The sequence below is a fragment of the Octopus bimaculoides genome, chromosome 1 (assembly GCF_046866305.1).
Source record: "Octopus bimaculoides isolate indiv1 chromosome 1, ASM4686630v1, whole genome shotgun sequence".
Classification (NCBI taxonomy): domain Eukaryota; kingdom Metazoa; phylum Mollusca; class Cephalopoda; order Octopoda; family Octopodidae; genus Octopus; species Octopus bimaculoides.
In genome coordinates this window covers 97,197,677-97,269,765 of record NC_142928.1, presented here as the reverse complement: position 1 = coordinate 97,269,765, position 72,089 = coordinate 97,197,677, and the positions used below count along the sequence as shown (strand labels likewise).

Sequence of the window (72,089 nt, the reverse complement as noted above, 5' to 3'; positions counted from 1 at the left end):
TGAAGTTGAGATTTTTAACTATTCAAAAACCATTTATTTTGAATGTTGAGAAGGAGGATGGCGGCATCGTACATGTCTCCCCGGTACAACAATGACCTCGATTATGATGACTGTGTCAGTTCGGACTATGACGACGACCGAGATATTGAAGCTAATCTCTCAGACGAAGGTAAGAGATTCAATTTAGTGATTAAAAAAAAAAAAAGAATCATTACTTCTCGCTTTGGAATCTCTCTTCAGATTTCTATTTTCACATCTTACTCGTATGCTTGTACTTTCACATCCTATTCGTATACTCGTACTTTGTTTTTAATTTAAATACACTCTTGGTACTCTTTCTCTTTATGTGCAAGCATTATTAGGTAAACAGTTGTTTTTACGAACTAAGCAGAAAATCCCCAGTACATTACACAGAGTAAATATTTCATGTATTTGTTACATAATCCCAGTTTGAATAGCATTCCTTTACATTACGTTTCATGTCGATGGATAGTTCTCAGACGGAGTTGTGTAATTTAGAGGTAGCAAAAAACACGAGAAAAACATTTTCTACAGCTGTGTGCAGTTGGAATGAAATGATGAAGTTATCAAGAGCATATATATTTCCTATATGGATGTAATAAACAAGCGTGGCTCTCATTGTTTTACCTCAGTTCACTCGTGTAAAAATATTTTTAGAAAACTAAACTTCTGTTGTTTTAAATCATGCGATAATGTAGCACGTAATTCTGGATTGTTACGGCCAGAATACCTTGAACCATAAGTTGGTTCATTCAGGACTGACATAGGCTAAACATACATGCACGCATAAATCTGACTTATGCTGAAGCACCGCACTCGCATCTTAGACCTGTTTTCCTGACCTTTAAATTTGATTCCTTTCTTTCATACTCTCTTCACTCTTTCAATTTTCAACTGTAATTTTCGCTTCTCATCTAAATTATTTCTCGTGGATTAAAATATATATACCACCTGGAATTATCTATAGTTCTTGTGTCAAGCAAAGTATTAGATCCGTTAGTAAATTTAGTATTTGTTAGGACGATATTAAAGAGCAATAACTATCGAGATGAATTTTGAAAATAATTTCAAATTTACTTAAATATAATGATATATTAAGAATATTGTGAGATTCAACATCGAGCTAATAAATTAAAAATGTTTGCTAAACTTAAAACATATTTAGTGTTTTGATTGAATATTCTAGTCACTTTTGTTATAATCATTCAAAATGTCTGTGTGATCTTATGGCAAAACAATGTTATTTGAGTTAGGGCAGTGAAGGCAAATGAAGCCCTCACCAGAAAACTCGTTATGCTAAAAATAACAGCTAAAGGTCTGGTATACAGAAATATGTTAAGACGACTTATCTGTTGCATACGATTTTTTTTTCACTTCAAGGCAACCGTTTCTAATAGAAAGGCAGAAGTCACCAGAAGCAAAAATAAGGAATATACATGTACAGTTAAATATAAAAAATGTAAAGTATAATTTGTTATATAATCTCTATAATAAACATGATATTGAATAGTATAATTCCCCGTTTGAACTTTTTTAGTTACATATGTGTGTGCGTGTAGGTGTAGAAATCTATAAACGCACAAAACGGAGAAAATGAAACATATGGACTTGTTCCGAAACACCCGCAAGTGGGGAACAGTTCTCAAAAATAACCCCCAATTGTTTTCCCCCAAAATTCCTATGTCCTCGGAATCTACATAGTCCGAGGTATATTTGTAGAGAATTTCATTAAAAAATATGCATTTTCTTGAAATTTAAGACGAATTGAAGTGGACTCTGGTGAATTTTCCGAAATTCCTCACCCCCCTCCTACCCCCCCCCCAATTTTGTATGTTCGGAATCTACATGATATACATACACATTCGTAGAAAATGTCATTTAAAAATATCCATTTTTCTGAAAGTTATGATCATCCAAAGTCGGGGTGGGGAGCAGAAATCAGTCTTAGAATGCGGTCATGTTGGAGCACCATCTTGAATGAATTGACCCCAGTACTTATTTTTAAAATCCTGGTACTTATTCTGTTGGTCATTTTTGACGAACAGCTAAGTTTTGGGGGACATAAACAAACCAACATCAGTTATCAAGCGATAGTAAAGGACAAACACACATACACACCAGCCAGGGCTTTTTTCAGTTTCCATCAACCAAACCCACCCACAAGGCTTTCGTTGGCGCTTAGCTATTGTACAATGTGCCTAATGTGCCACGCAGCTGGACTCAAACCCAGAACCATATGGTTTGGGAGTGAACTTCCTAACACACAGTCACGCCTGCGCCTGTCGACGATATATTTTTGAAACACCATGTTTGCCAGATCGAGTTAACTTGTTTCTACAGGGTGGTGATGATGGTGGATAAATTGTATTCAGCTTACAAAGGCGACCACACTATGGGCACAAACATTAAATGGATTGTATGAACTTGCTTTACCAAACCTTAGTACTGGGCGTCTTTAAATATTTTATCTTGTTCAGTCATTAGACTGCAGTCATGCTAGGGCACCGCCTTGAAGTATTTTTAGTCAAATGAATCGACCCCAGTACCTATTTTTTAAGCCTAGTACTTTGCCCATCCTGTGTCACACACATGTGATACACAGGACATATTTCCCTGGCATCCAGGCATCGTATATGATACATATTCCCGGTATTCTTTTGATAGAAGCAGCAAAATTGTTAAGAAATGTCAACACAATCATATAGTTGTTCGTTAATTTCCGTAGAAATTTTTTTATTTCTTTATGCTTTGAAGAAAGGAGAAAGTGAAAAGGCAACATTTGCTTTCAAGTGAGAGCAGAAAGTGAAAGATGTATGTACGTGTATATGAAATGAATGTGTGTGTGAAGGTGTAAGAAAGAAAGATGGTTATGTGAGGAAAAGAAAGATTGACAATGGTCACGTGTGAGCAGAGAGATAGATAACGGTGGGAGGGAGAAAAAGGGAATTAGAGAGGATAGGGGAGAATTAGAAACTTAGAGAGGATAGGGAAGAGTTGCATTAAAAAGGTTAAGATAAACTTACTTGGAAATGGATGCGTGGCATTCAATTGAATAATATATATATATCATCATCGTCGTCGTTTAACGTCCGCTTTCCATGCTAGCATGGGTTGGACGATTTGACTGAGGACTGGTGAACCAGGAGGCGACACCAGGCTCCAATCTGATTTGGCAGAGTTTCTATAGTTGGATGCCCTTATTAACACCAACCACTCCAAGAGTGTAGTGGGTGCTTTTACATGCCACTGGCACGAGGGCCAGTCAGACAGTACTGGCGACGGCCATGCTCGAAATGGTGTATATGCATATATGGGTACAGGACATCACCAACAGTAAACAACATGAAATATGAAAACAAGTAAGTTAAATACGCAAATAACGAGTGAAAAAAGGGACAAGTAATACAAAGAATGACCCTTCATCAGTTGTCGGCTGTCTATCTACTCCCCATTTCGAGCAATCAACAACAATATGAGTCTTCGAAGACAGCTGTCCTATAAATCATCTGTCTTCCATGTTGGCATGGGTTGGACAGTTTGACAGGATCCAACGAACTGGAAACAGCTCCACTGTTTATTTTGACATGGTTTGTAAGGCTGGGTGCTCTTCCTAATGCCAATCATTTTATAGAGATGCATATAAATAATGGTGAGCAAAAGTGAAATTGTGGTTGATGGACCAGTAATTCAGTGGGGGGAGGGAGGTGGTGGTTATTGACAGAATACAAATGGTAGAGAGCAGCAGTATAATAAAATTGTAGATAGGGGAAAAACAGGGAGATGTTGTGTGGGTTGGAAGAGTAGATAGGATGAGAAGGAGAGAGAGAGAGAGACCTACTGTGACAGAAATGCAGGTCAGTGCCATGTAAGGGTGGAAATTGGGAGCATTTGTCTTTCACTCTCAGAGGGGCCTTTTATTACCAACAGAGATAATAGCTCAATGAATTTTCTCCATCTTGTTCTTATTCTAGCAACTGAACTTTCAGAATATCCTCCTCCACTACTAATTATGTCACCTTGGTAACAGAAAACTGTCTTACCTCTCTTGGGTATTCAAGAAAATTCATTTCTTGTGTGTTCTTAGTGTTTATTTTTCCTGTGCATCAGCTACGCACAGAGTCTTTCTCCATTAGCCTTCCTGTGATTCCATTGCAGATTGTGTGTCCATAGCTGGCACTGGGTACACTGTATTGGAATTTCTACCTACATCTTTCCTTCATATTGAGCAGGCCATTTTTCTGAAAGGATTAGAATCCTGTCTGTTTTTTTTTTGCTTACTAGAAGTTTGGTCTTTGCTAAGCCAACTTTATGGTTGATTGCAGGTTTTGCTCTCATGCCTGGAATTTCTTTTCTAATTCTGTTACAGATTTTGCTAATAGAACAAGGTCATCAGTATGTAATAGTTCCCTAGGGCAACTGGTCTTAAATTCTTCTGTTATGACTTGGAGGGACTATGATGAATTAGAGGGAACTGAGAACTGAGCCCTGGTGAACATCTAACTGTACACAAAATTTGCTACACACTTTGCTCTCTCTTTGTATCTCTATGTATGTCTGTCTGTCTAAGTGGATGGAACTTGTGGAAGAGGGAGACATGGGATGAAGTATTGAAGGCTGATTTTAAGACACTGAGCTTTTTGAAGGAGATGACTAAGGATCAAGAGATCTAGTGCACTGCTGTACTCAAGAAGACCTGTCTGTCACAGCAGAATTGATACCGATGTTGGTGCCTCATTAAAAGTACTGGTGTTGGTGTCACAAAAATGAATGTGCAAGTTACTGTAAATATCACTGACATTACAAAGGAAAATCTTACAACATGAAGGACAACAAGTGGGGTGGAAAATTGAGGAGAAATACATGTAATACAGTTCAACGCATACACAAACAAAAAGGTTGTGTATTGTCTTTCATTTGGGCTCAGAAAAACAGCCATACATACATATTCTTAAATCAGAGCCTCACGAGTAGATTTGGTAGATGAAAACTGGAAGAAGCCCATTTGTGTGTGTGTGGGGGGTGGGACCCTTGTATTGATATGTTTGATACCTGTAGGTCTGTCATACAAGCAATGTCGTTAATTTTCAATCTTTTGCAAAAAGATGTCTGGCCATGGCAAAATAATATCTTGCTTAGAAACCAGTGAGGATTTGTGATGGGAAGAGCATCTGACCATAGAAAATCTGTCAGCAAACTCCTTTGACCTATGCAAGCTTGGGAAAGTGGACTTTAAAATGATGATTATGATGATTTGAGGTTGTTTTTAATTTCCTCCTATTCATCATAGGTTTCCAGATTGTAACAAGAATTTAAGACTATTTCCCCACGGGAACTATGTTATGTTGATGACTTTGTTCTTATAACAGAATCTTAAAACAAGAAATTCTATGTGTAGAAGCAAAACATAGAGTTGACTGGTCTTAAAATTAACTCAACAAAGACCAAAGTTGTGTGTGTCTGTGTATATTCGTGTCTGTATCTGTGTATATACATATACTTGTGGGTGTCTGTGCAAGCATGAAAAATGTATGTTAAAACTATGGTGTCACATAAGTATTTCTGTTTTTTGTTTGTGAATTTGTATATGTAAGCATACATATCTGTATGTGTGCATATGTGGGTACATATGTATATGCACATGTGTTGATGTCACCCAAATGTACACATCTTTTAAGTATATATGTGTAGGCATGTGAACAGAATATTTGTTTATATGTACATCTTTATACAGAATTTTTAAGTGCAAGTCTGTCAACAAGAATATAATGCAGATTTCCAAAAAAAGATATTTTTATTTGTAATATAGTTATTATTATTTTTTTTGGGGTTGTGTGTGTTTCTGTGTCTTTCAACATACAGACAATGCAACACAGATTAAAAAAAAGAAATTTTTCACTTTGAACTATTTATGAAGGTATGTGCATGATTGACAAATATTTTTACAGGTAGCATAATAACCTAGTTGTTGATTAAAATTCCTATCCAAGAAAAATTCTTCCATACTCCCAGCTTCTATGATATACACATACACCACAAATCTTAGCTAGTTATGAACTCACTATTCCCACAATCCTTAGCACTCTTATCACCCATCACTCCTAGTAGATCCACAACCCCTCACCCCAGTGTCTTTACAAACCCTTACTTCTAACCAGTCGCTAATTTTCGTCTCTGTTACAACTACCATCAGCTATATTTTTTATAAATAAAACTCAATGCTCGCAAAATATTCACTTGTTCTAAAGTGAGGCAAGATGGAATTACTGTCCTTGGGATATTAATCTGGCAGAACCATTTCCACACTGGACAAAATGCTCAGCAGCATTTCTTCTGACTTTACATTTTGAGTTCAAGTACTGCCAGGGTCAGGTTAGCCTTTCAGGGTCAATAAAATTAAGTCTCAGTTGGTCACTGGGATTAATGTAATTGACTTACCTCATCCCCCAAAATTGTTGCCCTTGTGCCAAAATTTGGAACCAATCTCTTAATATATAAAAGAGAGTTTGTGTGTGTATGTTCCTTATGGATTAAAAAGCTGAGTTGCCGATTTTGATGTATGAGGTATCAAAAAATTCAGTAATCTTTTGGCTAGTAAATAAACTTTTATTTTCATTTACATATTTGCATTACAAAAATTTAACATTATAATCTTTGTATAAGTCACCAATTATAAACAACATTTTATACCATGACGATGACACATTTTCTATATGAGTGTGTCTGTCTGTGTGTGTTTGCGTGTTTGTTACCTACGTTAGGCCAATGACTGAAAAGTATGTGTGTGTGTGTGTGTCTGTCAGTATACATACATTTTTATGACAACTGGCATGCACACACACACACACACACACATGCATGCCTCTAAAGACAGAGACAGACACACAGAGGGACAGAGATAGGCCTGAGGTGTGCGTGAATGTATGTCTGTGGGTACCTTAAACATATTTCAGAAATTCATCCCTCTTATGATGCTCTCCAGTATCCTCTTATTTTGTGGAATGGGCAAGATGGGTATCATTTCAATATTCCACAGATTGAACCTGCAATAGGAGAGCCAATTACAAAGAAAAAGTGTTGTCAAATGACTTCTATTCTTACCAACTGATGTAAGACCAGAACAATCAAATCAATTACACATGTGATCTATTTCAGTAATAGCTGGTTGATATGTATGCTGAAGTTGAGAGTGAGCGTCTCCTCTACATTTGTAACAATCAGAAAAAGTTAAGGGCTAAAAATTATGTTCTTCTCCAAGATGCTCTGAGGACAGATGGTGATACTCAAAACATGAGGCAACTTATAATCCTCTCATCATCATTCACAGGTGGTCCATGATATATGCATGAATGACCACAAGAGGCTATGACATATGTCAGGACATATGGAAAACCAGATCTTTTTGTCACTTTCACCTGCAATCCTAAATGGGAGGAAATAAAAATCTAACCTTCCAGTGTTGCATCTACCCCACTCAATGGGGGAAGAACTGCTCATTCCATGTTCAAGCTCCCTCTAAACCTTGCAATGAAAGAATCTCAATTGTGCAACATTTCCAAAAACTCTGCAATGGCAACAGTTCTCCTACAAATTTGCCTCATTGTTTGGAATGAGTGCACTGTCACATTGTGGAGCTCCAGAGGTACTTGACTGTACCCTCCAAGACATATAAAACAGTAGCATGCTCATGAGAGGAGTAACAGTTCTTCTTGCAGGAGATTTTCATCAAATGTTGCCAGTTGTCCCCAAAGGATTGAAAGCTGATGAGGTCAATGCATGCTTCAAAAAAATTGTACTTTTGGAGACATGTAAAAAAACTTCATCTTACAAGGAACATCAGAGTACTTCCGCAAGGTGATCATACGAGCTTCTTAAGATTGGTAATGGGATATCAACATTTAACTTAAGACTTCAGCTACATGAAATTACATGCAGTCAAATGATACTTTCTCTTAGGGATCTTATGGATAAAGTATTTCCTAATTTATCTGTCAATTTCACTGATGTAAACTGGCTATCTCAAAGACTATACTAGCTCCGACTAATGAAATGGTTGATAAACTCAATCATGGACTTCAAAAGTTAACAGATACATTAGAAATAACTTTTCGATCAGTTGACAACAGTCAATTAAGATCAAGTTGTTCAATACCATGTTGAATTTCTGGACACACTTAAGCTGACTGGGATACCACTGCATAACTTGACACCAAAACTGGGTGTTCCCATAATGCTGCTTAGGAATTTTGACCCATCTCACCTGTGTAATGGAACTCACTTAATTGTCCTACAGGCAACAATCATAACAGGTAGTCACAAAGGAGAAAATGTCTTCATTCCAAAAATTCCTCTCACACCTACAGATGTTCTATTTGAATTTAAGATGCTTCAGTTTCCAGTTAAACTAAGTTTTGGTATTTCAATTAACAAATCTCATGGTCAGTCCCTCAACAAAGTTGGACTTGATCTCTGTACTACATGCTTCTCCCATGGTTAACTCTATGTAGCTTGCTTGCGAGTTGGTAGTAGTGACAATTTATTCATTTTGACACCAAAAAATTATACAATGAATATTGTTTACCCTGAAGTGCTTCAAGATTGACAGATTTTCAGTTCTAAATTCTATTATCATTACAATTTGGATATTTTAAAAATAAAATATAGATATTTTGACCTCGCTGTATGTTTAAATTCAAGAACTGAACTTTTTGGATCATGTCCACATGTCACAAAATACCTGTTATGGTTTTGGGCCCCCAAAGATCATGGCTAGAATCCACATTTCTACTATGTTCCTGCACAAGCTTTTCCATATGTTTTAACTTCCATTAATGTTTAATTTTTTTATATATATATTTTCATTTTTTCCCTTTTTCCTTTATAATTGTGTGTGTGTATGTATATATATATTTATATGTGTGTGTATATGTATGTATATGAGTGTAAAACTGTGTCTGGTGCATATGTGCAATTTTCATGCACATGTTCCCTTCATTTATACAGATATGCATATGTTTGTATATATGCAAAAGTGAATGTTAGTGATAAAGATCACTTCTTACAATATCAAGGCAATTGCAAGCTTTTAATAGCAAGTAAGTCATCTGGATGAAACCATAATCAACAAGAAGTGGGGGAAAACAATATTATATTCACTTTTCCGTGGCATGGTAACTTCTTTGCATTTTCAGTACATTTCCATTATTGTTTGAATTGTTTTATCATTTTGTAATTCAATGAGGATTTCTTGTTATGTAAACATCAGTTGTATTTCCTCCAGATGGATGCACCACTCAATTTGGAATGCTGTTCTCTAGCAAATTACTGAACTGAACTTTCTTATCACTGTACAAATGCTCAAATATCCAACATACGAAGAAAGACAATCAGTTCAATATCGTTGGGAACCAGGGTCAGAAATTGCAGCTGTCTATATCTTGATTCTGGGTACTACACAAAAATCTTTACACACAGTGATTGCTTACTTACCTTCTTCAATGGTGAAATGGAAATAAAACATTAAAATCATACATATAAGTTGGATGGACAGTGGTTGGGGACTAACTTTACTGCATCCAGTAGTGCATTCTTTTATTTTTCTGATATTGTTAAATGCTAGTTTCTTTGTGGTCATCTTGTATTTTGATTTTAGTAGTTTGATAGTATATTTTTAATGCTTGGCATCATGTCACCTTGCCTCTGAATGTATATTATCTTCACGTGACCCTAAAAATGTGGTATGGTTTACTAGAGGATCACATGGTTCTTTTGAGACCATGTGACTCCTTGTTGAGTCATTTGAGCAGTTCATGAAATTTCATTTGATGAATGTTCTTGCAGCTTGTATATCTACAATATTTAAATTTCTGGTTTTTCTCACAGAGATTTTTCGCCTTTATTATTTTTGTACTCGTTGCTTGTACTGAGTGCACAATGTTGGGCTTGATGCATATTTTCTCATAAAATTAACTTCAAGATGCCAATGGCATATTTTATTGTTGTGCAAAATACAATACTTTTATGTCAGATTTACTGTGTCAAGTATAATTGTTTGTAAACCATTTATTACTTTATTTATAGACACAGAAGATGCCAGTGAAACTGACATGGTCAAGCGAGAAGAGGAGTACACGGAAATCAAGGAACAGTAAGTTGACATGCTATTGTTGTAGTTGTATAGTGTTGGGATATGTTGGTGTTATGGAGTAGTCAGTCCAGTTGATACAAATTGAAACTTGATGCCAGCTAAATGAATATTTGAGAGTGTTGAGACTGTACTCACTGTCATGCAGTATTTGGTTTTGTGGAAATACAATGTGCTTGTCTGGATATTTTATTTAGTATGCTGTTCACTTGGATACCCTCTTTCAAATTAATGACCAATAACTGAACTGTTTGTTAGTATTGAGTTTTGCTTTATCTTTGGTTCTTTATTATCTCAAATCATATTACACATCTTTCTTCTGTTTATTTAATTATGTTTAGACACCACTGTCATTCCATAGATGTTGATGACAGGAAAGTCTGTTCAGCTATAGACATTGCTCTCATTTCTTGATCTATGCTTGAAAGAACATTCATAAATAGACACGTACATCTGTTACCTCTTAGTTTAGAGATTGGTGATAAACTGTTTAACCTGGACAAATCTATCTATCACTTAATGTAGTTTGTACTGGGAAGAGTAATGAACCACTATCAGTTCGGATGATGAGTATTCACTTGTTCAATCAACTCATCTGTATTTTCATTTAATTAGCATGTAAGTTGCTGAACATTCCACAGATATGTGTGGCTTTAACATAATTCTCTGTTAGAATTAGTGTGACAAAGTTACACCATTAAATTACGGGTACAATCCATTTGATGGGCTTTCATTCAATTATCTATCCAGTTTCACTGATAAGGCTTGAGTCAACTTCAGGCTATGGTGTAAAAGACATGTACCCAAGATAATATGCAGTAGGATCAAGGCCAGGACCGCATACTTGCAATGTGAACATTTTAATGATTGGGCCATGCTGCATTCTTCTAACAAGAAAGAGTATCTTAGTGTAGATTTTCAGAACTATTAGCATGAAATAATAGTGGGTATAAATTTTTTAAAGGAAAATAAACTTAAGTGTTTTTTTTCTTTTGTGTGTTCTGATGTAAGTTGAATGAATCTTTAGATTGCGATGTACTGTCTTTTAATATTCTTTGTTATATCTGTCAAACTGGCATCTATTCTTTAAACTATTTAGAAGTATAGTAAATTGCTTTTGTTTTAGATGGCTGAAGCAGGGTTTGAAATTATAGGTTCAATTTATCTGCAGTGGTTTTAATAACCATATAATTACTGAGATTTCTCCTTGTTTCAGGATGTACCAGGATAAACTATTACAAATAAAGAAGCAACTACAGCAATTACAGGAAGGAGTTCTTCCTGAATATATGAAGAAAAACTGTCGGATTGAGCAACAGTACCGTGACCGGCTGCTCAGTAATGAGATTTGGAGAGGCTACGAGGTAATAGAAATGTATTACACATATAAAGACTTATCTATTTTTGAGATTTAACACATAGTGGGTTGTTGGGTCACCACTGAAGATATTTTTTTTATCATTTTGTTTGGAGAGAAAATCAAACTTGGGAAACTGCAACCCTCTTTAGACTGTTAACCGTGGCTAGAAATTACAGTTTCAAATAGTAAGTGAAGTAAAATATCTCACCCAGGTTTTGAACTTGGCTTACTAAGATCTTACCATTACTTAAGTCTGAATGAAACTCTTGTTTCTGTCATTGCATTCTGTATAACTTTATATGAATGAACATGAAGAATACCTGTACTGACTGACTTCTCTCTTTCTTTTAGTTAATATCATTAAGTAGCTTTAGTTAACCCTATTTACAAAAGTCTATCTCATAGAAGTAACCAAACATACTAATGTGGTATTAAGTTTTGACTTGTTTTAGTTAGTTTTAGTTAAATATATAAATAGTTAAAAGACTAACCACAAATAATACCTACTGTTTTCTATGCTTGTGTGAATGGCAAAGTTTTTGCAAATTTGAGTTTATGAAAATAGCTTATTGGTGTAATTGTCTTCACAATTGGATAATTCAAGCTCCTATTTACAGTAGCTTGTAAAGCAATGTTTGAATTTCTGGTCTGATACTCAACATTCCAGCATTGTAGCCTAATAAATTATTGTCCCAGTTTCAGTATAAGTACATAGCTTATTGATTTGTAAGGGCTTTGGATAGTTTGAACTGTAAGCCACTAAATGTGTTGTCAATTTACCTTCAAGCCTCTTATGATTGTTGAGCATACTAGAAATAAATTAAATCGTATTCATATCACACTTTTACTTGTTTAAAATAGGCATTCTGAGTAATGTAGTCAGTTAAACTACTTGAAAAAAAAATGTGACAGTCATGGCTGGAATGTCTTTCGTCATTTGTCTATTCAATTAGGGGTGAGCTTTGATTAAACAACAGCTATTCAGCCATTGTCTCACCTTCAAATTTTTAGTTGGATCTAGCTGAATCTTGATTAGCTTTCTAATCTTGATTTTATCTTCACTTCCAACCACATTGTGACTAGTGCTAGAAACCCTTTAAAAAGATTTGGTTGTTTTATCTGGTTTTACTTAACTTTTTGGTTGGCTTTTATATTTGAGAAACTATATTTTGTATTTTTGGCTTAAAGTGTTGCTGTCTACAGCATTTCACTGTCATGAATATTGTATTTTGTAGCAAGAAGTTGTTGAGAAAGAATGGATTAAAGAAAAACAAGCTGCTGTGAAGGACTTTGAGGTGGGTTTTGTTGACGTTGATTTTAATTTATTCATCTAAATTTTGACTGTAGCTGTTAAGATATAGAGTATAACTTTAAAATTCATGTAGAGCTATTGTATGTGTGCATACACGTGTTTGCACCTGTGTGTTATAGTGTAGATTTTGTGAGTAAATGTGTGAGAGAGAATGTGTGTGTGTGTCCATGTATGTATACAGGGTGTATTCTGTGAAAGATGAGTGATTAAACATTTACTTATTTTCTGGTTAGTCTCTTTGTGAATGGACTGTGTGTTTATGTAGGTGTGTGTGTCAGCATGTGAATGTATATATGAACATTCATGTCCAGTCACTGTATTTTTTTGTGGGGGTGAGGGGAATGTGAAAATCATATCGCTTTTGCCACTCTCTTTCATCATCATCATCGTTTAACGTCTGCTTTCCATGCTAGCATGGGTTAGATGATTTGACTGAGGACTGGCAAGCCAGAAGGCTGCACCAGGCTCCAAGACAATAAGGAATTTAATCTACCAATGTAGTATACCTCACATATGCATATGCAAAGCAAATGGGCATGACCCATAGATTAGCTGTCCCAGATGTACCATGCCTGTGCTGAGCTGAGGACCATACTGTGCACTTTGACATTTGGTGAGGAATCACATTGAGTGCAGAGCAACAGTTTGGGTATGTTACATTCTATCTACTACTCAGTCTATTTCTGTATGGTTATGGCCAGAGGTGAGGTGAGCAAGATGAACTTGATCTGAGCTTGACACTTGTTCTTCTGCACTTAATTGGACTTGGTGAAATTGAATCCATTCTTGAGAGAAAGGCTACTATAATGTATCATCTGCCAGACTTTTTCATTTATTTATATTTTTCCATTTGCATTTAGTTATAACTTCCTTTGAGAAGGAAATATCTTTTATTTCATATTAGAAAAATATATTGTTTAATCTTTTTTTAAGGAAAAGAAATTTGGGTTGAAGGAAAATTTAATTGCTGAGTTTGAAGAAAAGAAAAGACATATTGAGAATGAACGTAGCACCATGGAATTAACAGGAGGTAAGTTAATGTAGTTACTGTTTAGATCCATGTCATTGGACCTTTGATCAAAGACATTCCTATCGCAACCATCCCCTCTTATTTTCAGACGTGGTGCAATTGGGACTACATTATTGAATATGTCCTTCCTTTTTTGAAAATGATATGGATGGTTAAGAGGCTCTTAATTTTTTTCTAAAAAAGTGTAGCTCTGTACAAGGGGGTACTGAAAGGTTCCTAGCTTTGGGTAAATGAAAATACAAGAGGATCAATTAATTATGATTTTATTCAATATACTCCCTTCTCAGATTTACACACTCATTGCAGTGATCCTTTGTCAGTTTTTCTCAGCCCCATAAAAAAACTCAGAAAGTTGGGCCACCAATTAGGCCTTTTGCAATACCCTTAAAGCCAGGAACTTTTTCAGTATTGCAGTTTCATTTGTTGAATTGGTCTTCTAAGTGCATTTTAAATGTTCGTTGTTAATCGTTTATAAATGAAATATTATTGTTCCATTTTTCCATGATTCTGGAAATTAGAACAATTAAAGCAAGTATTTTAAAGCTGTTATCATTGAAATATTTCAGTATGAAGATTTAAAAATTTTGGTCTGATGGATACCAGTGTAGGACGATCTGTTGTAGACTAATTAGCAGTCATACATAGTTTAAAATGAAAACCAGAGACTGTTTCTCGTTGCTGGAAGAGATGATCGAAGACTCCATTTCGAAGTTAGACACTGGTGTGGCTTCTTGTTACCTTCTCCTGGCTAAAATAACCTGGCTGTTCAAGTTTCAAAACAATTCTCTCATTTATCTTCACTTAAACTTGGATGTTCTATTAGAACAAGCTACACTGTAGTAGTTACCATGAGAGAAACTTTCATATTAGCTTTTTAGTGCAAAATGCACTGTTTATATCGCTAGTGGGGAGATAAATCCCTACTACCCCCAGTGCTGAGACCACCAGATCACATGATTTCAACCTTGTTTGGTTTTATCAATGAAGGACATTCTCATTGTTTACAGTTGTGTGCTGTAACTGCTTCATTTTTCTAAAAACTACCATTGTTAGGTTAATGAAATTAGCATAGATAAAAAAGATACCATATTAGACCAAGTATATTTTAGTACTTTAAATTCTACTGACTGATTTTTGCTTTTCATCTAACTGGATTTCTTAAGGTGAGGATCAGTAAGATAATGGAGGTGAAATAATCCTTATCTTTAATTGACTCTATAATTTGGTTGATCTTAGATGGAACTATTTTATCAAAGTACAGCTTCTTGTTATTGTTTTCTTTAAAAAAAAAATTTATGGTTTAAACCTCTGTAAGTAATCTTTACTATATATTATGGAGATAGATGGATAGGAATACTAAGTTAATTTTTAGATGGTAATGCATCCTTCTATACAAGTTGTTGCAGGTGAGTGAATTTAAAGGTATTTAAAAAGCTATGTTTTTTTCTCTTAGCTTTAGGTCTTCCTCCACTGCTCAGCACATTGAGCAGCAAGCTCCCTCCTTTGTGTTTGATTGGCTGCTACTCTTGCACATCCATTCCATGTAATGCTGTCTTCAGGCCAACTTTAAATGTCTTCCACAAGGTGATCTTTGCTCTTTCTCTTTTACACCTGCTGAAAGGTGGTATCTAAGTCATGGTTATTTTTGAGTGTTGTTGATTGGCCAAATGAAGAATGTGGTCACTCAGGCTGAATTGTGTTCTACAGTTTTTTTGCAGTGGTCATGACCTAGATCTCAGGATCTTTCTGAGGCAGTTTTTATGGAATACATTTAGTTTTCTATCTGTCCTTACTCTCCTCTTCTCAGTCTCACTAGCATAAATTGCTGTAGGCAGACAAAATTTCACATTAGTTTGATGTTTGAGGCCACCCAGATGAAATGCATATGCTGGAACACTACTGACATCTTCCCTGTCTTTTAGTCTAGTTCAATTCCACATCATCAGTGCTTGCTTAAAACAGTGCCCAGATAGGTGATATTTGCTTGCTTCTATCTTGTGCTGGTTGACTTTGATAGTTGCTTCTTGGTCAATGGTATTGTCCACCTTCATCACTTACATCTTTGTTGTGCTGATTCTTAAGCCCAGTCTTCTCCTATTAGGGCAATACCTTCAGCAAAATTGAAATCTTTCAGCCTTGCTTGCCCTTTTTGTGGGATTCCATGGTTAGGGTTCACCTATTGTCTTTCTCAAGACAAAGTCGGCAACCAGCAGAAACAGTTTAATAATCCTTATACTGAAAGATATGAATTTTATAACTGTTCTACTTTTGTGTTTCCTTTAGACTCAATGGAAGTGAAGCCTGTTATGACCCGGAAGCTACGACGGAGACCTAATGACCCTATGCCTCTTCCAGAGAAAAGGAGGAAACCTTCTCCTGATATCCTTTTACTATTGCTTTTTTGACTCTCTTTTAGAACTCTTTCTTCCTTATTTCTGCTCATTCACATGATGTTACTGTTTGTTTAATGAAAAATAAGAAAAAATTCATTTTGTATTCCTTAATTCTAATCACCTCAACTAAATTACATTCTTGATGAAAGTGAGATTCTGGAAGACCTGAAAGCATTGAATAAATTGTCTGGACGTCCTCTGCAAAAAAAGCCTGTCTCTCCACCAAACAGTGCAGATAGCAGTCTGCCAATGGAGGCTAAAATTGAAGATGGCCGGCTTTACTATGATAAAAGATGGTATGTATTGTGTGACTGGAGGAAATCGAAATCAGATGTGTGTATAAAACTTACAATACTGTCCAGCCTGTAACTAGCATTTTTGACCTGATCTACTGATGTCATTTTGTCCTTTACCAAGGATTTCACCTTCCTCCAGGTACTCTGTGACTTGCTTTGGGAAAAGGTTAGAATTAGTGGTAGATTAGGTCTTTGTGGCTTCCTTCACATGATGTAATATGCTTCTGATAGGACAGCTCTTTAGCAGACATAACCATGTTATAAAAACGTGTGATTTTGTGCCATTTTATCTGATATCTGTTACCTGCAGCAGTTTTAGCAATTCATTAGATAAGATTTCATCTGTAGAAAAAGTTCATAATGGAAATGGAGAAACCTGACATTTGAACATGGCCCATTATTGAAGGAGTGAACAGTTACTCTCCACTATTAAACTACATTTACAACTGTTTTATGTTGAAAGGGGGGAGAGAAAGAATCAGTTGCTACTACTGTTATTATATGAAGTATAGTGCTGTGTAGAAAGAATTAGTTTGGGAGGCCTATGGTAAAATGGAAATGAGAGGAAGAATTGGGTAGTAAAGTTAGGGATTGATTCAGTGGTAAAGAATTAGGCAGAGCAGAAGAGGGGGCGAATAGTTGAAAGAAGGACAATGGAGCTTAATGATAAAATGCTGTTGGAAGTGAGGTTAAAGAAAGAGGAAATACAGTCAGTTAGGGTCCAACATTGTTGATACCTATGTATGCAATTTTGTACTAAAATTAAAATGTTTGTAGGTGCAGAAAGAACTATGTTGCAAGGTGATGCACAAAGCATGCAGTGGTCCATGGAGATGAAATGTTAAGTTTATGCTGGTATAAAGAGTACTTGGGTATTATTCTGAATATCAAGGTGGTGTTTGAGGAATTGTCACCTACATGATGATGGCTGGTTTTACCATTGCATAGAGATTTTCAGGTAAATAAGGTTAGTGGAGGTGCAGTCAAAGTGACTAGTATTTTGGAATTTGGTTTGGGGACAATTTGAGGATACTGTTGGGGATTAAAGGATGAGTGTGACATTTGTGTGATGTATTTCAAGAGGAAAGAGAGTTTCTGATCGAGTGGTTGTACAAGTTTTTTTTATCATCATCATTTAATGTCCATGTTCCAAGCTGGCATAAGTTAGACAGTTTGACAAGATTTGGGGGCTCTGAAAAGGATTGCATCATGCTCCAGTGTCTGCTTTGGCATGGTTTCTATGACTGAATCTACAAGAGAGGGGATCAGGTTTATGCTAAGAAATGAAGGATTAAAGTATGAGAGAAGGGTCCAGAACAGAACAGGCATCTTGTTGTAGAGGAGCTGCATAGCTATTTGCATTAGAGAAGATGAGGTGGGAGTAACCAGGGTGGAACTGGAAAGATAAAAACAGTGGTAGTCAATTGTCAGTGGATTGTCAAGGTGACTAGGAGTGGGGACAGGAGAACAAGGAATGGGGGTGAGTAGAGATTGCAAGAGCATATGGAAGAGTGAGAGATGTTAGAGATTGAGAATAGGTGACAGGGTGAATATGATAAGGAAGGAAGAGCAGGTGGCAACTGTAGATATTGGGTAGAGTTAAGGGGGTAGATTAGTGAAAGATGGATAAGGGGTTGTGAGGTGATCAATGATACATATGAATTGGGAGGAGGTAAGGGAGAGTAGGAGATGACTAATAGTGCAGAAAGGATGAAGGACAGCAGAATAGTAATGATAATACAGTAGACAGAAAAAGGGTGAGAGAAATGCAGTGATTTCAGTATTTTCTCTCTAAGTGTATGACTGATTGAAGTCTGTCTGATTTTAAGGATATGTCATGGGCAAACTGCAGCCCATGAGACTCTGAAAGCATGCCTATTGAAACATTACCTTGAATTTTTTTTTAGTAGTGCAGCCTGCCTGATGCTGAGCCATGTCTCATATTGTTTGGCCTCTTGAGAAAGGTTGCCCATGCTTGGTTTTTTAATATGAAAATTTCTTATAGACTGTTTATATGTATGCTGTAGAATTCATACTGATTAAAAAGTGAGCCTGGTATCATACTGACTGACTGACTGACTGTTTCTGATTTTGGAAAACAATGGTGATAGGTTTGTCGCTTTTTAAGTTATCTTTTCTTACATAGTCTTTTTTGATGATTTGGAATGATGTGGGGGGAATTTAACTCATTTTTGAAGTTGAATTTAAATTGTTGCAATTCATTTAGAAACCCTGTGACCCTGCCATCTTCTCTAGCTTGGTGAGAGTAGTGCTGAGTAATCCACTGTAACTATATAGTGATAGTCATCATGCAACAGTTTAGTCTGGGGCGGGAACACATAGCTAGACAACTAACTGTAAGTTGTCTTCATTACTATAGCAGCTATAACAATAGTTTGGGTAGTATTACTGGTACTAGTGTGTAAAGATGGAAGTAAAGGTATTGCTAAGATGATATTTAATATCATTAATGCTTCTATGTGTGAACAGTAGTACACATGCAACTGCTGCCTAGATGGTGGTGAGTTGTTAGAATGGTAAACATAGCTATTGCTACCAGAATAATTGTATAGATATTTTAATTATAGTGATACTATTACTGTTAGTATGGTAGCTACTGAAATATAACATATTTGCACACTAATCATAGCTGAGTCAATGGTGTTGTATCATTATTGAAGCTATTCTAGACATTCTGTATCTTGGAAGAGACAGATTCTGTCATTATCTACTGTATTTTTAGGTTCCATAAGGGACAGCCAGTATATATTGAGGCCAAAGATATGGAGAAGATAATGGGAATTATCAGTACCATAGGAACGCAAGAGGTAAGTTCCTCATATCTGGTATATTCACAGCCTATATTATAATTTACCTCCCACAAATTAACTCAGTTTTTTTTACTCATATTAAAGGGTACTAAATTTCTTATAACCTCTGTTATATCTTTTGTAGCAAATCAGTATTGTTGTAAGTAGTAATGACTTTTGTGTAGACAGTGATATTTTTTGTGAGGGAGGGTATAATTATATATTACTGGTATTTTACAAATTCTAAGTGATGCAAGACTGGTTTGTTTGGACTTGGACTATGAACTGCATTCATCATCATTTGAATATCCACTTTTCCATGCTTGCACAGTCTAGATAGAATTTGAGGCAAATTTTCTAAGATCAGATGCCCTCCCTGTTAGCGACCCTTACTTGTTTCCAAACGAGGTAATATTTCCCTTGGCTAGACATGTTCTTGTAGAACATAGAGAACAAAAGACACCACCTGCATGACTTGTTTATAACTATCACAGGCAATGACAAATGACTGAGACCATTGGCAATATTCTCTACTTGAGAAGAAGACCCATCAAGCCAAGTGAAATTGTAGGTGTGGCAGATACTGGTGTTATGCAACTGGCATGCAAAAGCACCCACTATACCCTTGGAGTGGTTGGCATTAGGTAGGGCATCCAGCCATAGAAACCATACCAAATCAGACTGGCGTCTGGTGCAGCCCCTTGGCTTACCAGCCCTGGTCAAACCATTTAACCCATACCAGCATGGACAATGGATGTGAATGATGGTGGTAGATATCAAAGCAGGGAGACAGCAACATGCACACAAGCATGCATACACATGGTAGGTTTCTTTCAGTTTCTTTCTTCTAAATCCACTCACAAGGTTTTGGTTGGTTCAGGGCTATAGTAGAAGACACTTGCCTAAGGTGTCACGCAATGGGACTGAACCCAGGACCATGTGGTTAGGAAGCAGACTTTGTACCACATAGTCATATCTGTGCCTTAACAGATTAATATTTCTGTCAATATGACAAAGGCTTGAAATGCCTGGCACCTTGCTGTACACAAGAAGACTTGTACTCTGCAACAGAAGTGATAAGATTGGTCTTTCTGGTGATGACAAGCACTTGTGACAGTGCCACATAAAAACGTCTGTATGGTGCCATATAAAAGCGCCCATGCAGGTCCATGTAAAAGCACCCACTGCACTCTGTAAACAGGTTGGCATTAGGAAGGGCATCCAGCCATAGAAACCATGCCAAATCAGATTGGAGTCAGATGCAGCTTGCCAGCTCTGGTCAAACCATCCAACCCATATTAGCATGGACAATGGACATTAAGTGATAACTCATTCATTGTAGATAAACATAGACACTAGTCCCATTTCATTGTAAACCAGTATTTCCTAAGGTGAAGCATGGGTTACTTGAGAATGGTGCATAAATAAATAAGTAAATAAAACTTAGAGTAAACTTTTAATTTAAATTTCTTTTGAATATATATCATTATTGTCACTTAATGCCCATGTTCCATGCTGGCATGAGTTGGATGGTTTGACAGGATCTGATGTGTCCAAAGATTGCATCATGTTCCAGTGTCTGGTTTGGCATGGTTTCTGTGTCTGAAATCCCTTCCTGACACCAACCACTGTATAATGTGTACTGGGTGTTTTTAGTTTTTGTGCCACCTTTGCAAGTCTACATAATCTGAGGAGGGGAGTGTGTGTTTATGTTAGATGGGGTTAAGGTATGAGATGAGGTTGGGGTAGAGCATATTCTTATAGAGGCGCTACTTGGCTACTCACATTTAGGACGGGGTGAAAATGAATTGGTGGTATCTCCAAGGAGATAAATAGTGGTGATAAGGTGTCATAATCATTATTTAACATCTGTTTTCTATGCTGGCATGGGCTGAATCAGATTCCAGTCTGATTTGCTTTGGTTTCTATGGTCAGATGCCCTTCCTAATACCAACCACTTTACAGAGTGTGCTGGGTGCTTCTTACATGATGCCAGCACATGCTTTTTATGGTGTGTGGTAAGAAGCTTGCTTCCCAACCATATGGTTCCAGGTTCAGTCCCACTGCATGGCACCTTGGGCAAGTGTCTTCTACTATAGCCTCAGGCCGACCAAAGCCTTGTGAGTAGATTTGGTAGATGGAAACTGAAAGAAGTCTGTCGTGTATATATGTTTGTTGGTATGTTTACATCCCTGTAACTTAGTGGCTCAGCAAAGGAAACCAATAGAATAAGTACTAAGCTTACAAAGAATAAGTCCTGGGGTTAACTAAAGGCAGTGCTTCAGCATGGCTGCAGTCAAATGACTGAAACAAAAAATATATCTATATACGCACATACATACACACACCGTATACTTTGTTTGTGGTGGAGGTGCATGTTTTTTTGTGGAAATGGAAGTGAAATGTTGAAGTAACATTACTGTAGATCAGTATAGAGTAGACACTAGCTCCACCTTCTGTTGGATCAGTACAATAGACACTGGCTGTACCTTCATTATAATTTAATATAAAGACACTGACTTCATCTTTATTGTATATATATTGTACCTGAATCAAGTTATAGTCAACATATTTAATGCAAGGAATATTAAGATGCTAATCAATAGCTAAACCATTAGTTAAGTTTGTGTTAACATATTTAACCTTTTAGTATCCAGATTATTCTGCCAAATATAATACTTATTTATTCACACTGGTTTGAATTCATCTTGTAGATTTTGATGTGATTGTTTATTTTTAGAATCTTGAAGGGTAGGTGTGTGAGGTCACATCTGGTTGGTTTGAACATAAAACAAAATATTTGGCACAGATATGCCCAGTTCAAATGTTAAAGGGTTAAGGCTATATCCAGCAGTGTATCAACAATGACTGAATGGGGAATATTTTCATTTTAAGGTAAATAGAGGGGACACAATTCCTGACATGTTTTGGCCTTATTCTTACCTCATAATCCTTACTGAATGTGTGATGATAGAATCATTGAATAAATGTGCAAGGTTGATTGATGTAGAAAAATAGAATAATTCAGGGGTGTCATTCAAAAGAAAAGCAATATTCGGGTTAGTGTTCACATATTAATGTGCATTTATCTAGTATTCTTTCATCATTACCTGAGCAATTACAGTGAAAGCTGTGTTGCTGATGAAGTTAGAATATGAGCAAAACATGTTCAGAGTTGTCTCTCTTTCCCATATTTGCTGGAATATTGAAAATATTAGTTATTGATTATTGTCTTGTCCTTAGTTTTTTTTTTTAATGCTCCTTGTATTGAATATGTTATAACTATTGTTTTTCATGGAAATTGTGTCTCAGTTATTATTTACCTGAATTATTATGTCAAAATATTTTAATGAAAACAATATTATTTATTTTCAGATCTGGGTGAAGCGTTGTGACAACAACAGTAAGCTGCGCATTTATTTGACACAGCTACAGAAAGGCAAATACAGTATGTGTCGTCGTTCTATGTGACTAGCAACCGGGGTCAAGAAACGGCAAAGAAGAGCAACATGGTCACATTATGAAATAACCTGAAAAAAGTTGCAGACTGTTTTCTGGCCCCACCCTCTACAGAAAGCTGCTTGATAATTTTTGATGTCTCTTATAAAGAGGTCTTCAGACCAATATTATCTATTGCAGACCAAAATTAAAGTGTAAAGGTGCACTTTGCCTGGATGTTGACCCGAGTACTGAAGGAAGTTGTCTTTCACGTCAAAACGTCCTCCACTCAGAGTACAAAGGCTTTTGTAACCACAGACTCAGATGAATTTTTATGTTTTCCTAAAATTCCTTTTGTCATTCCATAGAAATTTAAATTTCTAATGTTTTAACTGTATATAAACACAATTCATACACACTTCTTATTGAATATTTATTTTGCAAATTTGTGTATCTGTAATTCCTACACACACACACAAAAAAAAATTTGGATGAGTTCATAGATTTATTTCTATTGCTTTGTGATTAATCTGAAAAGATTGGAGATGTTGGAATGTGAATTCTGTGCTAGCACTCATCATCTAAGCGTTTTATATATTGTTTGGTGCTATTTCAGATGTATGCTTTAGTAGCTTTTTTTTTTTTTTTAATCTGTATTAAATGAATTATATTACATTCTTTGAACATGAATTTATTTAATGTGGCAAGCTATTAGAGCAGACTTGCAGCACTGTTTAAGAGGATTTAATACACTGAGCACTCCAGATAGTGGAACCACAAAGTATAAATCCAGCAATGGTTAATAGTATGGGGTGCTTTGTTTTGTTAATCCTCTTTACTTTTGACAGTTGATGAAAAGTACATTACCAGTGTTAGAGCAGTAGGTGTAGACAGCCCACTAGTGTTAATGGTTGAAAAATCTAATTCCTTTTCTCTCGGAATGAGGCCAGTTTTGTGAAGCACATCTGGAAGCATTTCAACTGATCTGCAGAGGAGCTGGTGCTGTTTTGACAACTTCGGAAGATGAAAAAAAAAACAAAAATGCCAATCGTGATTTAAACTCTAAAACATTTCCAACTTTTGCAGTCTGTGGAGAGCCAAACTAGTTATCACCACAATGTGAGAAATAGAAACATGGACTGCATGTATAGTTTGGTTATGTGCATGAAAATTTAGTTGACTGGCAACCAAGCCATTGTTAGAGAAGCTTTTTTTTTAAACTTAGACATACTAAAGCATATAGAGTACATGAATTGTCTTAATGTAGCTGTGATAGTTTGAGCTCAGGCATTTAGGTGAAACTCTTCAACAACTGTTGTATCTAAGCATTTGCAATATGCAAGAAATTAGTTTACCGGTGTAAAAAAATGTCTAACAAGCAATGGTTCCTCTGAAAATCCATCTAATGTGAATAAATTGCAAGTTTTATATTTTAAACTTAATTTTAAGCAAAACCCAAAAGTGGGAGAAACATTCAGCATGAAACAAAGAATTATACTTAGTCATTTTTATAGTTAGAGAACATTGTAAATACAAGAAAATCCTCTAAAACTTATAAATTTTAACTTTAGTATAAGATTACATTTAGGACATTTGCCAAAGTTAATAAGCTCTATTACTTAGCTATTTTGTACATTTATGTAATTGTAGGAAGCCAGTGTCAGCTCTGGAGGTAACATTGGATATTTCATCATATAAGTGATTAGAATTACTGGGATCCTACTGCAAGTAATGCAAAAGTGGGCATAACTTTTATTGAAACAAGTACAAATTACACATGTTGGTAGAGTAACTGTTCAATCTCTTTGAAAAGAAATTCAGGTGTATACTGTTGTACTCACTTTCATCTTGACTGCGTCTATGAAAATGTTGTCCTTTGTTGGATCAAACAGACAGAAGTTAGAGGGCACCACATATGGGTTGTATGGTGGGGCAACTGACCAGCTCAATTGCCTAGTTTGTGCATTATCATGGTGAATGTGAATCAATTTTAGATTCTTGTTCAATCTATTCTTCCTAATAGCTTCTAAGATGTTTGAGTGTCTTTCAAGGTACCACTCACTGTTTACAGTACAGCCACACACCAGAAAAACAAAATTCAAGGATAATGGCATCTTTATGTTGAAAAAGCAATCACCATAGCTTTCTGCACCAGTTAATAGTTATTGAACTTAAGTCTTGGAGGTGTGATACCTTTTCATAGACTGAACATTTATTTCTGGCTCATAAAGATACAGGCATGTTTCATCTCGTCACCAAAATTGAATACGTTTTCAAACGTTTTCAGCAGATCAAAGTAGACTTCCACTTTTCTCTCCTCCAGACTGCTATTTTGCACATACTTTCCAATCCCCAAAGTTCCTTACCATCTTCTGTAATATAATGCAACTACAGTCCATTAAGCTCAGGTTGTGACTCATCTGTCTGCACAAATTCACCCACTTGCTGGCAATTCTTTTTAGTAGTTACAGTTGATGATCTCCCATTGCATGGTTTGTTGTTAATGCTTTTTTTTTTTTTTTTTTAAACTTCGTACATCTGTAAACATAGCTCTTATCAGCAGTGTCATCTCTGTAAAGAACCTATATAGTCTTCTGTGGATGTTGAGTGGCCTGCAACACCATCATCAAGAGAATTCAATGATAGCACATTGCTTGAAATCCATTGTCAGCAATGAAGAACAGGAAGAATTACTCTAACAACACATGCAATTTGATCTTTACCAGTTACTAAAGTTATAACCACTCTTACATTACTTTTGGCACAACTCTTGTCTATTCCACCTGATTTGCTGTCCAATGTTTTTAAGTGATAATTTCAGCGGAGGCTAGAAAAGTGAAATGAGTCCATGGAAGTTTACAATTCATGACTTACTAGCAGATCAATTTGTTAGTGAGTTGGGGCCCTGGTAAGAAATGGTGGTTTAGTCAATAAATGAAGCAAATAGGTCAAGCATGTGCTGTCAGTAATTACTCAGAGCAGGCAGTTGGTGACCTTTATGTAGTAATGCACACAAAAAATAAATGAAACAGGCGCGCGACTGAGCTAAAGGCAGATTTACTTCTGCCTTTATAGCACGTAAAGAAAATGACACTGTAGGAATGTATGTAGCACATGTACTACAGCATTACTATGTGTAGCTTAAATACTGTGATTGAAAGGCAGGGGTGAATTATGCCTACCTAATCTACAAAATAAAATATTTTGCATTTTATGCATAGTAATCAGAGTAACCTTCATAATTTTATTGAATTAGGTGCATATCTTACCATAAAAGGAAAATGTTGCTAATCATTGTATTTTATTCAAGTTAGGCATTGCCTACCTAGGCAGCACATCCCTGAAGTAGGTCAATATTTTGTGTAGTGATTGATGTATGTAATGAGTACTCTAGGAATAAAAAGGATTTGAGTACAGCACTAAAATTGGCAACTACTGTCAGTTTGTAATTCAACTTCTTGTGGACAGAATTGCTAGTACCAGTTCTCATCTAGATGTCAATTTATTTGATCACTTAATGATTTTAATTGTATGATTAGCTTTTTAAAAAGTGTTTATCAATAACTAAGTGAGGTCCCACAAAGTTATGACCTATTTGGATGGAGAGTATATATTGTGGTAGAAAACCTGGACAAGCCTGATAACTGCACCATTTTTTATTTTCAGAAAACTTGCATTTAGTGGTACTAATAACATAAAACATTGATATCAAGAATTTTTATCTTGTATGTATGATAGTAACATTAAATGTATCATTCAAGCAATCAGTGGAGCAATGATTCAATTGTATTTAGGGATGGAGTTATCGAAAGGACATACTTGAAGAATTTCTTGAAATTGACCATACTTCTAGGTAGCATGGTTGAAAGGATTTATATTACAAGGTGTAATGGGATAACTGACCAGTCACAGTTTTGTAGAGACGTTAGGAAATTCTTAATGAGAAAAGTTTTATGACAACTGGTTCAGCAGATGATAGTATCTATTTTGGGGTTCCATCGAAATGTCTTAAATATTTGCATCACTAATTGAACAGAATTTTTGTGCCACCCAAAATCTGTTTTGTTACATGATTTTTTTATTTTTTTAAATATATTAAAATGAAAAATGTTTGGATGAAGCTTCATGAATTATGGTTGAAATCATAATCTAGTTTTCAGTGTTCATTTAACACTGGAAGTGCCATAAGTTGAATACTGATGCATCAGGCCTTATGGCTTATAAATATTCCAAATCACTTAATGTCTGTATATAGAGATTACAACTCAAGATTATTTACTGCTAAAGTTTCTATAAAGGGTACATAGAATCAGTCATGTAGATTGAGACAAATTTTCCAGTTCAAGAACCAAATCGGTAGCAGTGAAACAAAATAGGTTTCATTGCAAGAGAACTGCCTGCTTTTCAGTGCTGAACAACCAAAGTACCGATATACTGTAAATCACTATAACAATCATTTAAAACTAAATTGGTTACAAATCACTGAAGATGTGAATTGTATGGACTTAGGTACAGAAGAAACCATTCATGTTTATAACTTGTTAATGAAACAGTTCAAGCACATGTTTATTGCAGTCACAGCAAGATTGTCAACATTTTATTGAATATGTGACATTTGAAACTATGATATAATAAGCATTCAAGAGAGCAGTCATTTGTGTAACACCAATAGAAAGTCTAATTCAACTAATTGTTTTTATTTCTTTATTCTGAATGATGTAGATTTTTAATACACTAGAAGAGTTATGGAGGATGCAAACGTGAAGGTTATCACATGATAGAAATTAAGAATATATTTTCCCCACCAAAGAGTAAGGAGATATATATGTATATATATATAACACGACTTGAACAACATCAGGAATGAAATTGCCTTTCAAAAAGTATTTCCTAAAAACCAGACAGATTCTGGAAAAAAGACAAACAGTATCAACAAATTAACAATACAATGTTAATGTAGATGTTAAAATAAAAAGCTGAACACATGAAAGTTTTCCACCTGAATGTAAATAGGTTGTAAAGATTCATAGGGAAGTGAGCCACTGACTTCTGATTAAAAACTGAATATTTAGTCTGTAAATGTAGGTTATTAATTGTAAGAACAGTCCTTTCTGAGAAGAGAATAAATTATAAACATCTCTAAGGAAAATTAAGGAATAAAAATTAATTAGAGGAAATTCTTGAATTAATCTGAATCTGGCATTTATTTCATTAGTTTCATGAGTTTTCCAAAGTTAGATAAAAGAATCAAGCTATTGCAAATATAGCTGTGGAATATTTCACATTTACAGAAGGGCTGCCTCACAACCTCAGACAGAATAAAAGCTTCTAAAGACAGAATTTGGAAAAAGCATGAATGTTCTATTTGCAAGACTAGTTTATGATTTTATTTTAAGTTTTATTAAAATTGATTATCACTATAACAGTCAAAAGAGGTAAACATGTCTATATTTTTGAATGTAAGCATGTTTATGTAAGTGTGTGCATGCGTGTGTATTTGTAAACAATGCTCCTGTGAACATAGTCCACTGAAAGCAAAGAAGAAAGTCACGCTCATGGAGACATCCAAGATGGCGTTGTAATTAGTGTCTGAAAAAGATACACATACAATAGAAAGTGCTTGTTAGTCACTTGGTCTCTTTTCTCCATATTTCTTAGTATGTTCTTCAGCATTCTTCAAGAACTTTTTCTTATCTTTAGTAAATTCTTCTGCTAAATCAGCTCTTAGAGGGTGCTCTGGCTCTGGATCATTAACCAATGCCAACAATGCGTCTATAACTACAAGAGAAAAAAAGAAAGCATAAGATTATATATCTAAATCCAGACTCCAACTTGTCATTGCCATGTTGGTGTCCATTTATTTCAGTTAACTAATCAATATTAAGTGAAAGGAATACTCAAACTGGTATTCATCAGTCCAATAGTATTGGGGGAACATAAATCAACAAGGGATCCTACAGCTGCTGATCCAATAAAGCAGCAACCAAAACAACACTAGTTTAAAAAAAAAAAACGGAAAGATACATTGAATAAAATACCCCCAGACACACTATATAAAGAAAGATGGTGTGGAACATCTGATCAAGGGGCTACCTTTGAACCAAATAACTGAAGTGCGTAACACTATTACAGCTAAATCTTTTAGTGGCTTATTTGGGGAGCAGAGACATGCTAAATCTAAAAGTCAATATTATCTACAGAATGAGAATTTTGGGGAAAATAATTCAATAATTATGCAAAATAAGGTCCAGCAGCCCATTATGAAGTTTGATTAATTTCAGCATGAAAAGATTTAAAAGGCTAATAAACATTAAAATCAATAAAAGAAAACCATCAGTAAATATATTTCCATTCACACAAAAGTATCTCAATTATATTTATATGATAACTGAATTGAAATACATTCAATACTTTTATAAAATTATTTTGCAGAAAAGGCCTACCACGTACAAGGCTTAACATTTATGTCATTGAGCATCCTCAGACCAGTAGTCTATGTCCCCAAGAAGGCAATGCACAGAGTTGATAGGATTAAAAAAAACAAAACCCTGGAAGCAAAAGCACATTCTGTGTATGAGCTCAGCATTAACTAACTAGCAGGCCCCATGCCTTCAAACATGACAGCTAATTGTAGCATTTTATCTATAAATATGGATGGTAAATCAAATTAAGACACTTCTCAATGTTATCTAGTTGTCTTTTGATATGTGACATTGATCACCATTTGTTACTGAAAGAATGTTGGTTCACACATACATTCACATACTTGTACACGCACACACATATACTCTTTTCAGTGTTGAATGTTCACCATCCCACTTCCATTACTTACACACAGACACAGAGTTGAAATGCTCCCACTACCGGTTCGCCATCACCCCTTCCTTCCTTATTCATATGCTGTGATGGAGAAAAACACGAGTATTATTATTATAGTAGATAAATCTACCTTCAGGGTAAATTTCCCCAGATTTTATTTAGTTTTTTAATGCCAGCATAAAGTTAAATCCACATTATTTTAACTCATTCAACCATCAAAGCACAACAATGTCTCTTTGGCACAGATTAAGTGAAAGTTTATTTGTATCTTGTAATAAAGGATTTTACAACTAATACTATGGAAGACTGATTTCTGTTGTGGTCACCCATTAAATCTTTATTAGAGAATTTATATGTATAAAATATATAAACTGTCAAATGACTACACTACAGTTCCCAATAAAGCTTAGAATTTGTTAAAAGGTTACCTTGGTCCATTTTTGAAGCTGGTTTCCAATTCTCTGCACTGATAATTGGCAGGCATACCTGTCCTTTCTCATCAACATTGGGATGATAAATCTTGGTTTTGAACGTAATTCGTGGTGGCTTGAAAGGATATTCAGCTGGGAACTCTATCAGTATTTTAAATGCTCCTTTATTATAGGGAGGATTGTCCTGTAATATAAAAGCATCAAGGTCAATCAATCTTTTAAATGGGAATAGGTTTCACAAAACAAGTGGTGCATAAATCCTGAAAGCTTAAAAGGCAAAAGAATATTTCAACTGTAACAACCATAGTTTCCTACATTAACACAAAACCACATTTTTACAAGTGAAAGGATTAGGCAAAGACCCATTCCTCTAATATACTTGTAGCCATGAAGATGTTTCACAACTTAACTTGTGAAACATCATCATGGCTATATCTTTCTGAGTCAAGCTGAAATTGAAATTCACTGATTATCATGCATTTTGATCTAACACTTTAGAAATTTATATAAGTTACATCAGGACTAAAGGTTTCAAATATAAAAGGAAAGATCATACTCATTAACCCTTTTTTTACCCTTGTTCTGTTGAAACACACTGCGTTTGATTACGTAATTTTGAAAATAACAAAAATAAATTAGTAAAAGAAAATATATATATATATATATATATATATATATTTTGGAACAGAAATTAACAGATTTCTATGTAAAGTTGTAATTTAAATCACTTTAAAACTGGATATTTGTATCATTGAAATAAAAGTCGTCTCAGGCAGGTAGTATGGTTGGGGGGTAACAGTTTGGTGTAGAGCTAAGGCACACAGTTTGACAAAAACTGCGAGAGGAGTCAATAGCTAGATTGCAACAGACAAAAGCAATATTTTTAAAAGTATTTGTATTTTATATCAAGTAAATAACTATTCCAGGCTCAAGTGTCTCTTTTGTTACACTGAATTTGGTTCCTGGGGCATAATCCTATAATATCCTTTTGTATTTCTCATTTTTATTTAACCCTTTCATAATCACACCTGAAACTTTTCAGTCTACTTGCTTGCACCTGTAATTATTAATTCATACTTGAGTGAGAATATTGACAAAAATTTGTCAGTGTAATAATGTGTATACATATCTTCAAATACAAACTAAGATAATTTTGAAGCAACTTAGATATTTAGATAAAACAAAGTACATGTCTAATGTTCTGAATTGTTTGAACTCCTGCTGATTCTTTTAAAATTCATATTAATTTCATCATTTGACCTACAATGCAGCATTTACTAATGGATAATGAAAGTCCCAAAGCAATGACAACTTGTTTTAAGCTACAAGTACTAGTATTTCACAATGTATTAAGAGAATGCTGGTGGGTAAGAAGCCTGCTTTCCTCACTGTATGCGCTGTTAAGGAATCCAATATTACAATACATAATGTTAAGAATATAGCATATAATTAGGTAGTGTGCATCACATTGCACTGTGAAGGTAGGTGTCAGTAACACTGACAAAAAGAAATGAACATATTGAGTCATTTCAGTGGTTAAATGAATGCCCACAATTATCACTAGAAATATCTTTGCAAATGCTTACATTCAAAATATAATAGAAGGATGATTTCACTGGAAAAGTTCATCTACAGCCAGAGACTGCCAACAACCTAGGAAAACTTTTGAAGAAAGATTATGCCGAGTTTGTGATGAAATTTTCTGATGAAGACAAAGTTATATATATTGATGAAACAAATGTCAAACTTTCCCTTGCAGAAAGAAAGTGCCTTCTTCCAAAAGATCCAAATGTACATAATTCTTTTTTGGAATGGTAAATCTCAAGGTATCAAAAATAGGGTTTGGTGGTATTTATTTAATTAGAAAAATTTTATTTGCCCCGAGATTATTTTAGTTAGTACTTTAAAAAGTGCAGATTAAACATGATGTACCATATATGATATGAGATGAAACTAATTCTCAATTTTCTAAAAAAAAATTTTTCTACAATGTATTTTTTTTCTATAACTTTTTTTTGTACTTGAAACAATTAGTTGTAGCAACTCCAAATTTGAAGGGTTGGGCACCTGGCAGCAGAAAATCTGCAATGAATTCTGTTTAACTCATGCAAGTACGGAAAAGTGGACATTAAAATGATGATGTCAACGTTGGGACCCTTGCTGTACTTTTCTTTTTGATCAATATTTCAGTTAGGTCAAACTTGCAACATATGTAATGATAGCAAATAAAGACTCCCATGAGATTACATTTGGATGAAAATTGCAAAGAGTTTGTAAACCTTAATTATAAGGCGTGGATGATATTTGTTTGTAAATTTCAACTGCTAATTTTATGCATTTTTTTTTACTTTTGCTGTCGGTCTTTTTTGCTTATTTTTCTGCAGAATAATTGACTATCAAAAATTTTGAACCCTAACGATTTGTGGAAGAGGCATGAAGTCTTCAGAATCCGAACTGAAAGGACAAACAAGATCTCATATTTCCTCCATGTCAGCAGAAGGATGGTGGAAAAGGTCAGAAGGAAGCTACAAGATTCAGGATTCAACTAGGAGACAAAAACCCATGATTAACAACCTGATGCCATCAGAATGCCAGAATTTGATGAAATTTAGATAATCAACAATGATCCCAGCAAGTTGATGAGTACCATTGTAAAGGAGAAAGATGGGGATGAAAAGCTCATCAGGCTGGTGGTGCATGGGAACATTTGTTACTTTACATACAAGATGAGGAAGGGACAATTTCTGACAACTTAAACACACCAAGAAGCTGATCAACAGGTTAAAACATCTGCTGGAGCCAGATATGCAATTGGTCTTCTCCAACAAGAATTTCTGCCAAGATCAGAAATCAACTCTCAGAACAGGCAGTTTGATGTCTCACCCAAGGATGTCGCCTGAGTCATACAGATAAAATTTCTAGTGATAATCATGGTCTTTGGTGTCATCATGCCACTCCACTTCCAATGGCTACATGTGTTTTGAGCAAGGCAGTGAAGCCCTGGATTGACTGGACAGCTGTATGTGAAGCAGCAAGACTACACCCTGCCACACCAGCTGGAAGATTCAGGCATGGCTGTTGGAGAATTTTTTTGATCACACAGCTCCTGCCATTTAGCTTCTCAATTCACCTGCCTGTAACCCCCTCGAATTCTTGGTGTGGGGCAAGGTGGAATGAGAGATCAACAAATCTAGCTGCAACATGAAGGACAAGCTGAGGGCCAGGATTACCAGGACCTAAAATGGGAGATAGTTATGGAAACCTGTTGCCAATTCCAGGGTTGCCTAGAGGCTGTCACTGAGGTCAAAGGCAGGGCTCACTGTGTGAGACTGATAGAACACGTCATGAAGACAAACTGACTCAAATTTGATGAATATATCTCAAAAAAATAAAAACACTTATTTTTTTGCCTGAGACAGTCTTCATGTAAACAAAAATTGTTTGCACCCTGTACATGAATCACATGGATTGGATCAATCAAATAAGCTATTACAATTGGTGAGCTGATAGAATCAATAGCACACTGATTCAGAATGTAAAGACGGATAAAATGCCACTAAACATTTTGATCATATTCAATTGAGGTCAACTCTATCTTTCATCATTAAGTAGTGGGGTGATGTTATCAACTTCCCCATCCTCTCAAAAACTGCTGGCACTGAGCCAAAATTTGAAACCCTATAAAAGAAACCATGAGAGAAACAAAAGCAATGTGAACACCTCCAATTTTGAGATTTCATAATGCAAAAATGAGCTTTTGGGAAAGAAACAATGCTTACCACCAGAGAGAAAGTGGATGGTCAACTGCAACAACTTACAAATATGCATTCTACAAGACAGCATCATTTAGAATGGGAAGCTTTACAACCTTCTATATTAATATTGATGTGTATATAATTTTATGAAAACATTTTTTCAAATTTGATGTAAGATGTTATTTTTGTAGTGTTTTGGATGAAATTTTACATGCTTAATAATTGATGTATACTCTTTAATAAATTTTCATTTGATTTCTTTCAGAAAATAATTTTGAAGCATAGAAATCCTTAATTTCAAACATGAAAAATGAAGAAATGCATTTACTTTCTTTGCATGAATTTAAGCTTGGACATAATGCTTCTCAAACAGCCACCACTATCAGCAGAGCATGGGGTGAAGGGTCCACTAGTGATTGGACGGTACGACAATAATTTGAAAGATTCCATAGTGGGGATGAAAGCCTTGAAGATCAAGGAGGTTGAGGAAGTCCATCCACCTTTGATGATCAGCATTTGAAAACAATAGTTGTAGAAAACCTATGACAAAGTGTCAGAGAAATGTCTATGCTTGGTGTCAATGTTTCAACAGTATCAGATCACCTGAAGAAAATTAGCCACGTGAAAAAACTCAAGAAATGGGTCCTGCATGACCTCAATGCAAATCAAAGACTTTGGCGTTTTGAAGTATGTTCAATGTTCTCTCTGCAAAACTAATGATCCATTTATTGATTGAATAGCGACTCGTGATGAAAAGTGGATCCTTAAAACAATCGTAAGCGATTAGGTCAATGGCTTGATCATGATGAAGCACTCAAACATTTTCCAAAAGTAAAGTTGCATCAGTAGAACATTACAGTGACTGTTTGGTGGTCTGCTATTTGTGTTGTCCATTACAACTTTCTAGAATCTAACCAGACCATTACATTGGGAGAAATGTATGTTCACTTCAGCAAAATGAGACCTGCATTTGTTAATTGATGTGGTCCATTTCTGCTCCATGACAACACATTTCCAGGATGACACTTCTCCAGTACAGCTTTATGCCATTTGCTGTGATCCTTTTGTCATCTTCAGCCTCACAAGATCACCTTTTACCACTTCTTCCCATATTTTCCTCTTCTGCATGATTATTCCACTTAGATTGCTGGGTACTTCTTTACCTGTTAACCTCCAGTTCACATATCCATACCAATAGTCTTCCTCTTTTGCTAGGTTTTCTTTCAACTTATTTATGCTTCCTCATTCATGTCCTATACTGCCAACGGAGCAGGCCACCTCATTTCTTTCCAACTTTCACACAACCTTCCCCTCCAATATCCTTGTTAACAGGTAACATTGCATTTTATACACCATCATAAAATGTGCCCTTCACCTAGAGAGAGAATATTGGTGCGACCAGACAATTCAGGATAACATTATCTAATGTGAGTTTTACTAAGTTTTACAACATTATCTAATGTGAGTTTTACTAAAACATCAGATATGTTTCACTAACATTATCTAATGTGAGTTTTACTAAAACATTAGATATGTTTTACTAACATTATCTAATGTGAGTTTTACTGAGGGAGATTTGGTCGCTATTTTTAACAGGCTAAGTGACCATGTGGAGCAGTCATAGGCATCCTGTGGTCCACAGGACATTCTGAATGGTATGCCCAATGAAAAATTACCTTCAATAATATTTTTAGTTGTGCACCCCGCCTGATGATGAGCCATGTCTCATGCAGCCTGCTTCTTGAAAAAGGTCGGTCGCACTTAATGTAGAAGTTCTCTAGTTGATCTGAGAATCTCTTTGTTATCAGAAGAGGAAATAGCTCTCTAAAACTTTTTCCACCATATTCTTAGTAATAAAAGCTATCAACCTTTATGGAGTTTTCAGAATATTTCATTGATATTCTGATAAGCAGGGCTGTGGAGTAGGTACACGGAATGTTCCTTAATTTATGTTAAATCCTACTCATTTATTTGTAATTACACTAATTGTATATTTCTCATATTGATTCAAAACACAGAACATATATGCACAATGTTAATCAAGAGGCTATTTATAATTAATAACACACTAAAGTTTGGGTTTAAAGGCTATATCCCTGTTATTGTTTTTTTTATATATTTTGAATATTATTAAAGAAGTTACAAAGGCCCTGAGTGGGCATAGTCAAAGTGTTAGACAGAATGCCTTGCAGTATTTGCTTCAACTTTGCCTTTCATCCTCTCAGTATCAAGAAAGTACCAGTCAAGTACTAGGGAAAAATAAACTCAATTTTCCTACTCCAACATTAAAGTCACAAACAAGTGTCTGAAAACTTACAAATTAAAAGAGGCTGTTTTAGCAAAAGCTATAATAGAAACCACAGGAGAAAACTCTGCAACACTTGTATTTAGACTTTCAAACTAGTGAATAAGTTAAAACTAAAAGACAGAACACCTACAGTGATTAACAAATGACTATTTTAAAAATAAAAAATCTAATTTGACACATGATCCTTCTTTTCAAGATTAAAACATTTTGAATGTAAATTTTAGGTGAATGCAACAACATGAAAGATTATCTTTGCAAAATTTACTGAAGAAACCTTGTATCTATAGAGTAAGAATTAAACCAAAAATACAAATTCTCAATTGACTAACATTTTAAAAAACGGAATTAATTCAATCAGATCCTTCACAGAAGGCCTTAAATCAAATTTCGCCGTTTTCAATGTTGTAAACAGGCCACATTAATGTTTGTGAAATTGATAATTAATAAATTATATCATGATTTATATTTAGCATGAGTTCATACATTTTGCTGAGTTCCAACTCCAAAGCTCTGCCGCTCATCACATGAAATCTTCCTTCTCTGCCAGCCTACCTTATAATCCCATTACACTTTTCGAGTACCCAGTTTACATTGGGTATACCATATGCATTTCCTACCAACACCTTTTCTATATATCAAGTGTAGCTACTTCTTAGATGGCAGTAATGTCCCGTCTTGTTACAGGAGTTTCCATAAACATCATCATCCAGTATTTTGAATCCGGGTTTTGTCCCCATTAACGGGGGTGGCCGGATCTACCTCAATGCCATAGCAACCGCCCTCACACCATCCCGCCCGGTTTTGGGCATCCTCTGTTCTCAAGCCAACCCTCCCAATCTCTTCCTCCACCTATCCCCTTCCACTTTTTCCTCGGTCTACCTCGCTTTCGTGGTTCATTTACCTCAAACGCAAGCACCCTCCACAGAACATGCTCCTCATCCCATGCTCATACCGCTGCACTCCATTTGCCCTGGCCAGCCGTTTCACTGATTCCTCCAACCCCAGCAAGTCCCCAGTCCTCCTCTTATCAAACAGCTTTACCCCACACATTTCTCTCAGCATTGCTTGCTCGGTCCTTCTCAAAGATGCCAGCTCTTAAAAACTCTTGAAGTTCTGGAGCAATGATACAGACACTAATAGATAGGGAAAACTGAAAGATTATATTTACTAATAAGACAACAGAAAACAGAAATTGTTTAACCAATTGAGGGGAACAAAACTATAATTTCAGTGACTAATATAGGTACTGATATAGCTGTTGGTTAAAAAGTTTGCTTTGTAACCACAGGGATAGCACCTTGGCCATGTGCCTACTACAGATGGAAACTGCAGAAGCTCACCATATTGTATGACAGTTGATAAATTGGCAATGGGATTAAAAAAAATTAATCTCATTTAGACTGATCTCTGTGTATCTTTTTACATAAAGATGTAAGTCACTATTCAATTATACCAGATAAAATATTAACCAAGCACAACAGCAATCCATAAAAAACAAGCCAGTAAAATAAAACTTCTTTCTTTCAAAATCAACTGTAACAAAGAAATTTAGATACATTAGAATTTGATTAAGATTTTTGAACAAGTAAAAGATGTGAAGGAAAGAACATGCAAAAATAGTATGATATTTAGTGAAGTAGAAACTGAATAAAAGAAAAATCAAAGTTGGTTATTTTCGAAAAGTAACAAACTCATAAAAGTATCTATTGGATTATGATTTAGTAATGTTTATTTTATTGCAAAATGCTATGTTTCACTGGCTGTAAGCAGCCTTCTGTGCAATCAGTGATGAATTTAGAAACGTTTTCAAGAAAAGTGAGAAATAAGTTGTCAGAAATGACATAGAAGGGAGAAAAATGTAATACACATTGCCAATCAAAGCCCAATATCAAATTCTTCTTCACCCTGCTTTATTCAAGACTAATATTCTCATTATTATGATTATTATGTATCTATGTATGTAACTCCTTTTATATTACCCTCTCTAAATAGGTCAAACAAAAGAAATTTCGAGAATCCAGGAACCTTTAGATCACTTCTAACACTCAACTGAAGTATTTTGACTATATGCAAATAACAATTTGTAGTAATATATATTCACTGTCAAAATGAAAATATTGGTTAAATAAAGGATAAAAAATAAAACTCATTCCAAATTCAAAAGTAATTAAAAGTTGTGTTTTTAAACAATTTTACAGGTTTTAAATTTGAAATTAATGTATTTACACAAAATAATAGACATTATTATTACAAACATTAAACACCAAACACTTTTACCATTAGGCACATTAGGTTTAGAAAACACAAAATAATTCAGTTGTTGCATGACTTGCTAACAATAGCAGCCAAAACTTTCATAAACCACTCAGTAGGCTATATTGAATGATATAGTTCCTGATATGCAAATGAAATTGTCACAAACATCTTTCATCACAGTCTTTTAATGGATGATCTGAAACTACAGAACGAAGTTTACATTGAGCCAAATGCAGCAAGACACTGCAACCAAATTTCCCTAATATCACAACCGTCTTAAATTAAGAAAAGATATTTTAGAAAATGTAGTGTCAGATTGGATCCTACTGCATGGTGTCTTGAGTAAATTTGTTTTCTATAGTCAGATATGTGGATTGTACTTGTAATTCAAAAAGGTACAACCTTATCACACAATGTGTTGCATTGATTCTACCTGAGAATTATGTTATGGGAATATATGTCTGCTCAGCCAATTACATGTTAATTTAGGAGCAGGTAATCCAGTTGATGAAACTACTGAATCCTCATTGCTGAATGATGGAGATCCATCACACAATTTGGACTAAGCTTTGCCTGACAGTAAAACTTAGGGCCCCAGCCAAAGGAAATTTTATAATAAATCTGATTTACATTTGGCCAGCAACATTCCACTTTCAGAGCAAGATGGCCTATTCTGATATTTTCACATTGTAAGAAACACTATCTTTAGGATTTCCCAAACTGTCTTGATCAGATTCAGAAAAAGGCCAATGTGTTAGGTTTGAATTACCAATTAGACATTACCCAAAAGTTCAACCAGGGTACAAAATAAAATTACAGCCCCATAGCTAATTATGCCCAGAGAGGGAGGGAGGGAGGGAGAGGTGTGTGTGTGTGTGTGTGTGTGTGTGTGTGTGTGTGTGTGTGTGTGTGTGTGTGTGTGCGTGCGGAAAAGAGAGGTTAGGAAATGAATGAAAAACAACTTACAGGCATTAATAGGCAGTTCCAAATAAGTATATTATTAGTATCAACAATGATGTCACAATATGTTTTGTGGTTTGTAGATTTCAATTCAGCTAGTTCCTAGAAAAAAAGAAAGAAAACATTTGGGAAAGTTCATTTAACAGTTATTGAACAAATTACAAAAATGATTAAATAGGTTTGTTAAAAGTATATATTTTCAGCATTTGAATAATATCATGTAACTACTTGATGTGATGAACTGCCAGAGAAGTTAGTCAACAGTGGGGCAATTCAACCATTTTACTAGTAGACTGGTGGAAGAAACATCAATCAAAGATTATTTCTTCACTATAAAGAACAAGCAAACAATTTTGAAACACAAAAATGATATTCTTCAAACAGTAGTACTTGTTACCATATGACTTGTATGATAGCAAAGCTCTAATTAACCATCCTGCACACATATAGATATGAAATTTCAACATTTTGCAAGCCATAGCTCACTGAAGAATGCACTAGATGTGTTACAACATAACACCAGCTTTTTAAAGAAAGTTTTGTATAAAAATATTATAATCATTTTAAAACAAAAATGGGTGTAAATCACTGCAAAAAATACACATGCACCAGTACAATACTTTAAAAAATAATGTACAGCTTTTATCGATATAAATTTTAATTCCACTCACAAACTGAATAGAATTAAAATTAAAAGTGGGTAAGAAAATTTTTTAAAAAAGTCTAAATACTTAGGCTGTTGATGTCTCATATCTGAGGTTGGATGGTTGAAAAGCATATTCTCAAGTCCTCCAGGGTTTGAAGTTGTGACCTGTACCTGTTCTAAATAATACTCATGTTCATGGCAAAGAAAGTAGTATCAATAATACACAAGAAAAGAAAGAAGGCATTAAGTGCTTTCACTGTGACGAAGGGGTATTTCTGCCTGAAAGACAACCAGAATGAGGTTGCTGAGCCCTGCAAATTCAGTATTTATCAGCTCATTTTCTGAAACTGTAAATTTTGCTGACTGGTATACATGTAACACTAATAGGGGGCTCCAATAGAAGATAAGGAGGCATTCTATAACGATCTACAGAACTGTTTAAGCAAGTGGCAGTGAGGCCACTGAAGTTTGTGGATGATGGAGTCATTGTAGCATTGCCCAATAACTGGTGTGAGTTATCTGTTGGTTGTCCCTGACAAAGCATTCTGCAGTGACTTACTCACCCTCATGAAGCATGAGGTTGAATAATTACAAGAACATGCAGGACTTATGAGTGGAAAGTCATGCAATGAACAAAGACCAACATTGTGTAACATGTGCTGCAAGTCACAAGTGGTCAACTTCATTAACTTCAAAAAGGCCTTTGACAGAATGCAGAGGGAATCTTGATGTATGGAGCACCCAAGTGCTATACCAAGATTGTGCGATCACTTTACCAGGGAAAAGAATACTGACAAAACCAGAAGATGGAACAGATTTTGGATCATTACAGGAGTGCATCAGGGTTGCATACTGCTCCACTTTCTTGGCCCTGCTGGTGGTGAAATTGGTTATGAGGAAGTCCATGGAGGATGCAATGTAAAGCATCACAGAGAGAGAGAGAAAGAGAGAGAGAGAGAGAGAGAGAGAGAAAGAGAGAAAGAAAGAGAGAGAGAAAGAGATTCACAGACTGAAGGTCTGCAACCCCTTAGTATCATATCTACAATAATTGATTGCCAGTCTCAGCAATGAAATGATGAAAGTGATGGTTATTGGTAAGGCATAGCAGTACATCTGGTTGGAGGTCCACATGCAAAATCATTGATTTGTTCACATACTTAGCAGTAACATCAATAACAATGAAGACCTAGGTGATGATGTTGAAAAGAGAATTGGTAAAGCTCCAGCTGTCTTCCAGAACCTGAAAGCTGTATGCCCTAATTCCTACATTAATGAAAGTACCAAACTCTATAAACATCCATCATTTTGATGACAGTGACATATCCCTGTGAGAGGTGGAAAAGGTAGGATTTATAAAACTGCAAATGTCTTCTGAAGTCATTGCCTTAGGACTATACTAAGAATTTTTTGCCATGATCACATTACAGTCATAGAAAGAGTCAGGCTAAGTAACCTACGAGATACTAATTCCATGAGATGTAAGCTCAGGTACATGGCATGCATGCCTATGAATAGACCAGTGACAACCACACTAAAATTGAAGCCAGTTGGGAGCATAGGAGATGTAGCAAACCTATCAAGAACTGGTCACAAATTGTGGAGGACTTGACAGATGTGAGATTGGTCTGGGGGCAGGTTCATGAAAAAGCTTGCAGCTGTGGTGGCTGGAGTTCTCTGGTTATCCAAAACTCCATGGAGATCAGGTGGAATCAAGATGCAAGGTAATTAACCAATCTCATCAGAAGTTAATGATTATGGAATGAGGGTTTCTGTGGGGAAAGCAATGTGTAAAAACAATTAGAGTTTTTTTGCTTAGCCAGTGCAAACAAATCCTTAAGTTTCCCATCTGAGAATGGACACTGAGTATGCAGATACTAATTCATGCTTTCCATAACAACAAGAGAATAGTAATAATTTAGAACTGAAAATATCTTATAAACTACTTCAATAAACAAAGTATCTAGAATAAAAGTTTTTTCAAGATGTCTAATACAAACCTCTTTGAAAGCCAGGAGCTGAGCCTTTTCAGTTAGTTGATTCATTCAACTGAATGAAGGTGGGGAGGACTGATTCTTTAAATACTAACAGCTATCATTTGTGGCTAAACATCTTGAGATACATTCAATGCATTAGCTAATAGATTATCTGAGACAGGGATGGTAAAAAACTTTTTTCATATTCTTTGAAAGTTAGAATATCTATAATTTTATAACTTAATGATATTTTGATAGACTAAGTAATTGTATTATTCCGTAATTCAGTTTATGGAACTACAAACAGAAATTGTAAAGTATGACATACAAATTTCAGGATATAAACTTGTAATATAAACTGTAAAGAATATGGCTAAAAGGTTGGCCTATCACACAGCAGTATCATTTCCAGTGACTATGTACCCTACCACTACTATCATTATCATCGTTTGACATCTGCTTTCCATGCTAGCATGGGTTGGACAATTTGACTGAGGACTGGCGAACCAGATGGCCGCACCAGGCTCCAATCTGATCTGGCAGAGTTTCTACAGCTGGATGCCCTTCCTAACGCAAACCTCTCACCATACTACTATATTATTGTATTACTTATTTCTAAATTAGTTCTTTCTCTTTAAATGTTTTTTTATATGTACATACTGTAGAGCAAGTTTAAAACTTGTTACTTTCATATATAATAGTGGTTGCTTTTTTCTTTTGGAATGCATCTCAATTTACAATATGAAAATCAATGATAAAATAGGTTTTGCATTATGGAATTCTTCACAGTCAGATTTTCAGGAACATATGGGTAAATTCTAATTTTGAAATCTAAAATATAACTTCCTTAATACCTATGTGTTCCATCTTTTGTCCCATTCCCAACTAATATTTTCATTGATCTTAACATACATCTACCTGCACTCTTCACCACCTCCTCATCTTGATTGTGTGTAATAATCCAATGATTTGGGGCTTGTCTCTACCTCTTATCAAACATTTCTCATTTTTGAATCCGAAGTAATATAATTACCTTTTGCTAACACAGAAGAACATCACTTTCTTTGGGTTCTACTGTTTTACTATTTGATGTGGATTTTTTGCCTTTCACAGTTACTGTTGGATTTAACTAACACAGCAAGTATGGTGCATTACCTTTCTAAAGATGAGTGAAAAGAAATCAAATGAATGTGAAGGCAATAGTGTGTAAAGAGATTACAATGTAAATCCAGCATCTAGCTTTCCTAAAACTTTATTTTACACAAAAAAAAAGATGCAAAGGAAATCCCCACCAGCCATATAGCAACCCCCACCCTCCAAAAAACATTAAAACTAGCAATGTCTACAGTGGGAATACATATGTAACACTAAAGACAAAATTGGGTTGAGCACTCAAGCACTCATTCTTAAATACCTGGACAATGTTTTGTCATGGTTTTGAAGTGATACTTAAAATGGAAAAGCTTAAGTGTGTGGATTGATGATCAAACTTCATTAATATTAAAAATTTGACAATTTGCAATAAATGGAAGGTGAAACTTCTGATGCAAGACCTTTTCTTTTACAGTAAAGGCTAGTTTGAAAAATCTAAGAGGCACCTTAATTGGTTCAACATTAAAATGACAGAGGAAGCTGATAATTAGGCAAATTTTAGGCTGCTATTAATCATGCTAAGTGAAGAAAAAATTAGCAATAGACTTTACAGCTTCTAAAAACTTAACAAATGAAAGGAGAAATGTTGCTAGTGATTTTCAAAATCTGAAGGCTTTCAAGGGCTATGTTAAGCTTAATCTATATGTGATTCAGTGTTCAAGTAAGACTTGGATGACAACCAGCTTTTTCCAAGACTGGTTTACAAACATCTTTTTTGTTCCTTTTAGACACAGCACAAAGCTACCTAGTAAACTCAGATGACCTTTCTGATTATGCAAGTGTGGAATCTAATGGATTGAAGAAGGATAACTAATTTCAAAGTAACTTATAAATGATGGGGTCAAGTTGTTTGGCTAAACTCTTCAAAGTGGTGCTCCAGCATGACAGCAGTCCAATGAATGAAACAAGTAAAAGGTGGAAGATAAAATTACGGAAGCATTCAACTATGAATGGTGTTTTTGACCAGAATGTACCCATGATTTTACAGGTTTTCCACCAGCAGAGACTACATCAAGTTCAGCACACTATTATGATGCTGGCAAAATGATGTAAGATTTGAAGAAGTTATTGAAGACATCAATGAGTTGCCAGGATCCCACAGAGAAAGTTTTGTTTGATGAGGGGCTGATGATGTTAGAACAAAAGTGAGCAGCATAACAAGAGGAGAATATAGAAACTCTATCAATGCCATTTCAGTTTGCTGTAAAGAATGTGGCTAAAAGGTTGGCCTATCACACAGCAATATCATTTCCAGTGACTATGTACCATACTACTATATTATTGTATCATTTATTTCTAACGTAGTTCTTTCTCTTTAAATGTTTTATGTACATACTGTAGAGCAAGTTTGAAACTTGTTACTTTCATATATAATAGTGGTTGCTTATTCTTTTGGAATGCATCTCAATTTACAATATGAAAATCAATGATAAAATAGGTTTTGCATCATGGAATTCTTCACGGTCATATTTTCAGGAACATATGGGATGCCCGTATCTGTTAAAACTATATTATCATTTTATTCTAGCTTTATGTTTTGAGTTCAAATTCCACTGCAGTTGGCTTTGTCTTTTGTCCTTTCAGGATTGATGTAATTAGCTTCCTATTTTCCTTAAAGTTGCTGGCTGTGTGCTAAATTTAAAAAGAATTATCATTATTCATTGCTATACTTAGATATATCTCAATCTTAGTCATTAGTAACAATGTTTCAGCTGTTATACTCCGACATTATTCAGATGCCTGTTGCATGCAGTAAGAGTTTCAAAATTTTGAACTGAACTCTCTTCAAGCCATTGAGATAGATTGCTCCCATTCAGAGATATTCTTGTATTAGTTATCCTTGTAACAAAAATTTGCAACTTTAAATTGTCTTCCAGCATTTTATATCACTGACTGTTCCATAAAAGTTGGTGACTCCTTTTTTTCCTCCACAAATGATCAGTGATGTCTGATTTTTTTTTTGTTTGTCCATAGACAGACATGATGTTCCTCTAGTATTATTTTTAGTGTGAGGTAGTGGCTACCCTTATCTTTATATTGTCTGCCACAGTTGCAAGTGATGACATGTTATACAGTTCTTACTCATGATCTTTTCTGACAGAGGCATTATTTGGGAGAGATGTCACTCATAGTTGTATCAAATTATGGAACCCCCTCCCCCCACATGCCCAGAAAACAAACCAGTAACAATTTGTCTTAGAAAGACAAAGAACATTCTGAAGATCAATGGCACAGACAACATCAGGAGAGTATCATTTTTTTTTTGGTATACAAGTCAACGTTGTATATAGTGTAAACATTGAAAAACTGATACAATCTTTACAATCATTGCTGTAATTCACATGGAATTTTTGGTCCTCCAAGATGTCTTGGTGTACAAGTTGACCTACCTTTTTTGGCTGTAAATTTTAGTCTGAAATATTCACCTTGTATACCAGAAAATACAGTATTCAAAAGCAAGTCTAATCTTCAGGGACATCATTCTCAAACAAAGTTTCAATGGAGATCATGTATAAATACTGTATTCTCTTGCAGTTGTGGCAGAGAATACAAAAGAGAGAGTAGCCTCCTATTAAAAGTAATGCAAGAATATAAAGCTGTAATCTATAAGAAGACAGAGAAAGCAGGCATGGCTGATTGTTTGTTGGGGGGAAAGTAAAGTCAAAAACACTGGTGGGACAAGATAATAGGCAGAGGACAATACTGGAAGATGTTCGAAAATCAGCTCATATGCAGGACTGATAACCAACTCTGTAGACATAGCATAAAGTAAACAATAGATGGGAATCTTGGAGTCTTTAAGAAAATAACATTAAGCTCAAGACCATAAAAAAAAAAAGCACTGATTAAGTGTAAAGTGCTAGTGCATGTATGTATGTGTATATATACGCACGCACGCACGCACACGCACACACACACACACACACATCCAAAGCCTGAAAGACACGGGTTCCAGTTAGAGTCCTGTGAAACCTTAAGTAGCATGGAACCGTATCAAATTGTTTTAAATGATTATACACACACTCCAAGTAGAATGGGGAAAGTGGGGCAATTAGCATAGGAATATCCCTAGCATGTACAATGGAATAACTATGTAAATAATCTGTACCTGTAGTTAGCTCAAAAGATTCAGTTTAAAATTCCAAGAACATTACTAATTGCAATGGATGTTTAAAAAAAAAAAAAAAAAGCTCCAGAGAATACAATGGCTTTAATGTGACTATTACAACCAACTAAAGGACTGGTCTGGAAATATCACAGTATAATAATTCATTTCATAAATTCTGCTGAAAGTATATTGTTGGTTAGAATTAAAATCCCTATCCTCAATACAGTGACATGGATATAGTAATAATTTAAGCACAAAGCCAGCAATTTTGAGGGGGAGTGGTTTAGTTGATTGTCAACCCTGGACAGATTCAAGTTGACCTCAGCAGGATATAAACACAATGAACCAGAACAAATACTGCAAAGCATTTTCTCCAATGCTCAAACGACTGCTAATCCATTGACGAGATATAATTATTTCTAATATAAGCAAGCACAAGACCAGCAATTTTCAGAGACAAGTTTAGTTGACGCACTACCCTGAGTAGTTCGACTGGTACTTTGACTCAAGAGAATGAAAGGTACAGTTGAGCCAGAATGTAAAGATCTGTAAATAATACTACTAGGCACTTTGTCTACCACTCTAAAGATCCTGCCAAACCAACTCTCTAATTTTAAGAAACCACAGACACACACAGAAGAAAAGCCTCATCAAAAAAATCTTTAGGAAGAAGTGAAATGTGCAAAAAAGATGAGATTTTTGGTACAATCATTTTCCATGTTACAGAAACTCTGGATATATGGAATTCCATACTGAACAGAAGTTGGAAAATATGACCACTAACTTTAGGGTACAGTTTGCAATTCTTACTCATACAGAAACTCAAGTAAATTTAGCAATTATAAAAATTTCCTGAATCTCACCAAACACATTCACTACTCAATATCACTTACTCATTCTGCCTGAGCATGCACTAATTCTACCAACATGATTATTCTTTGATCAACATACTTGTCAGTATCTGCTTACTTTCTTCTTAGCACTCCATCCTTGACTTTGATCTTGCCACTAACTTTAACCCTTTAGCATTCACATTATTTTGTCAAAAGTAATGCTTATTTATTCACATTGTTTTGAATAATGCATTATCTTTTAGCTTTGCAATTTTGAGGAGTTAACTTATTGTGGGGTTGGTGTGAGAGGTCACATCTGGTTTGTTTAAATATAAGATAGAATATTTTGGCTGAATATGGCCAGTTTAAATACTGAAGGGCTAATCAAATAGCACATGCTCCAACAGGTTTCATTTACTCATATTTTTGCATCCAAAGCAATAACAAAACATTTGTCAATGCAGAATATCACTACTTTGCTTGGATTCTAATGTTTTACTATTTGGTGTGGTTTTCTTGTCTATACTGTTACTATTAGATTTAATTGAAGCATATAGTACATTACCTTTATACAAGGGGACTGAAAAGAAACCAACTGGAAGACAGCAAAAATGAATCAAAAGCAATTTCAAAGTCATCCAACATAATCCTGTTTTATAAAGGTTTAATAGGTGCAGGAATGGTCCCCAACCACATGGCTTTGTGCTCAATCCTACTGCATTGCATCTTAGGCAAGTGTTCTCTATTATAGTCCCTGGCTGAACAAAGCCTTAGAACAGGAGTGGGCAACCTTTTTGAGAGTGCATGCCAAAACTGGCAAAATCTGACACAAAATTCCATGTGCCAACCAATTTTTTTTTTGAGAACATATCAGGGTACTTGATATTTCTTAAGAAAATGTATGTTAAGAACTTTTTTAATAAATGATAAAAAAAAAAAAAAAAAAAAAATCACCACAGAGTAGTAAAACACAATATATAATGATGGATAATGTATTTATTCACCTTCAAAGTTATATCTAAACAACAATGAACCTTTGCCACTTTCAAAAGAAAGCATCAAATAAAATATCAGTCCAGCAGAAAACTTGCTGACAACCTTTGCCACTTTCAAAAGAAAACATCAGTCAGATGAAATATCAGTTTGACAGAAAACTTGCTGACTCAGATTATTAGTGGAAATTCTGCTCCTGCATCACTGATGACTGATTTTGTATTGGGGTTTATATTTTGTAACCTTCAGAAATATGCATGCACTCCTAGTTTCATCTGTCAGGTTACTCCTATTACAAAACTTAAAGTTCATCACTGAGAACAAGGATTCACAAGCATATGAAAACATGGATATTAGTGCTGTTGCAAAGTCTTTTAAACTGGAAAAATCTTCTGAAATGGCATTCCAAATCCTTTACAATTCATTTTCTTCACTCCTCTCTGGTACTCCTGTCTCTACTTTTTTTCAATACTTTCTAAGACTATGCTAAGGTCAATAAATTTTTGCTTCCAAATTTAGCTACTTTGAAATTCAATCAACTGCATTTCAAAATCAACCATGTCTATCCATGAAAACATTTGTAAGTTTAGTTCTCCCAGTTTGATTAATGTCTGGAAACTTCATGAATTTTGCTATCTCTTCCAGTTCACTGAATTCAGCAAACTTTGTAAAAAAACTGCTCAACAGTTTGACTCAATGTTTACAAACAGCTTTTGAAGGCATTAGCATTCTGTTCTGTTACCTTTTGATAGATCATTGATGTACCTCTAGGTTTGGGAAGTATCTAAATTTCATTGTTCACATCCCTCTTAAAATCTAGTTTCATTTCAAAAGCCTTTATGTAACCAAACATAACATCAAGTGTCTTACAAGAGCCCTGTAATTTAACATTCAAGTCATTCAAATGTTCCCAAAAATCTGCAAAAAACACCAGTTTACAAACCCACAAGATGTCAGACAATTCTTGATAAGAAACATGTTGATCATTCAAAAAGAGCTTTATCTCATTTAAGCATTCAACAAATCGTTTCAGAACCAAACCTCGGTTAAGCCATCGAACATTGTTGTACATTTTCAGTCCTTTATATACAGATTCTACCCCATTCTGCAAGAATACAGCATAATGATGACATTACTGCTGTAGCGTGCATCGAGAGAAATTTTGAATAAGTAGGTGAGGCAGTTGTCTTGTCAACAAACACTGGCCGATTCTGGGAGGAGATCATTAAAGGTAGGCCTAATTTGTAATGTAAAATGTATATGAGCAATAAAAAGTCACTATATACTATTGAAAGTCATTAAATGGTGAATTACTAGAGAGAGGGTTTCGCATGCTAGAAACAAGTTATTGGCATGCCAGGGGTTGCCCACCCCTGCCTTAGAAAATTAAAGAAACCCGTTTTGTATGTGTGATGATATTTTAAGCAAGCATCACCATCATACAGTGTTATTCATTTCCAATCTTCTGTGAAATGTCTGGCTAAGGAGAAATATTACCTTACTTATGATAGGAAAGGTATTTAGTTGTTTAAAAACTGCTTCAACAAATTCCATCTGACTTGTGCTAGTATGGAAAAGTAAATGGTAAAATGATGATGTGCAAGAAAAACTCAGCCATTTGCTAAAACATTAAAGCTTACAATGAGTATAGTAGGAACAATATGTGAGAAAAGTAAATTAGGTCAAGAATCGAGTAACTACTCCATTAAATGGACAATTTCTCCCCCCCCACCCCCATAAATCTGAAGTGATGTGTAAAATGGAATAGCTCAAGTTCCATTTAGGTGTTGGGATCAGCAATCAGACTGGATATAATGCACTGATAAACAGTGGTCATTCAAGTAAGAATATAAATTTGTACAACAATTTTCAGAAAGTGAAAAGTACAACTTTCAATGCAAAACCTTTTCTTTGTTAGTAGGCTGGTTTGAAAATCTTAAATGGCACCCTAATTAATATAAAAATGACAGGTGAAGCTGTCAGTGCTGATACAGAGGTTACCTCTAATTATCTTGAGCTGAGAAAAATTACTGAAGACATGTTTCTAACGAAGAAAAATCAGCACCAGGCTTTAAAAAAAAAAGCACCAAAAGTCATCTGAGGCTTTTATAGAAAGAAATGTGGCTGGTAATATGACATTAAAGCTCCTACTTGTGTATCAGTATCCAAAATCCAAAGACTATGCTAAGTTTAATCTACCTGTAATTTGGCATTCAAATAGGAAGGCTTGGATAACTACCAGCATTTCCAAAACTGTTTTACAAGTACAATGCCAGGTGTAATTATTTCCAACAAAGCATCACCCTTTTAGACAATGCACTAAGCTACCCAGTGAACTTAATATTTCTGATAATGTGAGAGTGGAATAACATACCCAAAAATATAACTTCCTCAGCCAATGGATCAAAGCAATAGCTAACTTCAAAGCATATGAGAAAATTTTTGGGAAGAATAAGACTGGAGTTAGAGACATCTAGAAAGGGCTTGACACTATGGATGCAGTGGATAATATAGCTGAATCATGGGATGAAGCAAAACACACAGCTATGAGTGAATATGTTGTGGCGAGAGTCATTGACACCCCTGTGGGATTGGAAGAATGGACTAGCCAAACTCTTATAACGAGTAGTGTATTAGTTGAGATGAAAGTCTTAGTTGTTGAGAGTTTGTATTTATTGGAGTATTGTGCTTAGTGAAGTAATCTGAAGTACATCGTGTGATGACAGTTGTGTCTATCCCCACTTTGTGAAATCTGTATATTCAATGTATAGAAGGATATAAAAGTGGCAACGAGTTTATTTGAAGCTTATGTTGGACATTAACATTTTGTTCTGATAAAAAAAAATTTCAAAAACCCAAAAATTAGTTTACATGGAAGACTTAGCCTTTGTGGTACTGTTGCAACAGCAACACAGTTACAGCAGCAATAACAACAATACCAACAGTTGCTGGAATTAATGTTGAAGTCCTCAAATACTTCAGGTTCGTTCTCACCAGACGGTGTAGCAAATGCAATTTCAGAATTCAGTTATAACACAGAAGAGAAGATGGTATTACTTTTTCTGCATATTTCCAAAGATATGAAGAAATCTTTAAAGAGGAATGCAAAAATTGGATGGACAAATGAAAAGGTACAACTACTTTTAAGAAAATTATACTCTGCCGAACATGAAAAATGCGCTAACTACATTATGCAGGGGGGAAAAAAAAAAAAAAAAAAGGGAAATTTGTTTCGATGAAACAAATTAAAAATTTTCAGTGAGAGGAGTTCCCTGTTCAATACTCAGGATTGTTTGAATCTAGTAAGAAAAAAAAAGAAAAAAATCATTACCTATGCTGGAGTAGCCAATCGAGAATGTGAAAAATTTAAACTAAAAGAATTAACCCTGGGCATCTTCAAATGTATAATTTTTGTTCACGGGTTAACTGCAAGCAAAGATGCAGAGATACGTGCCGGTTATTGACAAAATAAGAACAAGACCAGAATTTGACTTTGCAGGTAGTGGCAGAGGAATGTCAGAATTATTAATCTACGACATGACACAAAGAAAATCAATGAAAAGCATTACTATCGCTTACAAGACTCAATCCATGCTACAAGTGCAGAGGTTTACATTTTAAAAATAAGTGTGTTTAAAAATTTTAAATGTTTTACCTGTCAAAAAATCAGACATAAAAAGCTCACATTGCAGAGTAAAAAAAAAAAAAAGGCGGAATGAAAAAAAGTCTAGGAAGGTTTTCTCCACATAAAGTCTAGGTGAGGCTCAAAAAAGAAAGTTTGTGTACATAAAAATTAATAACGTGAATGCGAAGTTACAGCCAGATACAGGCAGTGATATTACAATTATTAACACCGAGACATGGAAAAAAAAAAATAGGAAAGCCCACATTGATGGAAACTTTAAAAATTGCTAAAGGTATCTCAGGAAAAAAATTACATTTTTTGGGTGAAATGACAAGTTACATTTTGGGGTAAAACCTCGAAAGCAAAATTTTTGTTAAATAATGCAACAAACTGGTTGGTATTGACTGGATGGAATTGTTTAACTTATGGGACCTCCCCATAAATCTATTCTGTAAAAATATAAATGGTTTTTCCTCCAGTAAAAATAAGTCATCAGATGAATTGAAAGAAAAGGTAAAAAAAATTTTTCCCTGAAATTTTGTCCGATAAATCAAGTCCTTGTGCCAAGACAAGGGTATGTTTTCAAAGAAAATGCCATACCAGTATTTAAACCAAAATGAATGGTACCCTTTGCAGCGATGAAACAAGTCAATGAAGAACTAGAGAGACTAGAAAAAAGTTGGAGTTATCCAAAAAGTGGAATATTCTAAATGGGCAGCCCCCAACTGTGTATATCAAGAAAAAGAGTAATAAAATCAGTGAGTACTGATTTTTCCACTAGGTTAAATGAATGTCTTAAAAAGTGCCACTATCCGCTACCTACTCCGGAAGATATTTTAGCAGAATTAAACAGTGGAAAGATACTTTCTAAATTGGATCTCTCTGATGTGTACCTACAAATTAGAGTATATGATGAATGCTTGAAATACCGAACAGTTAACACGCATAAAGGACTGTATAAGTACAAGAAGTTACCAATTGGTCTAAAAGTTGCACCAGCGATTTTTCACCAGATTATCGATACAATGTTAGTGGACTGTGAAGTCAGAATTCCTTATCTGGATGATATACTCATTAAATCTGGGGATCAACATGTCGAGCACATAAAATATGTATTTGAAACAAGTATTACAGCTTTACCTTGAGTGAAGAAAAGTGTTAATTTTTCTTACCGGAAATAAGATATTTAGGACAAGTCATTGACAGAAATGGATGATGACCTGACCCATCAAGGGCAGATGCAATTAAAAATATGCCTCCTCCGACTAATAGAGTGACCTTACAAGCATGTTTAGGACTGGCAAATTACCAAAATTACATCCCAAAATATGCATAAGGTTAGGGCTCCACTGAATAATTTGCTGAAAAAAGATATGAAATGATATTGGTCAGAAAATTGCCAAAAGGCATTTGACGAAATTAAAAAAATATTAATACCTGATTTGTCATTAGCTCACTTCAATCCTGCAGCAGAGATTGTTGTAGCTTCAGAAGCTTCTGAGTACGGTATAGGAGCAGTAATGCTACATAAATATAAAGATGTTAACACGAGGGTGGTGGTTCATGCCTTACGTTCTCTGATATCAGCAGAGAAAAATTATGGTCAAATCCAAAAAGAAGCTCTAGCAATCATTTTGAAGTGAAAAAATTTCACAAATTTTTGCACGGTAGAAGTTTTCATCTACAAGCAGATTACCAACTGTTATTATCGATATCTGGGTTGAAAAAAAGGAATTCCTACCCATGCTGCTAATAGGTTACAACATTGGGTTGTGATATTAAACTACGATTTCAAGAAGAAGTATATTCCATGCTGATTGTTAATCAAGATTGATTTTTTAAAAATGCGGAACCATTTGAAGATACTGTGATTGCCGCTTTGTGAGAGAAAAATGAAATTGAAAAGGTTTAATGTCATTTGTGACCTGCCAGTTATTTTACAAGACAAAATTGAAATCAGAAAATGATAAATTCATTATAAAAATGAAAGAAACACTGAAGGCTAAAGAAAATATGTGTAACACAAATGCAAACCATCTCTCACTGTGTGACAATCTGTTGATGTATGCACAAAGAGTTATAGTGCCAGACGCACCACAAAAGTGTTTATTAAAGGAAATCACTAATGAGAAGTTATGTATAATGGCCAACAATGGACTGTAACATTGAAGAGATTGAAGAGTTGGTGAAATCCTGCAGAGGTTTTGCCCTTGCAGCCAAGTCACCACCAGTAAAATTCCAACAGTGGCTTAAAACTGACAGTCCATGGACTAGGCTACATATAGATTTTGCTGGACCAATAAATGGCACAAATTACCTGATTGTAGCAGATAGTTATACTAAGTGGCCAGAAATATGTAGATGTAGGAAATCAACCTCTACGGTAACAATAGAATTTCTTCATGAACTCTTTGCAAGATATGGTGTCCCGGACACCATAGTATCCTATAACCGTACACAGTTTATGGCGTATGAGGTTTTAAAGTTTTTGCAAAATGTACGCAATTCAACATGTCTACTATGCCATATCACCCAAGATCAAATGGGCAAGCAGAATGGTTCGTGGATACATTTAAAAGAACATTGAAGAAATTAGGAAACCAGCTAGTTGATGATGTGCATTGACACAATTCTTGAAGGTTTATAGGATAACAAACACTTATTCAGGCAAATCGCCTGCGGAACTAATGTTTGCTCGAAAAATGAAGTCAATTTTTGACAAGCTGTTACCAGTAAAACGAATAGGAGAAAGCACTAAAAATATGACAAAGTATTTTAATATGAGTGACAAGGTGGTTTTCAAAATATATAAAAATGGAAGAAGGTTAGGAAGACGGAATAGTAACAAAACAAATAGGCAAAAGGATGTATATGATAAGAGGTGAAAATTCGGGACACAAAAGTCATTTAAACCAGCTAAAAATTAGATACACAGAAAAAGAAAGATACCCATGGAAGTGCTCAACGACACCTTTGATGTTACAACGCCACAAGAAGTCAAACCTAAACATAGCACAAGAAAGAGGAAACAGAATGCTTGGAAGTAGAGCCTAAATGGAAGAAATATTAAACTTCCTTAGGAAGTCAAATCTCAAAGGGGGAGATGTTGGGTGATAGTCATTGACATCCCTGTGAGATTAGAAGAATGGACTAACCAAACTCTTATAAAGAGTAGCGTATTGGATGAGATGACGGAAGCTGCAGGAGTCGTTGAGAGTTTGTATTTATTGGAGCATCGTGTTCAGTGGAGTAATCTGAAGTATGTCATGTGAAGACAGTTGTCTATTCCTGCTTTGTGAAATCTGTATATCCAACATATAGGATATAAAAGAATAGCATTTGGTAAAACAGCCAGATTACCTGTGATTTTACAAATTTTTCAACAGCAGAAAATTTACAGCAACCCAGCAAGAAATTGTGATACTGATAACTATAGGTTTTGAAGAAGTCATAGATGATGGTGTGGCTTAGTTGCTAGGATCCCATAAAGCTTGTTTAATGAGGAGCTACTGATGCTAAAGCAAAAATGAGCTGAAGCACAAAAAGATGTTACAGAAATCCCACCTACTCCACTCCAGTCGGCAGTAAAGAATATGGCTAAAACTTTGACAATTATAGAAGAAAGTCAGTTTTTGGTGATAACAAAAAATACAAGAGCAGTTCGCAACAAGATCAGTTTCTATAGAGCTGTAGAAAAGAGGTGGAGCATTTTAAATGTAAAACAGCTTCAAATAAGTTTTTGCACTTTCACTTCCAGTAACTTCCACTGCACTACCATAACAAGCATATCCCATTCTATGATGTCATAATCAATATTCCCAGATTATTCTTATTTATTCCCTAATGAATAAGCAAAAAACATTTTTCTTTTAAATTTAAAAAATGAGAATACATACTGTATGTGTTTAAAAATTCACATTTTCATGCATAAAAGTGATCAAATTACATATTTTTGGTTAAGAAACATTGATCAGTATGCATCTCAATTTAACAAAGAAATCAATGTCAAAATTTTCTGGAACATGGAATTCTTTAACACAGGGAGTTGTCTGTATTAATATCTTATACAGTATATAAATTTAAGAAGAGTAAATAAAATGGAAGTATTTATCAATTTTATGAATTGAAATATACGTATCCCTGGATAGGGATACGAAGCTATTGCACAAATACTCTTGGTAAATAAAATGAAAATAATTTAGTAAAAGAAGTAAATCATTTGGTTTTTAGGACCCTCATCCCACACTTCATTGTGAAAAATATATCAGGAGTGAGGAATAGAAATTGAGTCCAGATGATTGAAGGTCGAAAGTACGACAGACATTCACAATGTTATTTTAGTAATACAAATGTCTCAATTCACTGACAACCAACTAAACACTCCAGGTTTTTTTTAAATATCTGCATTTTCCATTTTACCACAAAAACTTGTGTACACCTGTGGACCATATACAATTATAGAGTACCATAGCAGTGGTTGCAAATACCCAATTCAGATTGTTATGAACTCAAGCAAATAAGCTAAAAATGTAACATTAAGAATATGTCAGTGGTCTAGTAGATAACAGCATTATTACTCTTAGTTTACAAACAAAAAGGTTTCTAGTTCAAATTTAGACTAGCACTGAGTACATATCAAGAAAAAAACGATGACTGAAATCCAACTGATTAGATATGAATCATCATCATCATTTAATGTTCATTTTTGATGCTGGCATGGGTTGGATGGTGCGACTGAAAACTGGTAGTCTGGAGAGCTACACCAAGTTCCAGTCTTATTTGGCATGGTTTCTATGGCTGGATGCCCTTCCTAGCACTATAATAATTCTAAAAGATGGCTACAAACATGAAAATTAAAAATATTTAAAACAAGTCCATTCATTCAAAAATGGATGATTCACAAAAGTCACTATTTAACCATTCAGAATTAAAACATGGCCCATTCAAGCCCTCATCATTGACAGTTTTCAGACAAAAGTTGGTTTCTGACATGATTATTTGAAATACCTACAATGAATATGAACTAATGACCTATGATTCACAAGATGTAGTTTAATATATTATCCAATATTCAACACAAACAGATGTATTTTCTATACATCATTTACACCGACTCCATTAATTCCTTTTGTATAAAAGACTCAATATTTTAGCATTACATGATCATAAACTGCACAACTCTATCAACAGAAGCAGGACTGAAGAAACAAGGTGTTCAGTTGGTTTCAAATAAAAAGATTAAATACTAAATATAATTGCTACTGAAAGATGACAGGGCCACTTGAGAGCACCAAATAATAAAACAGTTGGGCACATCATTAACAAGAAAAATGCCAGAAAATTCTTTGGAATATGAGAAACTGTTGGACACATTCAGTTATTGTTATGTTTGAAAATCAGTTTTTTGAAAGGTCAGGAAAAAATACATACACAAAATACTTCTACCATACATAAAGCAAAATGGCTATCCAGACTACTTTACTATAGGCAACTTGATATAGACTAAAATACTAGATGATGGAAATATTGGCCTTAAGGTGCTTTGATTAATTTATTCTTTTATATGAAAAACCTAGCTCTTCAATGTAATCAATGTAAACTTGGCAACTTGCTCTTGCTACCCAAAACATCGTTATAATATTTAAAAAGAAGGAATTCCTAAAAACAGAATATTCTAGAAGAAACTTGCTTTAGTTTATCTTCAATTTCAAATATAACTGTTTGAGTGAAATTGTGAAGATTAGTTAATATTCCAAATCTACAACTTATCATTGTGAATGCAGGAAAAACTGCAATAAAAATATTTTAAATAAGCAATCTAAAATATGTAAAAAGAATGTTAAATAGTTATGTCAATGATTGGTAAAAGAAAATGATTTCACATCAAAATTTGAGAGAAATTTTGCTTCAATCCAATTAGTACAATGCATTTATACATAACTAATTTACTTTGCTATTTATTGCATAAGAAATATCAAGAAGTAGTATTATCTTTCTTTACTCTTAAAATACATATTCTTTTCAGCTCATGTTAAAATGCTCGACACCAATTTCACCTACTCATCTACATACCATAGTGTGAGGTGGGGACCATTTAAATATTTTCTGCAAAATTTCCATATTTGCATGAGAATACACTTTCTCCATAACTGGCACTGTCAGTTACAGATGAGTGTTCCAGTTGATTCAGTCAATAGAACATCCTGCTTGTGAAATTAATATGAGAGTGGTTGAGAACTCCCTAGACATGCGTACCCTTAACATAGTTTTCAGAGATTAAGCATGATACATAATGTGTCATGGCTGGTCCTTTGAAATAAGGTACTACTCACTTTTTTGCTAGCTGAGTAGACTGGAGCAACATGAAAGTGTTTGGCTGAAGGACACAACACACTGCCAGAAATACACTAACCATATGCCTTCACTATACTTTCCCTAAAATCCAAATTTTAAAAATGTAACAATGCTGCTATTATTGTTCAGCACTCAATTATGTAATAAGGATGGAACCTCTTGTCAGCCAGGTAGGGGGAAGCAATAGTATAACAAAATGGATGATGCATGTTTTGAACTACATAATATATAGTTAGTAATTTAGCACCAGGCACTAAGTTATTTTCTGTTCAGTCCATTTATATGGAACTAAGAATATAAATAAAAAAACACAAGCTAAATAACTAAAAAATGGAATATATTGGTTGCCAGATTATTTACAGTAGCAAAAATTAAGATTAGGCCAACAAAGAAACTTTAGAAAAATAAAAAGGAGTGGAACAACTCAAAGAAACCTTAATGATTCTATATCATGTGGAACATTTTGGTAAAAGGTTGATACACAATGGGTTCAAATATAATTAAACTCACAACAAACTAGAACTGAGCCAGTAAAAGTCATAACATTCTGAGGATGAGAATATATGTCAATCTGAAATTGCTGTACTCTTAGCTACCTTTGGCAGAGTGCAGAATACAAAGACGGACTTAATCTAAAACTACCCCAACTTACAGGCAGCAGAAGTCATTGAAAGGTCATTAAGTGTCATTAGCCTTGGTCAAGTGTTAGCAGTAAAATAGGTGGTGGTGATATCATTAGAGTCTGAAACAGTATAAATAATCAAAATACCAATTCCGGCCAGTTAATCTGCTCCCATATATGGAAATGACCAACTGGCTTTTACAATAGAACCATAAACTACTTACTCTAATTTTAGTTACTTGGACATTAAGTATGACAACTCAAGTAGACAGACACTATTTACATATAAGCAATACTAAGACATTGGTGAATAAAAAATTCTTATTAAAGTTGCCAAAAATTTATTGAAAGACATGTCACACTTACTGAGTGGCTCTCACACTCAGCGACTAGGCATAATTGCAAAGTTTTAATTAATGCACATTATCCGAGATGAAAAAAATTAAAAGCAGTATCTAAATGAATTTAAACCCCTAAGCAACCCAACATGTTAAGACCCACCACCTTGTAGAGGTTTGGCCATAAGAGATGTGAGGCAAATTCCTTTCCAAGCTATGTTGTTTCCTTCAGAGCAATTATAACGCAGAGACAAAAGGATTTTGTATTGTTTGGCTAAAATTCAATCTGTAATGATTATAAAAAAAGAAAGAAAGAAAAAGTAATGAAAACAACACAAAACTGGTTTGAAAAGATTAGATCAATAAGTGTCAGCTTCATTGATAAACTTAGCAAGCATCCTTCATAATATGTGATTATCTGAAAGGTTCAGTCAGATTTAACGGAAACAATAATTTGACATGCATATGAGTGCTTGCTAACACCTTCAACAATGAGCACACTAAAGGGAAGGATAAATCAACTGTGATGTCTTCTAAATAGGAACCTTGTTTACATTAAAAAATAGAAGCTATACTCTGCTTATCTGTGAAGGTAACATGCTCTCAATATTCATTCCGAAGCTAACTTGTTAGGATGAATCTGCAATGCAGTATTATAATGAATATCTACATATTCAAATCTAATGTAAATAAGTCAGTTCAAGATTTGGTCGACTCCTAACAAGTACTTTTCACTAACAACTTTCAAATTACACTTGCATCTGTCTTTCCAGCGTTCAATGAAATTATCTATTGCCAGTCACTTTCTCAATCAATTGGTACTCAATATTCTATACCTAGCAAGAAGACATTATTAACTAATTACTTTGTATCCTTCTTTTACTTCATGGCATCACTTACAAATGGTTGATACAGCCTCAACTAGTGCAATACCATTCCTTCATAGTAACACTTCTCTTCATGTACACTGAAAATATATATTTTTCAAAAGAATTTCATTCCAGAAGTTGACTAAATTTGAAATCGGTAATTGGTATAGATAGCCTTTTAGTTGTACTTTTTTTCTATAATTTTCGAAAAGGGCCACTGTAATTATTTACGACCAGTATGAAAACTTCGAAATTATATTTTCTAGGTGAGATTTGAAGTTATTCTCATCAAAGCACAATACATATGAATTCATAATTTATTTTAAGTACGATGATACATGTACAAATGGCAGTGCTCCAGCATGACTACAACCAACTGGTTGAAACTAATAAAATTTATGAAAGGTGTTGAAGAATACAATTTAGTAAAATACTTTCAATATTTTGTCTTCAACAAATTCTAACTGTGAATTCACAAATAAGGTTGAAACCAAAGTATTGAATAAAGATCTCTCTATACTTTGCACTATGTGATTTTTTTCAATTTCCTAAAAATATTGTTTCTGAAGCAATTTTCAACACAAGGCTTATATAATTATGACTGTATCCAGGAGCAGCTGCTTCTCTTCTGAAAATGAATAATTCAGATTATCAAGGTACAAGCCTGGTTTTGTAGTTAAGAAGTTTGCTTAACAACATGATTTTGGGGTTCAAATCCCACTGCATGGCATCTTGGGCAAGTATTTACCAGAGTCCAGGGTTGGTCAAAGCCTTGTGAGTGGATTTGGAAGATGGAAACTGAAAGCTTACATATGTATGTTTGTGTATGTGTCTCCTTGTCTTGATGTCATGCGATAGTTCTAACTGTAAATGAGCATTGCCATCATACAAGCAGCATCCAATTCCAATCTTTTGTGAAATCATAAGGCCATGGGGAAGTATTGTCTTACTTGGAAACAGGTGAAGGTTAATGACAGGAAGTGCATCTGGCTGTAGAAAATGTTTCAATGAATTCAGTCTAACATGTGCAAGCATGGTAAAGTGAATGTTAAAACAGCAAAGTCCTTTTTAAAACCATCACATCATGGATTATTAGTTAACATTTACCATTTCAATAACAGCAATTGACACATGTTTGTACTATGAGGAGTTTCAAAGAAGTTAAAATGTAGGAGAGATTGCAGTTCTAGGTTATCATTGCAAACAAAGATTAGATTATTAAGGTAGAATTAGAGATAGTTATAGATCTTTGGGGAATACTCATTGAGTGAGAAACCAATAAAATAGTGAGTAATAAAACAGTTCAGAATATGTAGAAGTGGAAGGTCTAGCTACATTTTCACAGTAAATTCAATGAAAGGCTTTGGGAATTTCTCAGATAACTCAGCATGTCATTCTTCACATACAAACCATGGAAAGAGAATTGTAGCTACTGTTAGGTTGACTGGAACAAAACCAAGCACAACTAGGTGTTTGTAAGATTAAGGAGGAAAAAAAAACAACAACCTAGTGGCAATTGTTAGCAATTCTCAAAAGTAAAGATAATTTCAGTTAAGAATTTCTCAATTTACCTCACTACATTAGTAAAATGTCAAATATGGGTTTAGCTTTCTGAATAGAAATTACTGAAGTTGTATCACTGAATGATGATTATTGATAATGTATTGTATGAATGATAAACTTTCATAATTCTAAACATGGTTTTAGTAGGGAAAGATAAAAGCTGCACAGAAATAGAATAATTTATATCTGAAGGAAAATGAACTTTGTATCAACCTTTTAATATTCAAACCAGCCATATCAAGCCCAAATATGCTTCTTGTTTTATGTTCAGACTGACCAGATCAGGCCTCTTATACCTACTCTACAGTGTCAATTTAAAAATAAACAATCCCATCATTGAAATCTCAAGGCTACAAGATAATGATAAATACAAAACAATGTGAATAAAGAACCAATGCACTTAACGCTAAAAGGTTAAAGATGAAAAGTTTACGAGATGATAAAAAAAAAAAAAAAAAAAAAAAGACTTCAGTGAGGTTTGTTTATGCAGAAAAATTCTGTTTGTGATAATGATCATGATCATGGCTAGATCTGGTTTTAAAAAATGGGACTTTGGAGTTGCATACTTGGAATTAGCAATCAAAAATAAGGTTTGTGAAGAGCTGAAGTTGTAATCACTTAGAGTACTTAGCAGTGATCTCAAGTTCTCTAATAATGGAACATTTCATAGATATATAAAGGCATACTGATAATCAGCGAAGAATAAGTCATAACTGTATGTTTGCAGAATTAAAAGACTAAGCTATATGAAATTAATGGCCTAAGTTCAACTGATGTAAATTAGGTCTTTGTAAATTAAAGCAGCAACTGAAATCTTTATTTTAGACATACTGCTAAGTAAAAGGATTCTTAATTTAAATTTGTATAGCTATGTAATGTAGCAAGGAGATATAAAAATGAATTTTCTGAAATGGTTTGTACTGATGTATATGATAACTATGATCACCCAAATCTATAACTTTTAAAATGTTACAAAGTAGCCACAAAGGAACCATCTAAATCAAAACCATAATGCTAGAAAATTTTAGAATAACACTATATCTGGCAAAATACAATGATTCTATAGCCAGTAAAAAGTATGAATTTACAACCATCAGGTCAACTGAAGTGTTGCAAATTTTAATTGCTGCACCAAAGTTGTTTGATTAGTCATGTCACAATCATTTCTCTCTACATTAAAATAAATGATATAGAAAAATGTTAGTTTAATCATAGTCAAACACTGTTAAATAATTAGGGTTTAAAATGCTCAACAAAAATAGACTTTTGAAGTTAGTTGAAGCTAAAGAAACAAATATGAAGAGGAAGACAAAAACAAAATTCAAACTAAAAAAATTTAGAAAAAAATTGAATTTCCTTCAATCACCAAACAATGCTATGAATTTCAACCTCCTGATCAATGTTTAGAGTTTGAGATCTGTATGTAATCTTCATTTGTCTCCAAAATGATAGAACATGTAGCTTTTTAAATAATCACAAAGATAAACAATTTCTGTGAAATGGTTCAGTTTGCATAAAAGGATTATTATAGCACAGAGACTATATACATGATGATATTAACATAGTAAAGAGCAATCAACATATAGCTCATATTACTGTTGACCACAAATTTCTATTCACTAGGTTGGAGAAATGCTTTGGCATATAGGAATGGCTAAGTCCTGAATATCAAACATTAATCAAGGGAAAACAATATGAAAATCAGTATATTTAGTGGTATGTCATAAGGATATCTTCTGGGACCAATACCTTTCACTAAGTACATACTATTTTCCATTGGTATCATTATTTGGAAGTATAACCTATTATATCATGTTTATGCCGAGGGTATGCAATTTGTGTTTACCATTTAGGCCAAGGCAAAGTAATGCACAGGACGCAAGTGATAAAACTACTATTTGTTTATCAGAGATTTTAGATGGTTACAACCTTAAAAGTCAAGAGAAGTTCCATTTAAGACAGGAAACCAGAAAGAACCCAAATAATATACCATCTCTATTCACTGGTAACTGATGTGTGTGTCACTAATGAAGCTAGAAGCTAATTTTTCATAGACATGAGAATAAACAGGCATATTACTATGGTATGTTAGTCGGCATCTAAGAAATAATGGTATGATTAGGAAATACTCAAAGCAGGTGACTGAAATATTAGTGTATGCCTTTGTATTATCATGGCTGGACAATGGTAAACCGTTATTTTATGTCCTACTTCTCGAACTACGAGCAGAAATTTGACAATACCTCAGAAAATAAAAAGGCTCTACATTGGCTGTAAGGTCCCAAGCAAAATTTAAGCCGACATTCAAAGCTGTACATGGATTTGCTCCTCAATATATTAGTGAAGAGATCGAAAGAGAGAAAAAAAAAAGTCAAAAGTGTTGAAGATCAAGTGGAAATGAACTCTTCATAGTACCAAAAACTAAAATGAAGAGCTGTAGTGATCGTACTTTTCGTAAACCTGCTTGAGCGCTCTGCAGTGAGCTACCTGTCTGCTGTACAAAATGCACCAGTGTAGGCATTCAGATCAAATTTGAAGAATTTTCTTCCTCGGGAAATACTATATTTACACAAAGGAACGATTGATGCTTATGAACATTTTTCGTTTTGATGGATTTTAGGGTATAAGATAAGAAGCGCATCATCACCATTATTAATATTATAGGTTTAAAGACTTAAACCTATCAACCGTATACTAGGTTTTAATAGCCTACTTTCTCTTCGGATAGTTCCCCGTATAGTAACGGTAAACAAATAATATCAAATCAACACATCATCGACAATAAAATTTCATATCTTCACACACAAAAGAAAGAAACATTTCCAGACTATTACTTGCATGACAAAAATCAGATACATTTTGAAAAATGGACAAGAATAAAAGCCAGTTAAACATGTGAAAGTCGCAATCCGGTGCGAATGGAGAACAAGAAGTGAATATTAAAACACGCTGCGCAAGAAAAATACAGCTAGTGATGAAGCAAACCGGTGGTAGTGAAACGACCAAGTTAGTTTTCAGTTACTAACCACTCTAGATAGATACAGAAATACAGGATGGATACATAACGCAGAAAGGCGACAGACAGGTTCAACAACCATTTTGGTGAAGGAAGCTATCGTTTCTTTAACTGAGATGCAACCATAGAGATATTCACAAATGCGTGCCTCCTATTTACTGTACATTTAATATAGCATCATTGGCACCAAGCTCAGTGAGGAGAATAAAATAAATCGAATCTTTTTTTTATTGCAGAAAATTTCCCAAGAATGCAATATATATATATATATATATATATATATATATAAAGCCAAAACGATAAAATACTTCAAAATTTCTGATTTCAATAATCATACTTCTACAATTCTCTGTAAGCCATCGTCAAATTTTAACATCTGCTAGAGACATCGACCAAAATGCTTTTTCTAACACCCAGTGTTACTTTTCTCTCTCAGTCTCTCTCTCTACATATATATATAAAATGAAAAATAGCAGTAAGCAGGTAAAAGATGAAATATTCTGGTTGAATAATCAGGAACTAATTCAAACGAAGTCAAAAAATTTAATAGTGGAAATATAGAGTATTAATGTTGGGATAGGAAAAATTAGTTATAAACTATCTAATTATATTGATTAAATAAGAAAAAAAGAAAAACAAAAGCAGTGGAAGAATAAAAAGCGAAAAATCTGATAATGGGGGGGGGGGGATAAATTTTAAAAAATAGAACGAAAAGGGAAGTAAGAAGGAGCAAATTGGTTACATTTTATATATACTTTAGGTTAGAAAACTAATTTAATTAGTCTTACAGGATATATATATATAACAAAATTATTCAATAAAAATATTTCTAAAAATACATGTGGAGTAAATTGGGAGGAAAAAAAAAAAAAGAGGTAATGAATAAAACAGTGGTGTTAGTGAATATTGCTATGTCATTTCATGTAGTAACATTATGGACTGATGAAAGAAAATGTGGTCAAGAAAAGCCAGTAATAGATGAGATTTACGAATCAAACAATTGTAGAAAGACGATAGACGTACACTTTAAGAAAATTGTAGAATCTCTATAGGAAAAGAGAACAATGAATATTTAACGCCGGTTTGCTTGCCATTTTAACTTTACATTATATTTGACGCCGATACAGAATCACCCTAGCTTTATTAAGGAGGAGGGAAGAAACGGCAATACGACTTAACAAGCCGCAGTAATACTATTCGGGTTCTTTGATAACAAAGAAGAATTCGCTTGAAGACGAAAAAAATGAAAATAAGAAAGTAATATCAAATAAATTAATGGATGAAAAAGGAAGAAATGATTACCTTTTGCAACCTTCTCGTGGCTGCCATGTTCGTTTTCGTTCAAGTATGTGTGTAAGTGTGCTTAATGCTGCCTAGCTAACTGCGCGTAGGTTAGATAAGATAAGATAACTCCGCCTTGCTAGCAGACAGAACATTCACGGAATGGGGAAATCCAGAATTGAAACAGGATTCTGGAAGTTATCAACTAGATGATCTTCCTGATTAAGCACCAGATGAAGAAATGTTATTAAGACTTTATTTATAGTTGTAGTATTATTAGTAGGGATGGTGGTAGTTGTATTTATAAGACTGAAATTCTATTATCATTTACATTGAAAAAAAAATTAATTAGAAAATAAAATTTTTTTTTATTATTTGAATTAAAATTTATTTTGTTATTTGAAATAAAATTCAAAATTATTAAAAAAATATTTCTCCTGTTTGCGTATTTAAAATAACAACGAGCAATTTTCTCATTAAGCCATCATGTATGGAATTTCAGTTGAGTCATAATTTTATGTTGGCAGACACGTGTGTATGTATGTTGATTGGAGGAATAATTTTAATTTCCATGTAAGAGATGGATTGAAAGATATATATAGATACATTAAAAGATAGCCAGATATTTCAGTTTTCATTAAACTGGTTGTAATTATTTCCTAGACTATTAACTTTTCATGTATTCTGCCATTTTGAATGATTTGTAATACTAATTATGTGAAAGATAATGAAAGGAATTTGAATTCTAACTTTATCGTATTATATGGTAGCAATGCCATTTTATCGAATACTTAATGCTGTGTGATATAACAACCAGTTTGGATACAAGCGCATGCAACTTTGAATTTTGTATTATAACACAACATGGGTTCCATACTTTATTACATCTGCATGTTCCGTTAGCCGGCAAAATACAGCACTGAATGTAATAATTTGAGAAGCAACGAAAGGGATTTACATATATTTCCCCCTCCTTAAGACGAGACCATCCCAAAGTCTTTAATATAAAGGATGGTCTAAATAATTCACGAGCAAAAAATGAACTAGTGGTTACGTCTTTGTAGCTATAAAAATTAAAAATTATAAAATGACGGCCAATTTTTCGTTTTTCGGACCCGGTGAAAGTAAGTATTTAGATTGTCAAACGTCAAGTGGATTTTCTTGGACGAAAAGAGAAAGTGTTATTTAATTATTTATTTATTACAAATTATAAATTAATATAATTTAAATAATTATTCAAATCCATCATTAGTAGGGCGAATATCAAATACTTTGAATTAGGGAGAGAATATGAAATTTAGAAACGAAAGTTTTCAATTATGAAAGTACAGTAAATAGAGGACAATAGAGTGCCAAATAAATTCTGTAAAGCATCCGGTATGATGTTTCAATTATTTCAGTAAGTTTCACCAAATATTTTGTGTTCACTTTCATAATGAGAGTGAGCAAAGCATATTTCTTAACTTCCAAAGTGTATGAAATATCAAGAGAAGAAAGCTCGAGTGATTAACAGTAAAATGAGATACAATTATTTTTCTAATTTATGGCCTTCATCACATTTGACTTTGTCTAGTTCTTGTTGAGGATATGAAGCTAACTGAAGTTCTTCTAATTATTGATTTGCATAATTATTTAAAGAAATGAGAACGGTTTGTCATTTGTAATAAATGCAATTTTCCCTTTCCAGCTAGGAAACGCATTTTCTTTTTGTTCAGAAAACATCTTCACTTTCCATGGGATCACAGAACCCCAAAAGTGCCCAAAGACAAATAGGGTACTCGTCTTAAAATTAGTCGTAGAATGAGAAAAGAAAACCTGAGAAATAGTATGTAGTTCGGATATTTCTCCGATTATATTGGCATTTTTCAATTTCGAGTAGAATTGTTTTGTTATGCCAGCATGGAAAACGGATGTTAAATGACAATATTTATATACACGCACACACACACATACATATTATAAATATCACCACCACCACCTTCATTATCATCATCATCATCATCATCATTATACGTCCGTTTTCCATGCTGGCATGGGTTGGACGGTTTGACAGGAGCTGGCAAGTCAGAAGACTGCTCCAAGCTCTACTGTCTGCTTGGCATGCTTTCTACAGCTGGATGCCCTTCCTAATGCCAACTACTTTGCAGTGTGTACTGGGTGCTTTTATTTTACTTGTAAGCAGCAACAGCAGTAGTGAGGTCACCAAATAACTTGTTAGACAAGACCACTCATCTGAGGTGGGAAGTAGTATTTAGGAAGGTTGTTTTATGACAGGTGAGGAGAGGTTAGAGTATGAATAGAAGGATAGAAATAGGTGACTTGCTATAAAGGAGATACATGGTTACCTCAGTAAAGGAGAGAGAGAGAGAAAAGGGAGAGTAGATGGTGACAGTGGGGTACACAGAAATTCCCAAATTATAAGGTGTATATAAGTGAAGTAGAACCAGGGATTGGATAGGGTGAGGAGGTGGGTAAATTTGTGAGATTGCAGGAGAGTGAGAGGTGAAGGAGGGAATTTAGTGAGTGGATACAAATAGAGGGTAGGAGGTGTTGGTTGGATATATTGTGATTCAGCTAGGACACATTGTGTGTACATAGGTTTGTGAGGGTGCAAAGGGGGAATGGGTGATAGAGAGGAGGGGAATATAGTAAGTGGCAAATTTAGGTGGGAGGATGAGAGAAGTGTTAGGGAGATGGCTGTTGGGGAGAGCTTTGGCAGGGATATGGATATAAAACAATATGCCTTTATGATCTTGATTTTAGTTAGCTGGACAGGTCCTCTCAAGCACAGCAAATTACTAATCATCTTGGTTCTTTGTCATCTGCTCTTTGAGACTCAGCATCTGAAGATCATTTTCCACAACTTCATCCCATGTCTTCTTGGATCTTCCTCTTCTATAAGTTCCATATTTAGAGATCAGTACTTCTTTATGCAGCTGTCTTCATACATATACATCATGTGACCATAACAACACAGTTTTCTCTTTTGCACACTACATCTTATGCTTCTTATATCCAATTTTTCTCTCAACACATTTACACCTTTTTCAAGCATGTACACTAACATTACACATCCAGTGGAGCATTCTGGTTTCATTTCTTTCAAACCTTCACATGTCTTCTGTAACCTCTGCCCATGTTTCACTACTATGTAGCATAGTGTGCAATCTGCCTTTCACTCTGAGAGAGAGGCCCTTTGTTATCTACAAAGGTAATAGCTCTTTGGACATTGACCAGCTGGTTCTAATTCTAGCAACTACACTTTCAGAGCATCCTTCTCTACTGTTAATTTGGTTACCTAGGTAATGGAAACTATCTCTACCTCTAAGGATGCCACCTGGACATTGGAGGAAATCTAATTCCTGTGTGTTCTTAGTGTTTGCTGTTCCTACACATCTGCCACTCACAAAGCTTACTGTCTGTTAACCTTCTTGTGATTCCATTGCACCACTTATGAATTCGTAGCTTGCACAGTCAACGTATGCTATTTCTAACTACACCTTTTCTACATATTGAGCAGAGCCTCTTTCTTGAAGGAATTATTAATTTGTCTACTTTCCTGCATACTAGTACTTTGGTCTTTGCTAAATTAATTCTAAGGCCTTTTGATTTCAGACTTTTCTTGCACACTTAAAATTTCTTGTCTAATTCTACTATAGATTCAGTTGTAAGAACAAGGTCATCAGCAAAGAGAAGTTCCCATGGGCAACCAATTTTAATTTCCTGTTAAGGTCTGGAGAACTATGGTAAACAAAAGGAGGCTAAGAACTGAACATTGGTGAGCTTCTGCTTGCACATCACTTTATTGGCAGATCCCTGTACATGGCTTGGGCAGCTCTCACCAGCCATTCATCTACTCCTAGCTTCCAGTTACCATCAGATGAGGGAGCAAGGGACATTGACTAAAGCTTTCTCCATTCTGATAAATGCTAAGTACAGAGGTTTATATATATATGTGTGTATCTTGTTTTTGTCTCGTTTGCCATTTTTTGTGCTATTGTCTATTTCGCATGTTGTGTTTTGTTGGTTTCCGTTTGTTGTATTCTTTCTGTTTTGCCTTTGATTTATATATGTATATATATATATATATATATATATATATATGAACAGAAACTCTGTGTGTGTGTGTGTGTAAGTTTGAAGGTTTATAACTTGAGATCCACCTAACCGATTCGACTGAAATTTCAGACATGCATTTGGTATGTTCTGAGGCATGTTTTAGTCAAAACAACTGCTTCGATCAATGTTCAGTTTTCGCAAAAACTCGATTGATAATTATCGATTTTTTTCAAAAAGTCATCCAATTTTGATCAAACTTGACATACCTATGCATTCTTACCTAAAGTTTTACGTTTTGTTCTTATTTTTTTCAAATTCTGTTTCGTTTGAGCACAACATGGGAAAAAACGACTCAAAAAATGTCTTTAACGCAGGCTGTAGCACCAGAACCATTGAGCCGATTTAAACCAAACTCAGTAAACGAATGCATTTTCTTCTAACGCGTCTTATGGCATGGCTCATTTAATTAAATTGTGCTTTGTTTGAGCACAATTTGACAAACTTACATTTCAACAAAATGCCTTTGTTGAGGTAGCTCCTGATTTGTTTTTCTCAGAACACTGACCCCATTCCTTCTCCAATACATAAACAATTAATCTCCACCATGGTGTGCACACACATTGTGACCCCACATGACCTCAAAATAGCCACTGCCAATAACAGTAAATATCTGGCACTGAGGCTTTCCATTGCATTAAATGAAAGCGATTTCTATGTGTAGCATGAGATAGTTAAAGCAATAACAGCCTCTGCACTGCTTCCTTCATCCATTTCACTAGCAGTAGTAACTGGTGTTGCACAGTTCTTAATAAATTACCATGAAACTGCGGAAACATGAGGCCTTACACTTGAGAAAAGACAGTTTGGGGCGTGACATTGTTAAAGCAATAACTTTGGTAACCTCTTGAATCAAATCAATGCCCAAGCTGCCTTTCAAAAAGTTATATTGTTGCACTGTTTATGGCTTCTGTGTACAAGTGCTTTCGGGTGAAGCCGGGCCAAACCACTGGACCACCAGACCGATTCGATTGAAATTTCAGATATGCATTAGGTATGTCCTGAGGCATGTTTTAGTCATAACAACTGCTTTGATCAATGTTCGGTTTTCGTAAAAACTTGATCGATAATTATCGATTTTTTTCAAAAAGTCGTCCAATTTCAACCAAACTCAGTACACATTTGCAGTTTGACCCAAAGAGTTTCATGGCATCGCAGATGACCGGAAGACTGAAACTGAACTACAGAAGCACAATGAATTGTTTCTAGGCCAGCATGTGAAAGACCGTCATGACCTCCTAGCACGAGTCTTCCGGTTGAAGCTTATCAAACTAATGGAGCTTCTTAAGGGAGGGCAAATATTTGGCCCCGTTAGATGTGATATGTATACTGTTGAATGGCAAAAGCGAGGCCTACCACACGCTCACATTCTAACCTGGCTCTCGGTAAAAATACCTCCCAACAATATTGACAAGATTATCTCTACCAAGATTCCAAACCCATCTACTGATAGACATCTCTTTGAAATAGTCAAGGCGACCATGATCCACAGGCCATGTGGGCACAGATTCAATTTAAGCTTCCCTTGCTTGAGCAACAATATCTGCTGCAAGAAGTTTCCAAAAAAATTTCTGAAAGAAACACAAACTGGCATTGATGGACATCCTCTGTACAGACAGTGCCTACCATGAAAATTGGACAACGTGAAGTTGACAACAGATGGGTTGTACCGTATTCACCGCTTCTTTCGAAGACATTCGGTGCCCACATCAACGTGGAGTTTTGCCATTCTGTCAAGTCCATGAAGTATATCTGCAAATATGTCAACAAGGGCTCAGACGCCACTATGTTCGGTCTCCAGCTGGAAAACTGCCGTTACAAGGTCTTACAATACCAAGTTGGCCATTATATTAACAGCAATGAAGCCTTCTGATGTATTTTTGGCTTTCCAATATACCAAAGCACCCACCCATCAAGCAACTTGCAGTTCACCTGGAGAACAGTCAAAGGGTGTACTTTACTGATGCGACTGCTGCCAGAACAGTTGAAGAGCCTCGACAAACTACTCTCACTGCATTCTTCGTTCTGTGCTGGAACGACCCATTTGCAAATACTCTGCTTTATCCTCAGGTCCCGTCGTACTACTCATGGACTAAGCAACAATGGGTGAGCAGAAAGTCAGGCCAGCCAGTTGATGGACAACCTGGTGTAAAGTTTGACAGCTGTCATGGGAGAGTTTACACGGTGCATCCAAGCCAACACGAGTGCTTTTATCTTCACCTTCTGTTACATGCAGTACGTGGGCCCCAGTCGTTTGATGACTTAAGGA

General features: G+C 34.9%; 2 protein-coding genes across 3 annotated transcripts in view; one reads left to right on the top strand and one right to left on the bottom strand.

Moving 5' to 3' along the window:
* The window catches only part of LOC106875019 (sin3 histone deacetylase corepressor complex component SDS3), a 23,362-nt gene extending 143 nt beyond the window's left edge, over positions 1-23,219 (top strand). Inside the window, exons 1-9 of one of the 2 annotated variants that reach the window (XM_014922971.3) lie at positions 1-169; positions 10,099-10,165; positions 11,379-11,526; positions 12,758-12,817; positions 13,768-13,864; positions 16,148-16,243; positions 16,379-16,553; positions 19,297-19,381; positions 22,739-23,219. The exon at positions 1-169 is cut by the window's left edge and continues 143 nt beyond it. In XM_014922971.3, coding sequence (XP_014778457.1) covers positions 43-169; positions 10,099-10,165; positions 11,379-11,526; positions 12,758-12,817; positions 13,768-13,864; positions 16,148-16,243; positions 16,379-16,553; positions 19,297-19,381; positions 22,739-22,834 — 951 coding nt within the window. In that variant the 5' untranslated portion in view covers positions 1-42 and the 3' untranslated portion in view covers positions 22,835-23,219. The remainder of the gene's footprint in view (positions 170-10,098; positions 10,166-11,378; positions 11,527-12,757; positions 12,818-13,767; positions 13,865-16,147; positions 16,244-16,378; positions 16,554-19,296; positions 19,382-22,738) is intronic. The other variant, XM_014922972.3, reaches the window with a different exon arrangement.
* A 4,272-nt stretch (positions 23,220-27,491) lies between these two features.
* On the bottom strand, positions 27,492-65,808 carry LOC106875018 (ubiquitin-conjugating enzyme E2 L3). The gene is made up of 4 exons (XM_014922970.3): positions 65,726-65,808; positions 39,337-39,432; positions 30,049-30,235; positions 27,492-28,579 (listed from the first exon to the last, which is right to left on the bottom strand). Exons 1-4 carry the CDS (start codon positions 65,750-65,752, stop codon positions 28,425-28,427), a joined length of 465 nt encoding a protein of 154 aa, XP_014778456.1. The 5' UTR covers positions 65,753-65,808; the 3' UTR covers positions 27,492-28,424.
* Between the last annotated feature and the right edge of the window lie 6,281 nt (positions 65,809-72,089).

Coding starts and splice junctions, on each gene's coding strand:
- LOC106875018 (XM_014922970.3), bottom strand. CDS start 65,752: ATGGCAGCCACGAGAAGGTTGCAAAAG. Junction 39,433..65,725: donor CCACGAGAAGGTTGCAAAAG/GTAATCATTTCT, acceptor CTTTTTTTCTAG/GAACTAGCTGAATTGAAATC. Junction 30,236..39,336: donor GGAACTGCCTATTAATGCCT/GTAAGTTGTTTT, acceptor TTTATATTACAG/GACAATCCTCCCTATAATAA.